The sequence below is a fragment of the Pteropus medius genome, unplaced genomic scaffold (assembly GCF_902729225.1).
Source record: "Pteropus medius unplaced genomic scaffold, Ma_sr-lr_union100, whole genome shotgun sequence".
Classification (NCBI taxonomy): Eukaryota; Metazoa; Chordata; class Mammalia; order Chiroptera; family Pteropodidae; genus Pteropus; species Pteropus medius.
The window spans coordinates 3,199,331-3,269,718 of record NW_024346065.1 but is presented as its reverse complement, the minus strand read 5'-3'; the positions used below and the strand labels follow the sequence as shown (position 1 = coordinate 3,269,718).

At 47.7% G+C, this 70,388-nt stretch overlaps 2 protein-coding genes and 1 long non-coding RNA gene across 6 annotated transcripts in view; 2 read left to right on the top strand and 1 right to left on the bottom strand.

Annotated features, from left to right (window-relative positions):
* ACTN1 (actinin alpha 1) overlaps positions 1 to 2,186 on the top strand; it is a 91,343-nt gene extending 89,157 nt beyond the window's left edge. For 2 of the 3 annotated variants that reach the window (XM_039875341.1, XM_039875340.1), the window contains exons 20-21: positions 832 to 990; positions 1,266 to 2,009. In XM_039875341.1, coding sequence (XP_039731275.1) covers positions 832 to 990; positions 1,266 to 1,424 — 318 coding nt within the window. In that variant the 3' untranslated portion in view covers positions 1,425 to 2,009. Of the gene's footprint in view, positions 1 to 831; positions 991 to 1,265 lie in introns of all 3 variants that reach the window. The other variant, XM_039875339.1, reaches the window with a different exon arrangement.
* A 34,575-nt stretch (positions 2,187 to 36,761) lies between these two features.
* Positions 36,762 to 49,624, bottom strand: LOC120612781 (uncharacterized). Of its 2 annotated transcripts, none has more exons than XR_005655532.1 (3): positions 48,757 to 49,624; positions 41,484 to 41,685; positions 36,762 to 39,155 (listed from the first exon to the last, which is right to left on the bottom strand). It is a non-coding gene; the product is annotated as an uncharacterized LOC120612781 (long non-coding RNA). The 2 variants fall into 2 exon arrangements; XR_005655533.1 differs by having other exon boundaries at positions 36,763 to 39,155; positions 48,876 to 49,621.
* A 1,994-nt stretch (positions 49,625 to 51,618) lies between these two features.
* ZFP36L1 (ZFP36 like 1 zinc finger CCCH-type) lies at positions 51,619 to 56,470 on the top strand. The gene is made up of 2 exons (XM_039875338.1): positions 51,619 to 52,108; positions 54,536 to 56,470. Exons 1-2 carry the CDS (start codon positions 52,052 to 52,054, stop codon positions 55,493 to 55,495), a joined length of 1,017 nt encoding a protein of 338 aa, XP_039731272.1. The 5' UTR covers positions 51,619 to 52,051; the 3' UTR covers positions 55,496 to 56,470.
* The last annotated feature ends 13,918 nt before the right edge of the window (positions 56,471 to 70,388 follow it).

Genomic DNA, 70,388 nt, shown 5'->3' with positions numbered 1-70,388 from the left:
CCAAGCCTGCTGCCCCTTTGCCATTGCCCCGGGCTCCTCCCCCACCTTCTCAGCTGCCTGCCCTCATGCAGGGCCTTCTGAGCAGGGCAGGGGCCTTAGCTGGGCAGCCAGGCGACTCCTGGACCAAAGTGCAGAGCCCTCAGGCTGCCAAGCACAGGGCGAGAGCAGAGGCTCTAGGAGCAGTAGATCCAGGGGTAAATCCCTGCTCTGCCATCACCAGCTTGGGGGCCCCAATGAGGTGAGGGGACTGCAGGACTGTTGTAAGGGTTAAATGAGGGAACTTACATGAGTATTATGCCCTTGTCTGGCACATAGAAAGTATAGTATTATAGGAAGAGCACAGGTTGTGGAGCCAGACTGCCCAAATTCAAATCCCAGCTCCACTAACTACTGGCTGTGCGACCTTGGACGAGTATGGGCCTCAGGTTTCTCATCTAGAAACCTGATGGAAATAATAAGCACCTACTTCATGTGGTTGAGGTGTGGGTTAAATGAATTAAAATATACACAGCGTTTAGAATAGTGCCTGGTAGATAATATATGCTGTGTGGGTATTAGTTGTTGTTATTATCATTATCGTTATTATCGTAATTTGCTCCAACGAGAGCCCAGGCATCTGTAGGGGGTGGGAAGCCCTGAGCACGGGCTTCACTGTTGGGTGTCGTGTCCCCGTCGTACACTCGGGACAACCCAGGTTGGGACAGGGGCTGCTGTGCCCTCCTCTAACGGCTACAGGCTACTCAGCCCCCAGGGCCTTCAGGTGCCTCTGAGAGAGTCCCAGCAGGCTGTGGCTCAGAGGCTGACAGGCCTGGCGTTGGTTCTTCTCTCCAGGGAGAGGCAGAATTTGCCCGCATCATGAGCATTGTGGACCCCAATCGCCTGGGGGTAGTGACATTCCAGGCCTTCATCGACTTTATGTCCCGTGAAACGGCTGACACGGATACAGCAGACCAAGTCATGGCTTCCTTCAAGATCCTGGCAGGTGACAAGGTGCGTTGGCTATGGTGTGGGTGGCGTGCTGGGGCGGTAGGCACTGGCTGGGCTCTGATCTGGAGGGGACTTCGTGAGCTCCTCCCGGGGTCCCACAGGGTCCCACTATGTGTGTGTATACACATGTATGTGTAATACACGCGTGTGTTTGTGTGTGTATATGTCTGTGTATTCAGAAGTACGGGGTTGGGGGGTCTGGAATAAGGACAGCACAGCACACCGCGAGGGCCGCAGCTGCCGGGCTTCGCGGCCGCCTGACCTCCCTCTCTCGGCAGAACTACATCACGGTGGACGAGCTGCGCCGGGAGCTGCCGCCGGACCAGGCCGAGTACTGCATCGCGCGAATGGCCCCCTACACCGGCCCTGACGCCGTGCCCGGTGCTCTGGACTACATGTCCTTCTCCACAGCGCTCTACGGCGAGAGTGACCTCTAACCCGCCCCCACTCGTCCAGCGCCCTCGCCCCTGCCCGCGTGAGCCCCGCCCTGCACCTCCGCTGTACCCCCTTCTCCTGCCCGGGTTTGGTTTCCACGCCCAGCCTCCAACCGGCCAGCTGGGACCCGCCGCGGCGCTGATCTTCCCTCCCCGCCAAGTGACAGTTTACAAAATTATTTTCTGCAAAAAAGAAAAAAAATTATGTTAAAAAAAGTAAAAAAAAAAACCAAAAAACCGCATATTTTATTATAGAAAAAGTATTTTTTTCTCCACCAGACTTAAATGGAAAAGAGGAAAAATTAACTATTTGCACCGAAATGTTTCGTTCTGTTGTGACATAGGAAAATAACTAAGCACAATGTTATATTTCATCCTTTTTATCGACTTTTTTTTTCTATCTGCCCCATCTGCTGTATTCATTTCTCCAATCTCATGTCCGCCTTGATGTGGGAGTGGGGGGTGGGAGGTAGGGGATGATCTTGTCAAAAGGCACATTGGTGCATGTGTGTTTGCTAGCTCACTTGTCCATGAAAATATTTTATGATATTAAAGAAACTCTTTTGAAATGGATGTTTTTGCAAGGAAGAGGATTTATGTGGCTTGTCTCATTTTTAAGTTGAGAGGTGTGATTAGCCTCTTCATCCGTGCACTTTTTTTTAAACTATAACATTACCTATTAAAAATGGTCAGGACAAAATTGGAGTATGGGCAACTTTGATATTGCTTGGCACAGACTGTATTAAAGCAACAATGCTCCCGTGACAGCTCTTTGCTTGCTCCTTGCTTGCTGTTTTCCAGAAGTGTGTGTGGGTTCAAGGGTGGTGTGGGGCACCCGTAGATACACCCCTAATGTGTTTTTGACCCCGGTACATTCAGTCTTGCTCTTCATTTTCTTTTTTTTTTAAAAAGGAAAAGGTGATTTCCTCACAAGGCTCCTCTGGTTTGAAAATAAGGTCATTGGATATGTAAGGGACTCCCTGATCATAAGCCCCACCTTTGTTTGTCTCTGCAACATCAAACAACTTTGTGACATCTGTCTGCTCTCCATGCCTTTTATTTTTGCCACCCGAGACGAATTGAGTTATCTCAGTAAGGGTGACCTCACCCCTTGCTATTCAAGATGTCCCACAGATGAGCAGCATTGCCTGGGCGCTTGTTAGAAATACAGACCTCAGGCCCCGCCCCAGACCTTCCAAATCAGAATCCACGTTTTTAACAAGATACCAGCGGATCTGTGTGCACTGCTGTAGCTTCTGTTTTGACTCCTTACTCTTCTCTCCAAGGCTGTCTTTTACTCCAAGTGCAGGCAATGAAAACTGCTGATGGTGCTATCAATACTAACAGTGCAGTGGGTTACAGAAATGTAAGAAGCAACTGAAGCTGTAGATCTGTGTTCCAGTTATGGCGTGTCTAGGAGTTGAAACAGTTTAGTGTAACAGTTACAGGGAGTTGGGTCTGTGGAGTCTGTGTGCCAGAGTTCAAATCCATGACTGCCATTTCCAAAATGGGTAAACTGTTCTCTTATGTATTAAGTGGGGATAACAGTGCAGCTCCACAGGGAACACCATGGAACAAGGCCAGAGTCTGGTCTCAGCGTCAAAGCTATTATGTCAAGCCTAACCAAAGGCACAGTAGTATAGGAGTTGAGGAGACAGGAAAATTGTTCCAACAAGAGTTTTCTGAAAGGGCAAACTCTAACATGCCTCAATTTCCAGGGGTAGCGCCAGCTTCCTTATCAGAGCTCCCTTTAAAAAAAAATGTGTAAGTCATTTGAACACAAGTGTGTTTAACAAGTTATTCTACAACCTTAAGAGAAAGGCCTTTATTTGAATTTCTCAATGTCAAGAGTGCTTATATGTATGCAAATGACTATAATTAATTTTCAATCTGTTAAGAGGTCAAAATTTATTTCTTAAGCTTTTAAGGTCATGTGCATCTTGTTATACTGATAATGTAAATTTTTTTTCTGTAAAAACAACTCTTGCTTATCCTAATCATATCTTTAACGGGTTAAATCCTTCCATTTTCAAACTTTGTTAAATTCCTTTAAATATTTAAAATATATTTCCGAGTTTCAATAATCCTTTCCAGGACATCGGACTGCCAATCCAGGTAGATTCAAATCTAAGAAGCGAAGTCTTGCCTGGAACAACACAGTTGAAATATTATCAGCGTAGTAATCACTTTCTCTGGAGCAGTTCAAAGCTTTTCAGGGTTTACTAACAATTCTCTTATACCTCCAAAATGAAAATCACACATCTAATTTCAATTACACATTTCAGATGAAAACCACAAAGCTAATAGATGCCAGGTTCTCTTACGTGTTCGAGCATCCTAAATTAATCCACAGGTTGTCATGATTTGTACGAAACTACTGAATACACCAAAATATTAATACTAAGAGTTTGATTTATTCCATCTGTTTACTTGTTTCTAAGCAGGTGATTTTAGGTCCCCTTATTAACTTGCTGCTGGTTTTGGAGTGAAAAGTTCAGAATTGTGGTATACTGTATGTCACTTGGAGATTCTAAACCAGGACAAGATGAGGTGCTCACACACTTCCAGGGCGATTCTCCCCAAGGCACCGGCGACTTCATGGCATTGGTTCTAACAGACAGTCTGCTATGTCACCAGGGTCTCCGAGCCCATGTCTTCCATGAAGCATTTGTTTTGCAACCCATTGCATTACTCATCCCCCAGTCATCTTTTGGATTTTACCCTTGTCCAATTTTCTTTGTAGCCTATTCTAAGTTAAATGGTTGGGTAGACGGAAGTCTCTACCCTGACCCAGTTGGCAGTTAATAGTTTCTTCTTCAATGGGACGAAAGTCCTTGCTTCTCTTTCCTGCCTGTGTGGAGCATGCATCTCTTTTGTATTTCTGTCTATTCCTGTACATCTGTAGGGACTTTGCTGACAGCCTTGTGAAGGCCAACTACAAAAATAGCTCCTCTTTCTTGGGCCTGTCAACCTCTTAGCAAAATCTTAATGACCATTCCAAGTATCTGGCTTGTCTCAGGAATGTGCTGTGTCCTCCATCACTGGCAGCTCAAAGCTGTCCCCTGGACATGGGATCAATGCCCGAACAATGCAGTCACTAGGCTGAGTGAGTTATGAGGACTGAGAACATATTGGACTGAATTCCTTAGGTTGTAAAGAGATTTGGAGGCTTTGTCAGTTCTTCGGCCTGTGCCAGGCCCTCTGGTGCTCAGCGTAGAGGACGTCCAAGAGTCCTGTGAATTTGGGAGTGAAGGAGCATCTCTGAGCTGTCCAACCTAAACAGACTTTGACTAGGGCCAGCCTTTTGGTCACAGGGAAGAAATACAACCTCTTTCAACCTCAGCACCTTTCAAGGGCAAATGATTTCCCCAAATGGGGTGGGCAATGCTACCTTCTTCCTGTGCCTGGCACATAGGCATTTTATAAGTACCACTAAGTATTATTATTACATTCTTTAAAATATCAGCTGTGGTTTGTTGTGCTATTTTAAATATTCTTAAAGAAATAGGCCTGACTATTGAAAAGTACTGTTAAGGGGAGCCCTGCACGGTCCCCACAAGATGTCCACATTCTGATCCCTGGAACCTGTGATTATGTTACTTTCCGTGACAAATAGGACTTTGCAGATAGAATGAAATTAAGGCTCTTGAGATGGAGAGATGATTCTGGATTATCTGAGTACGCCCTTGTGTCAGAAAAGGAGCCGGGAAGACAGAAGGAGAGGTTGGAAGGACATGAGGCCACAAGCCAAGAATTTAGGCAGCCTCTAGAAGCTAGAAAAGACCAGGAAAGAGGTTCTTCTCTAGAGCCCCCAGAAGGAACACAGCCTCACTGATCCATTTTGGATCTCTGACCTGTAGAACTATAAGGTAATAAATGTTTTGGCTTTAAGCCACTAATCTGTGGTAATTTGTTACAGCAACAGTAGGAAACTAATGTGCTTTGCCGTCCAGGTCTCTGGCAAGCCTGGTGGCCTCCCTGATGTCACTGGAGATTTTGAGGAAACGACCCAGCTTTAAAGGCCTCAGCTGGCAATGTCGGCCCTTGGAAGCTGCCTTAGCTTCAGGACCACAGTCCCTAACCCAAAAATGCTAGTTCACAGAGAAGGCAGATGGATGCTACGAGCTCTGACACCCTGAAAGGGCCAGGATGACGGCCCAGTAGGAGGTTGGTGGGCTGGTTAACTTGACTGGTTAGTGGCACTGAGCCGAGGGGCTGAAGGCTGTGGGCTTAATCCCTGAATGGGATAGATTACCTCACATGGAGAAGGTCCCCAAGGTCACAGGCTGCTTCCTCACCCCCAGACTAGGCCAAATTTAGGGGGACAGGACAGGGATAACTGAGAAGTAGCATTGCCACCAAAAACCCCACCTCTGTGCAGTGCCCTGGAGGATGGCACCAGGCACATAACCAGCCCTTCTCACACCGGGCACCAGGCAAATCTATCAGTCAGAGCTGGAAGCATACATTGAGGCCAACAGGGTCCAAAGTTTACAGGATACCACTTGATAGGGTCCTTCAGCTACATCACAGCTCCAGAAGTCACTTCGTGACCATCTAGGCTTTCAAAGTCCCAAGACTGGTGGGGAAGCTCCTGTTTGACATGCAATTAAGACCGGAGCAAATGCAGCTAAGGAGATGCAGTGGGACCCTTTGTCAGTAATGGGACCAACTAACCAGCTTAGAGACAAAGCGGAGATAAGGTTTCAGGGTGTATCACAGAACCCTGGAGCTAGAAGGCAGCCTCGCTTCTTAGGGACCAGAGGCTGACCCCCACCGTGCCCCAGTGTTTAAACTTCCTCTACACAAGAGGCCAGTCCTAATTCCAAGTTTACAGAAGCCACTAGGCCCAACCTCTCCTGGTCTGACAGGATTTTATCTAGCAGTGAATGAGGCTGAGTCCATTGCTCAGGGGCTAGGCAGGGCAGACAAAAAAGGCAGCCTTATAAGGGCTGCCTCAATTCTTCATCAATTTTTCAATCTCTAAGATTGGGATGCAATTTACAACCAATCTCACTTTAGAATTAACCCTGTCCTATCATAGCTGTAGGCCAAGTAGCATTCATGACTTACTGTCATTGCCCAACCATTTTGATATAGGAATGTGAATCCTGTTTTTGTCTCAAACTTCCATGAACACATTCTAGTAAGATCAAGCACCAGGATCAAAGCCTGTAGAAAGGTAGGCAGACAGAAAATCGTGGGACCTACACCCGGTCCTCACACAGTATAACACTCAGACCCTGGCTGAAGAACACATCCTTGCTGCGGCATTGAGAAGGGAACACCAAATGTGCAGGGAGGGGCTGTCACCTGCCTCTGGGCTGCCTTTAGGTTTCTTCATGTGCAGCCGGCAGCTGGCAGAGTGGGAAAACAGGGAGCTTCCTGGGGACCTGTGGGCAGAGTAGGAAGTCCCGGTGATCATGTATATGCGCACTCAGAAAACTGTTCCTGGGTACCTGTAGGAGGCCCCAGGTTTAGGAACAAAATTTCTCATTTTATAATTCAAGGCAATGGGAAGACAGGGTTCTCTTTATGTAAAACTTCCCTTTATAGGTTATATTTTAGAGCACTAAGGGCTGCCAGGGGCAGGGTGGATGTGAATAAAATCTTGGGGCAAAGCAACCAACCCAGAGTCCAGTAAGCCCCCATTAAGCCTTCCACTTTTCCCACACAGTTTACCAGAAAATGCTGCTTTTGAGAGAGCTGGTCTTTAAATGAGCTAGGTAGATGCTGCCCTCCGGTGGCCAAATGTGTCCTTATGGCGTTTCCCAGGGAGGATCCGGGAGGAGCCACAGACCTCTCACGCTCCTGGCTTCCATTTGCCCTGATCCCAACAGATCCCAGCTGGCTTATTTCTGGGATGATGAGGGACCTTGATCTGTGCCACAGAAGGCCAGCAGAAGCAACCAGGCACATTTAACAGGAGAAAAACAATGGCTGACATTTGTTGAGCATTTGTGCTGGCCCTCGATGTTGTCAGGGACCTCTGCATTGTCTGGCAAGAGTCACAGAGTGAATGCATGATGGTAAGTGTCCCACCTGCAGTGCACAGGCCTGAGTGAGGGTTTGCTGGGTCTGTGGAGCAGCTGCCCCAGGTGTCAGTAGGGAAGCATCAATGCTGGTATCCGGAGCAGCTGGTCCTTGGGAAAGGTCCTACAGGGAAGATGAGGTGCTGTAACACGGGACCCAAGTCCTGGTTAATGGGGCTGCTTTTTAGGGAAGCCCACAGGATGCTAATAAATCAGGACACATCCTCCACAGGGAAGAGATCCTGTGCAGGCACGCCCTGGGTTTTGCATGGGAGCTGAGGAAACAGAGCAGCATGAAAACTCTGAGGCAGGCTGGGAGCAGGGAAGCCAGCTTTTTCACAATTTTGGCCCTACCGCTGCTGCTGCTGCTGCTGCACCCAGCTGAAGTCCTGGCCAGCCTAACCGCTGAGTAAGGGCCCCCAAGGGAGATAGGAAAGCCCCCTGGGGCAGCGGCCACAGGCCTGTTGGTTTCCCATGCTCAAGATCTTAAGGATCCTGGGGGCCTCTGCCTAGAACTTTAGTGCTTTGGGTAGAAAACAGACCCTGTGAGTCTTCCAACCCAGCTTTGTGGTAAAAGGACTGAGCCCTCATGGCTGTGTGGGGGAGAAGTTGGCTCCACTAGGCCCTGAAGGGCCAAGAGGTGAACGTGCTGCTGGCCTCTCCACTCCACCCTAGGGGCTCAGGCCCTCCAGCCTGAAATGGCCTACATGTTTCTGTGAGTTGTGTGTGACAGGGAGATGGGGCTCAGCATGGACACCCCACTGGTGTGGAAAGAGGAGCTGGGCATGTGAACAGTGTGTTTCCAACTTCTGCTTTACATGTGGGTGGTGTATGGCCTTCGGCAGTTGTCAAACTGGGTAAGCTTTACGTGGGGTCTAAGCCCTGGAGCCAAGGATGAATTCCAGGGCCAGTTGGCCCTGGAGGGCAAGTGGCTGGGGTTGGTGGCTGACCTAGCTGCTCTTGCACAGACAATGGGTACCTAAGTAGGAGCCTTGCCTGCAAGATGATCCTTGCTTTGCTTCCAAAAACCAATAAGATGGCCCTCCCAGGCCCCCCACCCAGGACTAAGGCTTCCCTCACTCCTAAACCCTCAAAGTGGTTTTTTCTTTAGAGCATGCCCCCCCCACTTCCTCTTTATGCCATTTTGTACTATATATTTTTTTTTGCATGAAGCAAGTGTTGTTTTTATAATTATATATAACTTTTTTTTTTCCATTTGGGGAAAATTACAAATTAGATGATCCTCAGGAACACAGGGAAACTCAACTAGAGCAATAACTTCATTTAAAAGAAATATGTTCTCACAGATTTCTAAGAAAACATCCCAGAGCCCAGTTTGAGAAAATCCTCACTTGGCAATTTAAGGTCTTACTCAATGTAAATGTCTTTCGAATGGGAAATGTCAGTATAAAAACTTCACCTTTAAAACTTGTAAAAATTCTTAAGATTACTTATTCAGATAAACACACAACTTAAAAATGCTCATAGGATTTTTGATTCCTGAGCATAGGCAGATCTAAGGACCCGAGCCTGAGAGATGCTAAGGTGAAATGTATATATGCCAGACTGATGCTGAGAGCTTTTTTTTTTCTTGGTGTGGCTAAACCTTGCTCACTAAGAAATACAAAGTATCATCAACAACTATGTGAAGAGACTGCGTGATGGCATGGAGGAATGCTCAAAATTTAAGCCTAAAATAGGATATAAAAGAAATGGTAAGGTTTGGAGGGGGAAAGTATCTTTCCTTTTACTCTTCTAAGTTCTTGACTGAGGCCCTCTAACAAAAGGCAGATTAACCAGAGAAAAGCGTATACATTTATTTCATGCAAGTTTTAAGTGACACGGGAGTCGTCATAAGGAAATGACCCGAAGAAGTGGTTAAACCGGAACGTTTTCATGCTAAGTTTAACGAAGAGTGGAAAGTTGTGAAGAGAGATGATAAGACAGAGGGTACGAGCTAAGCTAGTGACCTAGGGGAACTCGGCAAGGTTCGTTCAGATTCTTCTCCGGTTCCTCCATCTTGGAGATAAGGGTGCTCCTGTATAGGACAGAGAGGTCAGAGGGAGGGCATCTCTCACATGAGGGTTTATGATCTGCTTCAGGGGAAGGTCGGAAAGTCTTTCCTGCACCTGCTGTTTCTCAGATTCCTTCAGCTTAAAATACTCAATATGCCAGGTGCCATATTTTAGGGGTAGCAAATGAACCCCATCATTTGAAAACTCAGGCTCCAGAGTCTAGCTGCTTATGTCTAACTTGACCTCTGTTCCCAACTGCATGACCTTAGGCAACTTAATTAATTCTCTTAACCTCAGTTTCCTTATGGGGTTTGTTAAAAACAAGACAACAGGTCCCAAATGGAGTCATTTATGCTAAACCCCATGTTGCCAAACCAAGACCTAATTATAGTTTCAGCTCTCCAAGAAACGGTATCTTAAACCAGTCAGTCAGGAATCGCCAGGTCAGCACTAGTTAGGTCATCTGCGGGATAAACCCCTGCCATGTCCTAAAAAAAAGTAACCTTGCAATAACCAACTTGCTTTTTGCCTAGTATAATTTCCTTGCCCCTGCTCTCTTCTGCCCTTAAAAGTCTTTCATTTTATGCAGCCCCTCGGAGCTCCTGTCTATCCCCTCGACTGGATGACACCGGATTTGAATTGGTGTTTGCGCAAATAAACTCTTAAAAATTTTACTACACCTCAGTTTACCTTTCAATAGGTTAAACGTAACCTCCATTTGAGGGCTGTTTGGAGGATTAAATGGGGTCGCGGAGGGGGAAGCGAAGCACCTGGCACAAGCAGTAAATACATTCTATCCCAATATTGTGTCTACATAGCAGTGAATGACTGTATATAGGAAATACGCCCAAAATATTCTGTTTATTTCTGAGCGGTGGTGTCATGCTGACTTTATATTTATACTTTTTGAACTTCTTCATTAGAAAAATTGTCTTTTTAGAATAATAATTTTTAAACTCTTTTTTTTTTCCCTACAGAAAGAAAGACATGGAAAATACGGCAGTTGACGCAAACAGAGGGCACGTCTGTATATACAGGTCCTCGTCGCAGGGCTGCCTCAGCTTGGTTTGGAGGTAAGTCAGACGCGGGTTCAAATCCCAGCTCAGCCACTTTCTGTAAAGTCCCGTTTTCTGATCTCTTCGCTAAAACCAGAATAATATTAGCTTAGCGGGGTTCCTGGGGGAGTGAAGTAAAATCACCAGGGCAGAACCATCTGCCTGTAGGCGGCCCTGTTTTCACTATTCATTTGCGTTTCGCTCCACCAGACCAGATGTGGGGGCTGAGAGGACCTGGGCAGCTGCTGTGTGCCGGGGGCTGGGAGTCTGTCCTGTCTGAGAGGTGCCGGTTCGCACCTCCTTTGCAGCCCTGAAGGGCTAATCCTAGGTGGAGACCAGAAACACTGGCCTCTACCAGGCTCTCCCCTACTGTGTGAGCCGTGAGAATGACTGCTGGGTGTCTGTGGATCTGAGGGTAGAGACCGTGGGCTTGGCCTGGAGGAGGCACTGGGGCCGCAGGCCACAGGAAACCTGTCCTGTCCCCCGACTGCCTCATGCAGCCACTCGGGTAGCTAGATTTTGAGGGCTGGGAGGTTTTACATAGAGAGAGACACACATACATATAGATTTGTGTGTATATATATATATGTGCACATACTTATGTGTGTATGTATATATATGCTCACTTACACATACACCCCCACATAACAGAGAGAGAGATGGGGAGAGGGGAACAGAGAGAAATTGGGATTACAAAAGAGCCTACATTTTTTAAGTGTTTACATTTAACAAATGAATGCATCAAAAATCACAGCAGGATTAATAAGCATTTTAATTCAATTACTATAGGCTCTGTGGTCTAATAATAGACCTCTGATTTTAACTGTAGGGTGAACTTTCCCCTCAAATCTTGTCAAGGTGTCTGTAAGCAGTGAGGAAGACCAAGTCCGGCCTGAGGCCCTGGCCACATAGCCCTGTGGTCTCCTGGTGCCTGAGCCCTGACCCCGGTCATTCCTCCAGTGAGGATGGACTGTGGACCAGACACTATGGTGGCACTGCCGTAGTGGGCTCATTTCTCAGTTAGGTGCCTCTAAAGCAGGATCAGCAGTTTATAGTCCCAGCAGCCTGGTGAGGTCCTCCCGGGTGAGGCCTGTAGGCGAAAGTGCCCTGCAGTGTTGATTTGCATGTCCCTGTTTACCCATGTGCTCTGCCTCTGCCCCACGTTTGTGGCCGTGCAGGTTTTGTTATCACGACCGATCTTGGCTGAGACTTGGTTAAGGCGCAACGATGGGGGTGGGGGAAGCGACTGGCTTACAAAGTGTCTTATCCGATCTTGGCTGAGACTTGGTTAAGGCGCAACGATGGGGGTGGGGGAAGCGACTGGCTTACAAAGTGTCTTATAAAACAGCTTTGTAGCGGTGATGGAGTATTTCCTTTCAAATAGAGAATGGCCTCTTTGGGTTAAGTTGTATATTATCACGACAAAGCCTTGCTCTACTGGGGCGTGATGGCCCAGAGGGGTCAGATAGTCTAGCTAGGGTTCAGACCCCAGGGATGCAGGCCTCGGGCAAATCATTCTACCCTGTTGAGGCTCAGTTTCTTCATTGATAAGATGGGGTCGATGAAGGAGGAGATAATGGTATGTAAAACACTCATCTGGCATGTTTCTTGTTTTTAAAGTTTCTGGTCTAATTCTTCCCAAAGGACTTTCTCTATATGGCTTCCACAACACCTCTGCAGTCTGCTCCCTGAGCTGAGCCTATAGTGACTCTTAAATTTTTTTCTTTCAGTTGTGGTTAAATGCACATAACAGAAAGTTACTATTTTAACCACTTTAGAGTGTAAGCTCTGTGGCATTAAGTACATTTGCATTGTTGTGCAACCATCAGCATCATCCATCTCCAGACCCTTTTCATTTTCCCTGATGACCGCTACCCATTAGACACTCCCTGGTTCTCAAACATTTTGGTCTCAGGACCCTTTATGTAATCGAACTGCATGACAGGACTGCCAATAAGTCGAGTGACAAGGGGCAAGGAAAGCAACAAGCCGAGAAGATGGTGGACTAGTGTCCTAAAGAACCATCTTGAGAAGGTACAAAATTCAGGCTTTTTTTTATGTCAGAGTAAGAGGGGTTTGCGGTCAGGAGGTGATTGTTGACCACAGACATCTGGACACACCAGCAAGGGTCTGAGGGGGATGGCGAAACTTCTTTGCTTTTGGTCAGCAAACTCCGATTGCTCTGGTCCCAGTCACACGGTTCCTATGAATCTTTTGATAATCATTATTTTTGTATGGTACCTTCCTTATCTCCTTGGGGAGGTACTTTTGAGCAGGGAGTTTGTTTCAGTAATTCCTAGGCTGGAAGTTAGAGTCCTTTAACTATTAGCATATCTATTTGCAGGACTAGGCAGAAGTTGCAAACAGACTTGTTATGGGAATTGGGTAGGCTTGAGTAAGATGGAGTTAGAAAGACTATTTTATTCTATTACATTTACACTCTTAAAAAGTATTGTGAATCACCCAAAACTTTTGTTTATATAGATTACATCTATCAATGTTTACCATGTTATAAGTGAAAATTAAGAAAAAATTAAAATAGAGGTGGGGAGCAGAGTTTGCCACCCCAAAATATGCCTTTTGGGATATTGATTATTATTATTTTTAAAAATTTTAATTAAGTTTATTGGAGTAACATTGGTTAATACAATTATATAATTTTCAGGTGTACATTATCATCTGACATCTGTATATTCTATTGTGTGTTTACCGCCCAAAGTCCAGTTTCTTTCAACTACCATATATTCGATCCCCTTTACCCACTTCACCCTCCCCCTAAACCCTATATTTGACCCCTTTACCTCGTCTACTCCCCCCTCCTCCCCCACCTAGTAACCACTAGTCTATAGTCCTCTGGTAACTACTAGCCTATAGTCTATGTCCATGAGTTTGTTTGTCCTGCTCATTTGTTGCTTTTAGGTTTATATCCCACATATAAGTGATATCATGTGATTTTCAACTTTTTCTGTTTGGCTTCTTCCGCTTAGCATGATTATCTCAAGGTCCATCCATGTTGTTGCAAATGGCAGTATTTCATCTCTTCTTATGGCTGGGTAATATTCCATTGTATATATGTACCACAGCTTCCTTGGCCAATCATCTATCGTAGAACACTTCGGTTGCTTCCATGTCCTGGCCACTGTGAATAATGCTGCTATGAACACCGGTGTGCAAATATCTTTTCGGATATGGGTTTTCAAGTCTTTAGGGTAAATATCCAGTAGAGGGATTGCTGGATCATATGGTAGATCAATTCTTAGTTTTATTGAGGAATCTCCATACTGTTTTCCATAGTGGCTGTACCAATTTGCAGTCCCACCAGCAGTGTATGAGGGTTCCTTTTTCTCCACATCCTCTCCAACATTTGTTATTACTTGTCATGTTGATTATAGTGATTCTAACAGATGTGAGATGGTATCTCATCGTGGTTTTGATTTGCATTTCCCTACTAGCTAGCGATGTTGACCATCTTTTCATATATTTGTTGGCCATTAGTATGTGGGATATTGATTATTTTAAGCTGGTTATTTTCAAGAAAAAATAAAAGACTCAGGAAATACCTTGACCTTCCCCCTAATGGCTAAAAGAATTTAGATAGAGGACCTGCTCCAGGAAGAGAGACATCATCATAGATAACTATAATTTAATATGAACTAGCATGTGATGGAGAGGAAACTAGCAAGGCCCATTTGATCAAAATCCTCTCTATGTCCCATTGTAAAGGTAGTCCAGCAACCATTTATTTACCAAACATTTTTTAAAATCTCCATGTGAATTGCCTTCCTGCCCTTCGAAGTTCTAAGCCACAACCCCCACCCTCCTTGCTCAAGGTGGCATATAAGCTTGAACTGTCCCCCTTCTGTCCTTGGATCTCACATTCTTATGGAACCCCATGTGTATACACATAATAAATTTGGTTATTTTCTCCTGTTAATCACTCATGTTACCTTGATTATTAGTCCAGAGAGAAGCCTTTTCAAGGATAAAAGTAAAAATTAGTTTTCCTCCCCACAATTTATTGATTAAAGATATTGTATTTATTGATTAAAAATATTGTTATGTTTGCAATAAAATATTTTTAATAAAAATAATTGTGTCTTCCAAAAAAAGAATAGAAACTCAGTATTTTAAATAGATTTTTGCAAATCCCTTTGATGTTTGGCTTAAAACAATCCCTGGACTCTCATATTTGCTTCTGCATTCAATCTATTGCAATATTACATATCATGAAGTATCTGGAAAATTCTATTGTATACTCTTGAGAGAACAAGAGGACAAAATGCTAATGGCTTAGTATTGTTGTCAAATAATTTTGAGTTCATGGATTTCCTGAAAAGGTCTCAGGGATCCAGTGGGCAGAATAGTGCCTACCCTTGGGAGATGCCTACCCTATGGTCTGATGGGGGCTGAGTCTCTAGTCTGGGGAGGGCTCCCTGTAACACACTGTTGCACCTCACCCAGGTGTCCTTGACATTCACCTCTATTTGAGCAGGCTGCTCATGGCGAATACCTGCCACTTGGAGGTGGAGGGTTCTTTCCTAGAGTCAGGAACAGGTTGAGTCCAAGCACAGAGCCTGCTGGAAGAGCCCAGGGCCAATGCCAAAGTGAGGACTGCCAGGGGTTGGCAGATAAATGTCCCGGCTTCTTAGGTAGATGACTGAGGTCTGTCCCTCACTGTCAGCTGTCCCCAGATTGACCTTCACTTGCCACGGTGGCAAAATGGCTTCTAATATCCCCTTAAATAAGTTCCTTCCCTTCCCCGTCTCATTGCTGTCACTCCCTGCAATCACCTTCTAAATAAACCACTTATCCTAAATCTTTGTCTCATGACTTATTTAGGGGACAACCCATCTCAGGTTACGGGGAACCCAAACCAAAGCAGTGGCCCTCCCTGGGCCACGGCCCCCGTGGTGCTCCTTCTGCAGTGGCGTGCGAGCGCATATATAACTGCTTGCTGTCTAGAAAAAAAAAAAAAAGCCCTGTTTTGCAGCGTTTGCTGATTTCCGTGGTGTAAATCCTCCCACCATGGTCGATTTCCATCTACCAAGCATCTGTCACAGATCACAGAGTAGAGAGAAGGTGCCTGCCCACTGCCGGGTCTCAGGGCGGCACGAGCCGCAGACACAGTGCAGCTGCTTTAACGCTCGCTCTGCTCTCCTATGTCTGCCTCCTACCTTATGTTCCCGTTGTGGTGTCCTGTCACCTCAGCACTTAGCAGAGTGTACACTCACCATAGGTGCAAATATTCGTGGAGCCATGAGAGTAGCAAAGCCACAGTGTGGTGTTGGTGAGAACCACAGGCAGGGAGGTATGGCCGGGCAGAGGAGGAGGGGACCAGGGGGCCTGGGATTGCTGCAGACTGCCCGGAGGTGGCCTTCCACCGAGACTTCAGACTTGAAGCATAAGCTTTCAGTCTACCAGGCCTGGCGGGAAAAAGTTGAACACACAGGGGTCAGTGACAGCAAAGCCCGAGGCAAGGGTAATGGGGAGGGCATATGCGGGGAATGCTGGGCCCTTGCATGGGGGTGTGGGGGGAGGTGGGTGGCATAGAAGAGAAAGGAGAGGTGTCCCTCAGCCCCTTTGGGGTACAGCAACCCTGGGTTGGCCTGCTATCCCACTGGCTCCCCTGAGGCTAAAACCCAGATAGGTCTTGCCAGTGGACCCTTCCGTCACCAGCTGTTTTGAAAGTGGGAGCCCTGGCCTGACCATCCCCCTGGCCAATTTCAGTCTGACCAGAGAACTTGCAATAAGCAAACTGCCACTTTGGGGAGCGCCTATGGCCTCTTTGCCCAGGTTCTGGGGTGGGTGGAGGAGCAGAGGGCAGGCTGGTCAGTAAAGACCACATGGGCCTGGGAAGGCAACAGGAAACCCATAATTAGAGCTGGGGAGGACAGGCGGTAGAGACGGACAGGCCACGTTTACGGAGCTGCCGCAGAACCAGGTGAGCTATGAGCCATGAACCAGGGCTTCCTGGAAGCTTCTGAGCTTGGAGCTGCATAATAAGGATCCACATAGAGCTGATGGGATTTACTTACCTACCCTGGATCTTAGTAAGAAGCAGAAGCAGGATTCAAACCCAGGTTTGCTGGGCTCCAATGCCCCTATGCTTCCCACTCTGTTGTCCTAGTTGCTTTTGTTCTAGATAAAGAGTCCTGGATAATTCCTGTCAGCTCTATTTAGGACATAATGAAACAAGCCACAGGCTCCCTCAGCCCTGGCTGAGATGTAGAACTGACTATTTGTGTCCCAGAGGCTGACTGTGTGTGTGGGGGTCTCTGCACCTGTTGCCCACCCAGACATAGGCCAGGATTTGATTTTCTCATCAGTTCTGTCAAATGTTTCCTTTATTTTTATTTTTGATTTATTTTAGTTTTTTAATTAAAATTATTGGGGTGATATTGGTTAATAAAATCAAATTAGTTTTAAGTGTTCAATTCAATAATATGTCATATGCATATGGCATTGTGTGTTCACCACCCAAAGTTAAAGTTCCTTCCGCCACCAAATATTTGGACTGTTTTCTTTTAATACATGACTCATGGGTTTACTTCCCTCTTGTCACAGTCTTAATGTACGGCTGATGGCTATAAATCAAACATTTGTTTCTGAAATTTTTGTTCTTGTTGTTAATTTGCTATGTCTTGGCTAAATGGTTGCTAGTTCTTTTCCCTCCGTGTGAAAGTTACAGCTGCATTTCCAAACCCATGGATCCATTCATGGACCTTCTCAGTTGACTCTGAAACCCTAACTGTGGCCCTGGGCACTCGGACACCAAGAGAAACGGTTTTCTTTGGAAAATGTGCCCTCGCTTCTTTTTTGCTCATTGGAGGGTGTGGGTTTTGGAATCAGACAGACCTGATTTTCAGTCCTGGTTCTGGCACTAACTGGAGACAGACTCTGGGCAAGTGTCAGCCTATCAGCCTCAGTTTCTCCCTGGGGCAAGGGAGACACTCGTAACGCCCCTCTCAGAAGAATCGAGTGAAATCATCTGTAGAAAAGCCCTGGTGTGGCACTTTGTGCTGAGCAGGCATCCAATAATGCCACTGCTGGCTTCGCATACAGCAGTGGCCGAGCCACTCACACCCGGCTCATCCGAGTGGTTTAACCTTTAGGAGGGGGCATTACTGACCTGTTACAAGAGTGTTGAGGCGGACATGTCCTTGATATCCCCAACGTTCCACTCGAGGATTCAATCCTAGGGAAGTTGCAGGATGAGCACAAAGATATGTCACTGGAGGGTCACTGCAGCACTATTGATAGAGCAAAACTCTGGAAGCGGTCAAAATGTCCAACAAGAGAGACTGGTTAAACACATTAGAAAATGTCTGTGGGATATAACGTCATGACCATGTTAAAAGCATGTTCTCCAAGAACGTTTCGAGGACATGGAAAGTTTTTTATGATATGGGAATTGGTAGGAAAAAAGGGGACGCCAAATTATTTGTAGTTCATTCATTACATTATAAAACAGAAAATATGTACACATAGGAATAGACTGAAAATACACCAGCATGTAAGCAGTTGCTGTAATTGTGTAGGATTTTGGTGATTATTGTTTTCTTCTAAAAAGAATAAATAGTTTTCTGTATTTAAAAATTTCTATAATAAACAGGTATGTTTCTGAAAATTCAGAATATTCAGAAAAAAAAAAATCCACATGTGTGTGTGTGTGTGTGTGTGTGTGTGTGTGTGTGTTTGTGTGTGTTTAATCTGGGTCTTATCACCATGGAAAAGTTTTCTTCAAATTCTATTTATGAGGAAGTGTCTTGTGTATAAGCCTAAGTCTTTGGTAAAAAAAATCCCCTTTTATTCAAGTTGTTAAAATATTAAAATAATTTTTTATTCTATTTAAACTCTTGGGTTACATATGCCATGGGAACTATAGAATGATGAATGTAACTAATAATTTATCGAAAGAGTGTGCATGCTCATAGTAAAAATATATAGGACAAAGTATACGTAATAAAAATTTTCCCACTCCAAGAAGCAACTACTATTATGTTTCTTATATATTTTTCCAGAATATTTCTATGCATATACAAGCATATGTGATTATACATGTACTTTTGATTTAGTTTTACAGAAGAGAATACATGTTATGCTTTATGGTCTTTTTAAGAAAACAGCTTGATTGAGGTGTAATACATACTATAAAATTCACTCATTTTAAGAGAACAATTCAATGATTTTAAAGTCAATTGACAGAGTCGTGAAAGCATCACTACTGTCCAGACAGTACTTTCTCACTTAACATTGTGACTTGGAGATGGGTCTGAATTAGCAGGTGTAGACTCCCCTCATTCTTTTCAATGACTGTAGTTGCCCTCACATGGATGGACCATCATTTATTTAACCAGCGTCCTCCTGGTGGTTCCCAGTGATTTATTATTAACGACATTGCAGAGGCAATACGTCCCTGCAGTGATGAACATGGATGTGCCTGTAGAGTTTATTAAAAGTAACGGGATTGCTGCATCGATGAGTATGTGCTTTTATAATTTGAGAGACTGAACATTACTAAGTTATGTTCCCATAAATTTAAAGACGAATTCCCATTTGTTTAAAGACGAGTTAAAAACTAATAGTATAAAAACTGCGTAATCTAATTTGAGAAGTGATGGAGATTGTCAATTAGATGTCTTAGTATATTCGTGCATATGTATACAAACACATAATTTTTTCATTGCCTAATGTTTATAAAGTGTGTGTGTCTGGTACTTTAAAAAAAAACTGCTTTATTGAGGTTTAAAAAGCTGCATACACAATATCTACAACATATTTACAAAAAGCTGTGGATGTTTAATGTATACAACTTTATGTGTTTGAATCTGGTACGTATTAAGTTTCTTCATCCCTGGAAATCACACTATTTATGTATGCGGGGGTCAATAAATTAGACTTCACTGTTGTCACAGGGCTTTTAAAATGGAAAAGGTTGAAGCTGCCCGGGAGAGCTGGGCGGGGGCCTGTGTTCTTACCCCTGAGCTGGGCGGGGGACTGTGCCTGGGTGAGGAGGCAATGCTCACATCTCTCCAGGACAGAGCCGGGATCCTGCTTTGTGCCAGCAGATGGCGCCTGTTCTCTCCAGTGACCACCCGGCTATGAAACTGGACTTAATATAGTAACCCCACGTTGCCCTGAACATATAATTTTCCAACCTCCTATCCCACCACAAGGAAAACCTTGGAGGATTTTCTTCTGGGAAGAGCAATTAGCCTACCCTCTTAGGAGGAGAAATGTATCGCTGAGCTTGCCTGGGAAAGTGAAATATCTTCCCTTAGTGGTCCTAGGTGGGTGGAGAGAAACCACAGAAGGCCTGTGGGAGGAGAAGGGAGAAGGTTGTGGGAGGGCTGGGAACTGCAGGAAGGGGTTAGGGCCTGGAGTGGGAAACGCCTCGAGTCTGAGGACATCCAATCCCCAACTTGTGGGCCTTTGGTTTGGGCCAGAGGATGATAGAGGCTCTGAGGAAGACAAGATTAGGTGGGGTGTGGTAAGGACGGGCCTCTCACCTGTGCCGTGCTCAGACCGTGGGGGCCAGGCCCTGAGGTCCTCTCCCCACATCCACCTTCTGTGACTAAATGCCACTGGGGACGCAGCTGTGACAAGAAGGGCCTGGTCCTGCCCTCACAGAGTCTGCATGCAGAGGAGAGTTTTTGGGGTGAGAGCAGAGCAGCTTTTGGTGTCTCCTACAGGTCAGGGGACTTAGGTGGCTTCTCTCCCATCCTAGGACACCCTGGGATGGGAGAGAAGACTGGAAGGAAAGATCTGGGAGCAGATCTGGGCCGAACCAGAAGAGGATGGCCTGGAGAGGCCCACACAGCAGGGAGAGAGAGCAAGCTGCTAGGGGTCAGTAGTGGAGAGCAGGAAGCTGGTGGCTGGATGGTACCTATACCAGAGCCTCATGTGAGTAGAGAGTGGAGCCTATGGCCCTGTTACAGATATGGCTGGGAGTTGCTTGGGCACTGTGCTGTGTCCTGTTTTGAAGAAGAGCCCCTGCTTTGGCAAAGGCTCTGACGGGGAGTGGAGAATTTTCCTGTCCATACCCTCAAAGACAATGTGATCTCAGTGGAAAGAGAAAACAGAAGAGTATGTGAGTGTGTGTCCACATAAACACCACGGCCGTTACCATAAGGCTGTCAGTAATTAGAGCCAAAGGAAGTCTACATGACCTTGGGCAAATATTTAACCTCTCTGTACCTCAGTTTCCTCATCTGAAAATGGGAACAATCTTAGTATTGACATCGTAGGGCTGTTAAAATGGTTAAACACAAGATAATGCTTCTAAAAAATGTAGCACAGTCCCCAGCACCTGGTAAGATCTCACGAATGATTGTTGTTGCCATCATTTATCATAATTATTATTAGTTGTTATCTGCCAGAAGAGGAGGGATGGGAAAAGATGGTATATGGATGGCCACGGAGGGGCAAGTCACGGGGTGGGGGAGCCAATGCAAGCTGCAGAGGGGGAAACAGTGCAAGCAAAGGTGAAGAATTGGGACATGTCAGATGACAACAAAAATGATTTAGCGATGAGTTTGATGTCCTTAATTCAAGGGAAAACAATCCACGGATTGGGGGGTTCGGTGCTGCACAAGCAGTGGAGTATGCTTCCCAGGGGATTCAGGGCAAGAGCGAGTTTTACAGAGCATTAGAAAAGGCAACGTGGCAGCAAGGCATGATTGGTTAGGAGGGTGGGGGTGTCCTAATAAGGCCAGCAGGTGACTGCTGTGTGATAGGTTTCCTTGACACTGAGGCATTTCCTGGAAGTGCAGACTGCCTTAGGTTTAGATTTGTGATGTGGACCGGGCCGCTGGGGCAGCCTATATTTTGTGGGTCCCGATATACAAATTATCTTTATCAGAAGGTAACATTCTAAGTCCTTGCTACTTGAACTGTAGCCTAAGGACAGCAGCAGCATCACCTGGAGCTTATAAGAAATGCAGATTCTTGGGCCCTAGCCCAGGCCTGCTGACTCAGAATGTGCAACTTATCAAGCCGTGCAGGTGATTCGTTTGTGTGTTGGAGTGTGAGAGGCATGGCTTTTAGTCACAGCAAGTTTGGTAAGGCAAGTGGAGAAAAGCCTGAACGACAGGTTGGGACAATCAGTACACTTCCCACTAAATACTTCCACATGCAAGCTGTTAATTAGGATTTAATATTTGTTTATAGTTTTTTTTTCTTTGGAGTAAAACCTATATGCCATAAAATGTACATATTAATTGTCCCTTTAACAGTTTTAACAAATGCACCCATCAATGACACCAGACTCCAACCAAGATATAAAACATTACCAGCAACTAGAAATTTCCCCCACGCCTCTTCCCCATCAATCCTGCCCCAGTTCCCCTTCATAGATTATTTCCCCCTTTTTAGAACTTCATATAAATAGAATCATACAGTAGGTACTCTTGTGTAACACGTTTTTCACTCAGCACAATGTTTTTGATATATTTATATGTGGGGGAGGAAAAAAAATTTCCCTTCTATCCTTATAAGTTCTGGCTGATCTTATAATCAAATTGACATGAGACAGAGTAGCCGGAGGAAATATTTATTACATATGTACATACGTGGGTTCTGTAAGAATATGAGCCCCAAGAACAGAATGGGCAGTTTGGGCTTATGTGCCAGCTTGAGTTGGCACATAAGTGGTTTGTGGTTTGGGACGTCAAAGGGCAGGAAGGCAATTCACATGAAGATAGAAAAGCAAATGTTTCAAAAAAAAAAAGAAAAAGAAAGACAAAGACAAATGTTTAGTAAATAAATATTTGCTGGGCTATCTTTAACAATGGGACACAGAGAAGACTTTGATCAAATGGGCCTTGCTAGGTTCCTTCCTGTCTAACACATACTAGTTCATATTAAACTATGGTTGTCTATGATGATACCTCCCTTCTTGGAGCAGTTCCTCTAGGTAATTCTTTTAAGCAGTTAGGGGAAAGGTCAAAGGTTTTTTCTGAGTCTTCCGTTTCTTGAAAATAATCAGCTTAATAAAATAATCAATATCCCAAAAGGCATATCTTGGGGTGGCAAACTCTGCTTCTCACACGTCGTCATGGGTATCAGTAATTTGTCCCTTTTTATTGCTGAGTAGTATTCCATGGCAGGCCACAGTGTGTGTATCTATGAGACTGTTTCTAATTTTGGGTTATTATGAATAAGGCTGCTAGGAACATTCCTGTACAAGTCTTTTTGTGAACATACGTCTTAATTTCTCTTGGGTAAATACCTAAGAGGTGAAATTGCTTGGTCACAGAAGATGTATATGCCTAGTTTTATAAGAAACCATGAGACCTTTTTCCAGAGTGGGCTGTACCATTTTCTGCTTTTACCAGCAACGGTGACATTCCAGTTAACACCCTCGTTAGCGTTGGGTTTTGTTAAGCTTTTTAAGTTTTAGCCATTCTGGTGGGTGTGTCAGCATAGCTCATTGTGGTTTTATTTTGCACTTCCTAATGATGACTAATGAGGATGTTATCTTCTCTCATATGCTTATTGGCCATTCATATATCTTCTTTAGAGAAGTGTCTGTTCAAATCTTTGGTCTATTTTTAAATGGGGCTATTTTGCTTTTCTTCTTGCCGAGTTATACAAGTCCTTTCTATGTCCTGGATACCAGTCCCTTGTCAGATAGTTTTTGCAAATATTTTCCATGAGTAGATTTTTATAGGAATCACAGGTATGGAGTCCAGCCCCAGGCAGGGCTTATGTGGGTGTAAAGCTTGAAGCTGGGGCTGTGTGTTGTATGGGGCTACCACCCCAACCTCACAGGGCTGGTGTGAAACACAAATGACATAACATAGGTAAAAGTCCTTAGTAAAGTATAACAAGATAAGCGAAGTTTTATTATTGACCCTTTTAACCGTGAGAGGATACGGGCCATTTCCCTGCCTTCTGTCTAACAGTGCAGTTTCTCTTGGGAACAGACAGGAGAGCAAAATCTACCCTTTGGCTGGAAACAGCCTCTCATTAAGATCTGAGCTTTTAGAGTGGAGTGTCTCAGAAACAGGACAAGTTTGGCATCACACATCCGTTCAAATCCAGGTTCTGCCAGTTACTATCTGTGTGCACTGTGCAAGCCCCCCTTTCATTTGAAAATGGAAATAATAACACCTCTCTCATTGGGTCATTGTAAGATCAAAGCAACTTTTAATTTTGGTGTCGTCTTTATTATTAGTAGTAGTAGAAGGTATTTCTAAGAGGGCTGTAAATGCGGTGCAATCTCACAATGTCCTTTTGATGCAAGTCGGACCACTGTGGTTCTATTCTTTTTCCTCTCTCTCCTCCCTCCCTCCCTTCCCTTCCCGTCCCTCCTCTTCCTCTCCCTCTCCGATCGGATTGTGCGGAGGCAGTAAGGTCCCTTGCCCCAGACTCTGCTTCCCACTGCCATCTTGCTCTGCGACCAAACTGACGTCTATGGCATTTTCTAGGATGGAGTGTAGTCTCTACAAGGTCCCCCTTTGGGGGTAGGAGACTAACAAGTTGGAGGGGCCCTGCACCAAAAGGCCAGGGAGGACAGTGCTGATCTTTGTCCTCTTAAAGGTTTTCTTGGGACAGGGGCTCAGGCAGGGCCAGAGGGCATAGGGGAGGGAGCCAAGTGGTCAACCAGTTTTCTGTGTACCCTACTTCTAACCTCCTGTTATTCCTCTGGACCTCATGTCACCTGCCCCCCCCACCACCACCATAGGGGGCAGAGATAACAACTCATGACTGGGGCTGGGTGAGGACGGGGGCCTCTGGGTCTCCTTTTGGCTTTCTCTGTCCCAGAGTTGATCAGTATCAGGGACTTGCTCTCCAGAGACACTTGGGCCCCTTGCTTTGCTTCTGTCTGCTCCAGAGAGTTGGCTGGGCTGTGGTGGGGGGAGTCCTCTGTGTGCTCTTTAATTCTTGGAATTGCCCTTGACTAGGTCCAATTACTTTCACTCTGGGCCTCATGGAAGGTGTTGGGAGATGGGCTCATAGACCTCTAAGTGCCCCTCCCTGCAGCTAAGATACTAAGATTCACAACCCCACATTAGAGCAACAGCTCTAATCCCTGACTCCCCCTGTCTGCCACAGTATCCCCATTCTTGGGTCCAGTCCAGCCCACCCCACCCCTTAGTCCAGGTTCCAAGTGGGGCCTTCCCCCTGAAGGAGGGGCCCTTGACCATCCCTGGCCACGGCAGTGACCACTTGGTGAGCTACTTCCATGCTAGCTCACACCCACCCCTTAGTCAAATAGGCCCAGGCACTGACCTGGGGCCCAGCGTCCAGTGTCCAGAGTGCCATCCTGGCCAGACCTACCTGCTCACACAGGGCAGCAGCGAGGGCCTCTCGGCCACCCACCCCACCTCACCTCCACCTCAGGCAGGGCCAATGGAGCTCTTGTTCCTCTTTACCTCCCAGCAGGGGTGGGCAGGTCGATAACTGGCCCAGGGTCTTCTTAAGCAACAGAGCTCTTGATGGCTTGTGGATGATTGATCAGGTCAGCCCATTACTTGGTCACTGTGTGCGTGTGTGTGTGTGTGTGTGTGTGTGTGTGTATGTGTGTGTGTTCAGACAGGGTCCCTGGGGCCTCCAGAGCACCTTGTTCTGGAGACTTGCTGTGTAGGGAGGGAGATCTGGGGGTGCTCTTCATGGTAAGCTAGCACTGCAATGGGCCACCAAATTTCTCAGAAACCACATGTCTTCCTCTCTCCTAGAGGCCATGTGACAAAGCAGCAATTGCTTCTCCCTGAAGCTGAGCCCTTTAAACATCCTTCTATTTCTTTACTAGTCTACTTGTCCACTCATGCAGTTATCCACTTGCTCACTCACTTGTCCACCCACTCATCTGCTTGGGGGCTGTGGGAGAAGTGGATGCCCTTCTCCACGCACTGGTCCCCACATTCACCCACTTGTCTACTCTCTTGTGTGTGAGGATCTCAGGTACTAGTGCCGGTGTGGGGCATAGCCAGCAAGGTGGCTGTCAGCGGTTGAAGGCAGAGTCTTTGGGGTCAGAGGATTGCACAGTTTTTTGACCGTGCGACTATGGGCACGTTTCTCACATTTCTGAGCCTCAATCTCCTCATCTGTAAAATGGGGATCCTATGCACCTTCCTCCTCCCAGGGAGGTGTATAGATTGGCTTTGGGATTAAAGTCTGTAAAGTACTTGGACCGAGGCCACCACATGTGCCCCAGGCTACTCCTGGGCCAGGCCAGGCTATGGTCCCCGGGCAGGTGGTCCCCACACCCACCCTTGAAATGGAGGACGATAATCACTGGCCTTCCTACACACCCTTTCTCTCTGCCTTCTTGCCCAAAGGGCACTCTGGGGTTGCAAAAGGTCAGCCAAGACACCTGGAAGATTCAGCTCGCTCCCTCCCGTTTTGCTGCCCAGTTCTCCATGAAGGCTGTGGGGGTTGGGGGTGGGGAGACAGGCCTAGAGCATCTGACCCTTTGAGGGATCATTTCCCCTCCCACCTGAAGCCTGTACACAGCCAGGACTTAGCCCCCACCCCATTCCCTTCCTTCCACAGGCTTAGTGGAGACTGTTCCCTCTGGCTGTGTGTGTGTGTGAGGTGTCGCTGGAGGCAGAAGGTGCTTTGGGACTGCAGAAAGCCTGCCTGAACTGGAAGAGGCAGCTGGGCGGGGGAGGGGAGAGGGGCAGGAGCATGGTTGGGGTGGGGCTCTGGGTGGAGGGATTTTCTCCCTCTTTCCTAGACAGCCTGGCCGGGAGGCTGCACTGTACACAAGGAGTGCCATTTGCCAGCCTTGGCTGGGGAAGCTGTGCAGGACTGCCATCCTGGACTTAGGAGTGGGTCAGACCATTTGGTCGACTCTATTTCCCAAGCTTGTTATTTCATTTTTCAACTGTTGTAGTGTGTTCTTTACCTCCAGAAAGTCCATTAGGTTCTTTTTGAGGGTTTGCTAAAGAACTCATTCTGCTCTTCTAGTTGTTTTTTCAATTCCTGAAATTGTTGATATGATTCGTTTCTGATCTCATTGAGTTTTTTCAGAGGTACCATCCCGAATTGTCTGTCATTTAAGCCACATATTTCTATGTCTGTAAGCTTATTTTCTGGAGATTTTTCTCTTTCTTTTTGAGATGCCTTGTCACCTTGGTTGTTCATAGTGTTTAATGGACTATTTCTCTGCCTGGGCATTAATGGAAGTGTGTTCTACTTTTTTTTTTTTCCCCTGAAAGATTTATTATATAATGGTCCTTAGCCTGTTGCAAATAAGGTGTTTTTCTTTTGGTTTCCAGTAGGTGGCGTCTAACCCTCTTGGATCTTTGCTTTATATAAAGTGTCAATAATGTCTTTTTTCCCCCTTATAGATGTTTAATCTTGCTCGCTACCCTCAGTCTCAGTTCCTGTCAGAGTTAGTGACAGTTTTGGCAGCGTTTGCTCAGATTCCCCTGGGGCTCTGTGGCGTTCAGTCTCAGAGGGTATGGGGGGAGGGGCCCGGGGGTTGGAGGCTGTGGCTCAGCTTCCGTTTTGCAACCACGGCTGGTAAAAATCAACTGTTGTTTCTCTGCCGTCCCTGCTTTTCTGCCTTCTGTCCTAATGATTGGGCACTGCCGCCTACCGCGTGGAGCTCACAGCACTCTCAGGCAGGAATGTTCAGGGAACTCGCTGCTCCTTCTCCCCTCCCCTCCTCCTGCAGGGAGCTCCGGCCGCAGCTGTGAGAGGCAGCTTCTTTGTTCCTCCCAGTCCACCACTGGACACCTGGGGTTCTAACCTGTGGTAGCTCTTCTGCACAGATCCCACGCTCAGACGTGCTGGTGTGCAGTTTGGGTGTTTTTTGTTGAGCTTTAGGTGTTCAGTTTATTGCTGTTTCAAGGGGAGAGATCTGAGGACGTCTCTCATGTCGCCATGTTTAATCCACTCTCCCAGGAGTGGGTCACACCAGAGCGCAGTTTCTTCACTGGCACTGTGACCTTGTACAAGTCACTGGTAAAAATCTTAGTGGTCTAAGAAATGCATATGACATGCTGAGCATGTGCCTGGGACCTAGGAAGTGCTCTGTCATCATGGGGGATGCTGTTGTGGGCAGTGGTCGTGTACTGGCCTGAGTAAGTCCCTTGGCCATTCGGCTCAGTCCAGCGCCCCGACTGCTGCCTCCTAGAGCAATGTGATAAAGGGGCTCTGGGGAGTCCTTCCCCTCCCTCAGCCAGTCTTTAGGGGTCCCTTTGGGGGATATTTCCTTGTTGGAGAAAACCTCCTGCATCCCAGATGAGGGTGCAGGTAGGGGTGGATGTTTCAAGAACCCAAAGCCCTCCGGCTCTGTTTCAGCCTATTTTAATGACTAGACCTGCCTTTTGGGGGGTTACAGTCTAGGAGTAGGCTCAGTGAACAGGTGCACACCCACGTTCCAGCTGCAGCTGCCCATGGTGTTGCAGCCCTGGCCATGTAGTCATTATTAGTTTGCTTTTATTAGTTGTCTGCTCAGTTTTAACTTCCCAAAGGACAGGGATTTTTATTTTTAAAACTTTGGGTATTTGTTGACTAGTAGTGTGGCACTGACTGAGTGAAATGAATGAATGTATGGGCACAAGGCAGGTGAAGACCATGTTTTGCTTGGGCATCGAGTGAACTAAGGTGGGTATCCTCAGGCGGGTGTTCTAGAGTCCTGTACACTGCCTGCCCCACGCCCTCCACCTGTATTGAGATGGGAGGTTGGCAAGCTGGCATGTACGCAGCCTTCTTGACCAAGGTCAGAGATTCCCTTTGTCCTGTTCCTTGGTCCCAGCACCTGCTTTCTCTTCAGAGATCAGTACCCTCCTCAGAAAGGGCACCTAAAGGTGGGGGTCACATGGCACCTAGCATAGAGTGGGTGCTGAATATACACCTGTCCATTGAGGCATCCACTTGCTGGATGGGCCTGGCAGTTCTGCCCAGGGAAACTGGCTGGGGACAGTTCCCCTGACCTGGCCTGCTCACAAGGCTGGTCCCAGGGCTGAAGCACCTCTCAGTCTCATGACCCAGTTGAGAGGGAGGGTTTGAACTCTGGGAGTGCCTTGGCCTTTGGGTGGCCAGGAGCTGGAAGAGGTGGCCTCTTCAGCCACAGCCCTAGCCTTGCCTGGGGCAGGGTGACTGGGAGGCCACCTCGCCTACACCTTTGAGCCTGTGCTGAGAAGAGGCTGGGTCACAACCGGGGGAGCCAGAATCTGCCCCCAGCGGCTGCCCTCCTCCCTGGATGGCAGTGCCTGGATGAGGGAGCCCTCTGGGGAGCAGGGTCACATGGCCACATTTCTGCAGTGTAGACTCAGGCTGGGATCGAATCCGTGCTCTGCCATGACTGGCTGTGACTTTTGTGTGTTGCTTATTTGCTCTGAGTCTGTTTCCTCCTCTGTAAAATGGAGGTGCTTATATATACAATGGAACATTATTCAGCCATAATAAAAAAATGTAAGAGTGCAGACCATGCTGGGCAAGTTTTAGGAGCCACTCGGTTCTCATGTCTGTTTCCCCACAGAATGTAAACTGCATGGGAGGAAATACTTCATCTGTTCTGTTCATAATGGTATTTCTAGCACCTGGTGCCTGGCATACAGCAGGTACTTAATAAATGTCTGTTGAATGAACAAATACACAAATCCTCATTCTTTGTACAGTGAGTATCAGGTCCTGCCTGTTCTAAGTGCTATCAGTTAATAGCTGTGAGGTCAGGGCTGTCATCCCCACTTTGTAGATAAGGAACCTGAGGCTCAGGCACACAGAATGGCCACTCTGGAGATGAGATCTCAATCCAGCAGCCCAGCATCAGAGCCCTCACTTTGACCCTCCTTGCCCTAGGCTGGCTCCTGGCCGGGGAGCTTCTGGCCTGGGAGGCAGCCTGGGGCCTGAAGCAGTCTGCCCCCTCAGCCATCTGGCTGCTCCCACTCCCAGGACCTGGGCAGCCCCACCCCTACCCCCACCGCCTCCGAGCCTTTTTCTCAGGCTCACAGTCACTGCCCCAGCTCCCTTCCCTGAGAACTTCTGTCATAAAGAAGGCGAGGCCCTGATCTGGCCTGTCTCTCCACCCCTGGGGCCTTCCTCACCCAAAAGCACCTTGGTTATAAATATGGGGGTCACACCTTGCATGTGTATTAAGCAGCTTTCATCTGGGAGCTCCTGGCTGCAGGGAGGCTAATTAGCTGTTCTTTGGGAAGAGTGAGTAAAAGCTAACTTCCCAGCCTGGGCACTGGCTAACTAGACTTGGGGCTAGCCCCCTTGGGAAGAAGTGGGTGAGCCAACACCTCAGGCTACCCACCCCTCCCCGTTTCTCTGTGCTGCAGGAACTCTTCTCAAGGGTCCCTTCTGGGGCTGATAATGAAGGCCACCATTCACCGAATGCCCGCTTCAGTCCCTTCTGCCTATTGAATGTACGCACGTGTGCAGAGCACGGGGGGCTGTTGTGAAGTTAAACAATCGTGGCCCCCAATATAGAGCCGTACTCATTGGCATGGGGCCAGCGCTTCCTCGCATGACCTCATCTAACTGATGAGAAGCCCTTAGGCAGTGTCTCGCATGGGATAATCACTTGGTAAATGGTAGCTATGACTATTAATCTTCAGAACAACCCTATGAGGTAGGCACTATGTTATCTCCTTTTCTCAGATGAGGAAGTTGAAGATCAGAAAGGTTAAGCCACTCGCTGGGAGATCACACAGGAAGTCAGGAGCAGAGCCAGTATTTGAATTGGATTGGTTTGACTTGAAAGCTGCACCTAGTTTTTTGGGTGCCTTTTCCCTCCCTCCCCACAAGCTGGAGGCTATTAACCCTAAGGCCTTACTTTGCATAGTCTACCAGGGTCACCAGGCAGGCGCATTCTTTTCATCCATCTCTCCAACAGTGCTCTGGTTGGCTAGGCTTGGACCAAAAACCCTTGGGAGTCATCTAAAACGACTCATTCCCAGCCCCCATTTTTCAGATGAGAAAACTCGAAGGACGTGACTGTGCAAGGTGACAGGCCTACCTCCTCATCAAAGCATGAGGAGTAAAGAAGATGTGGGGAGCAGAAGGTGCCCACCTGCCCGCTCCCATCAAGCTGGCATCGACACCAAGTAACAGGAGTCCTCACAAGGGGATGCGGTATCCTCCACTTTTCAGAAGCTCGCCTTATGCCACCTCACTTTTATGAAAGACCTGCATTAGTATTTACTAACTCCAAGAAACCTACAAAGGATTTTTGCTTTTATAAAAAAAAAAGGTGAAAGGTAAAAATTGCATTCAGATTTTTGCGCTGTGAGGTTTTACAGAGGCAGCAGCACCACCAAACTCCTGCCCTGGTAACTACACTTAGCCTCTCAGCATCAAGTCCCCATAGCTTTGGACTATGCCCGTGAGCATCTGTGCTTTGCCTCAGTTTACTTTGTGCATTCCCGCTTTTACTATATGTCAGTGTTATTTTAGGTTTTATGTGTTATTTGGTATGATTTGGTAGGTTATTTTTTGGGTCTGAGAACACTCCAAAAAACTTTCCACATAAAGTAATGGTAGTTGCTTCTTCGCTTTACCTCATTTTGGCTTATGAAAGTTTTCATAGGAAGAACGCTCTACTTTTGGAAAGTGGAGAAAACCTGTACGTGGCTTCCATCTGTCAGCCTGTCTCATTCTCAAGGGGCTGCCACGGGCACTTTGGGCTGGGTCCGGGGTGCGTCAGCAGGTTAGGAACTGGGGGCAGGGATTTCCCCGCCTGCCTGCCCTGCAAGGTTCTTGGGGCAGAGTGAGACTGCAGAGCAGGTCTCATCCCTGGTGGCACATCTCACATGTCCCTGTAGCTTAAAAAAAGGCTTCCTGGAGAAATGGCTCTATCCTGGTCCCTCAGTAAGGAGATGAAACATTGAATGCACGGATGGGTAGATGATATAGCATGTCTTCTCACCACTGCTCAGCGACCCTGTGCCCATCAAATGTGACTCTGTTTCAGGCTTTGGGAATGGGCTTACGCAAATCCAGGTCAGGCAGCGAGAAGTTCATGGGCCATAGGCTGAGGTTCCTAAGGACAGGACACCGTTTTAGTGCACTGAGGAGGGCGGCTAAGAGCTCACGGTCCAGCTTCTCTCCTCCTCCTCTCTGAATGTTGTTCCTTCTGTAGAGGCCGGTCTATGGGTACCAGGTGCGTAAACCCAGGAGTTCTGACCTTCTGCCCACAGTTTCACCTGCCCAATTTCCACATCAACATCCAGCTCCACGGCGTCTCACCTGCTCTGCCTGCAGCCTCAGTCGCTTCTCCCTTTCTCTCCAGGATCCCTTCTTTCCTCCTTCTGCCCTCAGCTTAAGAGTTTCCTCAGAGACGCCTTCTCCAACCGCCTCCTCATCCCAAATCTAAATGAGTCGCCCATGCATATGTGTTCTTCCAGCACCTTATTCTTTTTTCATTGGAAATGGAAAACCTTTTCAAACAGAATCTTATATTTATTTATGAGATTATTTCTTTAAACAAGTCTGTCTCCTCTGTCAGACTAAGCTCCACTTAGTGTGGTGGGAACTTGGTCGTGGGCACTCCTTGTCCTCCATGCCCAGCAGGGTGCATTATGCACCCACTGAGTGGCTGCCAGAGTTCTCAGGACAGAACTGGAGATCTGAGCCCGTGGTTCTGCAAACGTGGTCCCAGGACCAGGGAGGCAGCAGCAGCAGCAGCATCACCTGGGAAAAGTGTTAGAAATGTAAATTCTCTGGTTTTGGGTGTGAGACCCAGTCATCTGTGTTTGAACCAATTCTCCAGGGGATTCAGGTGCAGACAAACGTTGGAGAACCACTGGAGGAAGCAACCCCCCTGCCGTTCTATCAGTGTCCACTGTGGCAAAGAGCCGCTATAAGAGGAGCTGGGGATGAGCAAAGCCACGTCTTCAAATGCAGCAAAGGGCAGCCCATGTCTAACCAGGGGCGGGCCGAGCGTGTGGACACTGGCTTACCATCCCTGACCCCCACACGGGCCCACGCGTGCTGTTTGGCAGGCTGGCCACTGGAGGGCAGTGCGACCACGTCCATCGCGCCCCTGCGAAGGTTTCAGGAGGGAGCAGCCCTCGGAGGTCTGCCCAGGAAGACCAGCTGGGGCGGCCTCAGCCGGGAGGGAAGAAATAGCAACCTCGGGCCACGAGCCCCAGACGTTCTTAGAAGCCCAAGGGGCTCAGCCGGTACACACCCCTGGCCCTTGTGTCTCGGGGTGGGGGTGAGGGCTCCCTGCCTCGCCCCTCCTGGTGCTTGAGTTTGGCTCGCCTTGGACCTGGAAGGTTCGGAGGCCCCGGAACTGCCGGACGCCCAGGGCAGGAGATACCGTCCGGCCTCCTGGGGCAGAGCGCCAGAGAGGGCGATGGGACCTTGACTGCCTCCCCAGAGGCAAAGTGCAACCTCCCGCGTGACCCCCTCTGAAGTGCAAAACAAGTCGGCCATCTTCGCGGGTGGCTTAACCCCCTCCTGGCCAGCCGTTGGGCAGGCTTAGGCTTTGGAGGCTGAAATGCCTTGGGAATGGGGAGGAACTTCTAAGAACTTTAAGAAAACATTGGACCCTGGCAAATTCCCCGAGGGCGTTTGGAAATCCCATTCCATTAGCCATTAGGAGCACTGGACTTTTGTAAGTGAATTGGATTCATTCCAGTCACCTTCTTTCTTCTTGCCCCATATTCACAGAGCACGAAGCCAGAGGTAGTAAAAGTTGCTCCTGGTGGTCATCAGGTGTTTGTCCCGCAGCTGAGTGTCAGGATCCCAGATGAGCTCTCATCCAAGTGTAGTGTCTTGTTGCTCACAGCATAAAGTGCACCTCCTTCCCAGGTCAGGCCAGTCTCCAAGCCAAGGGTCAAGGACGGGCAGCCTGGCGCTGAATCTCAGTGGCTGACTCTTTTCACCAGGATTTTAAATGTCATTCTGAATGCTACTTGGGGAGCTGCAGGCCCTACGGGCCACACCAATCCTGTATCTTGTATCTCATCTGGTTCACACATTGATAATGTCTGTCATTTGGGTAATTTTCAGCTTATAGAATGTCCTTTTTATTTAATACTGTCGATCTTTCGAGGTCCAGTTTAATTATCAGTTTCCCCAGGAATCCTTCCTCAGTTTCCCTCCCCTCGTCTTCAGCAGAAGCAGTCTCTCTCCTCCTCTGCCCACCTGTGGCACCATTAGCTTTTGCTGTAGGACCAACTCTCCTGTTTTCCTTGGTGCATCCTCTGGCACCGAACTGAGAGCACCAGGAGGGTAGGGACCGTGTGATATCAGTCTTTGTGTTCTGCATGGCGCCTCACACATGTGAGTCATTCAGAAAAGGGTTGTTGAAAGAGAATCCTGAAATTATTGAATGGGTTTGAGTGTTGGAAACAAAGTTCCCAAATGTCTTGAACCTTGGGCAAAGGAACATGTAATGTATTTTCTTAAGCCTTGTGATGGAATCCTTTTGTGCTTAATTGCTTTATTTTTCGTGAAAATGTCAGGGTGCCATAGGAACAAAAACCATGGGTCTGAGATCGACTGAGAAGACTGACCACCCCGTCCTGTGTTGGTTACTTCCTCTGTGTGGCCTTGGATAGGAGCCTGTGACATGGGATGGCAAGCAGCATGTCAGGCCCCAAGGACCAGCCAAGGAAGGTCCAAACTGGGCTTGAGGTCATGATTTTAGGCTGAGAACTTCTGAGGAGGCAGAAAAGCAAGTGCCTTGAGAGTCCTGGAGAAGGTTGGAGCTAAAGGAAGAATCCTTTTTCCTTTTAGAGTAAGCCAAAAGTGCCCGATGAAGGACTCCAGAAAACTCCTTGCATGCCTCACCCACAGATGATTTGCTGAACACTCATTAAGGGGAAAACAAAGAGGTGGTTTTGTTTATTTATTTAAGAGGAAAAATAAATGAGCTGTGACAAAACAATTTGAAACCAGGCCCCTCCGAGACCTGGGCTTTCACTTCCTTGATGGGAAGTAAAACAGAGAATCGAATCCCCCTCCAAATAAAAGTGAAGTTAATAATCAGACAGCTCGAGCCCTGGCCACATCCTGTGTCAGCTCCCTCCCTCCCTTGGCTCACTGTTTATAGCTGCAGAACCCTCCTTCAGAGCCCAGAGTTCGCTTAACTCTTTCCTCCCTATCCCAGGGAAGCCCAACCCTGCTCTGAGGCCGGCAGGCTCCTCACACCCTCTGGTGCAAGGCCTGCTTCCCTCAGACCTGCCCACGTGGGCCCGAGCCCCACAGGGCAGCCAGCCTGCCTCTAAGCCCCTGACCAATGTGTTTAGTAAGCACAGCTTCGATTTGAGTGATATCTTCTGTTTGTGCTGCACAAAACCCAAAGTGTCGCCTTCCCTTGCCACCCCTCCAGGGAGACACGAGGTGAATGTGTTCTTCCTCCAGACTTAAGGCCTCTGCTCCATGCAGCTTCCATCGCCTGGTGGTTTCCATGAGCTGCATTTTGATGGAAAGCAGCACAGATCTTTGCAGCTTTTGGTCTGCGTTGAATGCAGTATTCTGTGCATGTCTCTGAGCTGCTTTCTATGAAAACTTTACACTTCCTTCAAATGCCTTTCCATGTTGTAGCAGTTATTTCTCCCAGGACCTGTGGGGTCATTATGAGCACTTTCCTATTGGGCTGAGGAGGAGGCCTTGCTAATATTTATTGAGGGATTTCTACTTGCCAGCCACTCTTGTAAGCAACATCTCTGTCCTATAGAACCACTGTCCTCATTGTACAGAGGAGGAAATAGGGGCGCAGAGGGGGTAAGTACCTTGTCCATTGTTATAGAGCTGGTCAATAGCTGGGATTCGAACCCAGGCATTGTGCCTCCGAAGCCTGTGCTCTTAGGCCCTGCACTCAAGCTCTCACAACAAAGATTGCTCTCCTCTGTGGAGCCAAGGGGCTTTGGGGAGCTTAGACTAATTCTGTGAATGCATTTTAAAGGTCCCAAAGCCTGAGGGCCTTTTAAGAATGTTGGAACTTTGTCTTGAGCAGTCCTCCCTCTCTTCTGTTCCTTCCTCGGGAAGAAGGTGCAGAGAACATGCAGGGGTTTGGTGGATAGTGGAGTCAAGGAGAGGCTGCGGGTGGAGCAGGTTGGGATGGGACAGGCCCCTTTATCCACTTGGCAGAAGGCCGTAGAACAAGAACCCAAAGACTTGGGGTAGTTGCTCTCTCAGTGACTGGACTGCCTTCTACTCATGTCCTCTCCTCCCTTCGAATCCTATAGTCTGTGGGTTCCTCACCTGAAGTCACCAACACGCTCTTCTGGCTGAAACTTGTCTCACAGGAAGCCACTAACAAGTTGCCTGGGGGCAAGTGGCAAAGACTTAGGAACTGGCTGTGTGGGCCACCTACTTACCTCTCCTGGGATTCCTTCCGCTGCATGCCATGAGTACTTAGATTTGTTCTTGGAAAAGGGGAGGGTGCGCTGTGCTGCCCCCTGCTGTCTGGAAGCATTCTTGACCACTTGGCCAAGGCTCAGCTGGGGAAGCCTCCAGAAGCTGGGGGCTGGGGGTGGGTGGGGTAGGGGGTGGGGGGAGACTGCGGAGCACAGGGCCTGCGGTCTGTCTGTGTGGTCTGTCTGTGTACTCTGAACCCCTTGCTCCCTCTTTGCGATTAAGCTGATCTGCCGAAGGTCTGCTTTCTTGAAATGCATTTCGCCATTCAGAGCCATGGCCCTGAGTGGGCAGCGCCCCATTCCTCATTTTCCAATTCGTTCTCCAACCAGAGAAAAGACAGTGGGGGCTCCATCCCAAGTGGCCTGTTCTTCCCAGAGCAGAGGTGGTTCCTCTGGGAAGGGAGGAAGACAGCAGTGATTTCTCTGTGACACCTGAAGGTCGCTTGCCTGGATCAAAGAGGTCTCAGCATATGTGTGCCTTGACTTTTGTTTAATTTAGAGGTTTAAGTGTAGCGTCTGTAATTCAAACAGAGTGCCCAAGATGGGGTGGCTCCACTGTGGTCCTCAGAGGCTAAAGGCTGACATTTGTCAAAGCCCCTCAAATCAGACCCACCCCTTATTAGTGTTGACTAGTGCAATGGTGTTTTATGCCCATTAATCTCATTTACCATCACCCTAGAAAACGGGGTACATGTGATTACCTCCAGTTTCCAGTTGAGGAAAGTGAGTTTAGAAAGGTTGAGTAGCTTGCCTATTCTGCTGGGGGGAAAAAAGTTCACTGTAGTTTAAAATACATTGAAACCAATTTAAAAATAATTTTCACTGAGTTTAAAAGCAATGCAAAGTGGACACCAGTCTCTCTGAATGTCTTTTTCCCCAGTCCTGAGGGGACTACTCTTGGTCTTCAGCATGCGTGGGGAGGGGGTTTGACATGCCCGCCTGACCCGTCCTTCCCGCTCGCCAGCCCTCCCTGGCTCCTGGAAGATCTCCCCACACAGCCTCTTTTCTTATCCAAGAAACGCATGTCCTTAGAAAGTAAAGATCGTGTTGTAAGAATCAATAAGACAAGAATTCCTGAGTTGAAATTCTTTCAGCTTTTATGAACTTAAAACATTTTCGTATGAAAAAGTCCAGACATATACAGAAGGAGGCAGGGTAGTAAGATGAAGCCTCATATACCCATCACCAACATCATCGAATCCTGGCCACGCTTGTTCATTTATATCACCATCTGCCTTCCTAACTCCCACATAATTTTGAAGTAAATCCTATATAGCAGATTATATCATTATCAGTATAGCAGTAGGTATCCCTTAAAAGAACAGACTCATTAAGCGTAGCCTCACGGTCCTTATTATACCTAAAAAATTAACAACGCCCCTTAAATATTACCAAGATGTAGTCTGTGTTCACATTTCCAAAACATTTTTAAAAGTCTTTGCCTTTCTACGTGGGGTGGGAGTGGGGGCCGGGGAACAGCCTTAAAATAAGAATTTCTCAGCATTTGGTCATGTCCTTACAATCTAGCTTCTAAAAGGACAGATTTCTGAATTTGGGCAGAAATGCCTGGTTATTAATTAAGCCTTGGAGGCTGACGGGCTTGCCCCTTTGTGGCTCTCCCCAAGGCAGAAGCCGTGCACATAGTGGGTGCTGGGTTAGTGTGCGCTGAGTTTCATGGCAGGCTGGACACAAGCAAGGGTGGGGCCGCAGCCTCGTTGAGCTAATGCGGGAGGACTGTTCGGGCAGCCCCTGTGTCCTCCCACCCACGCGGACGCCCGGCTGTGCGTGGCTGGCCTTGGCTTTCTGCGCAGGACTCCACCCGCCAGCTGCCTGGGCCTCCTCTGGGACCCTCTTCTCGCTCTTGCTCAGGATACTTGACTGTGTTCCAGTGACTCCGTGGAACCCTACTTGGTGGGGCCTCTGGCCTTCTTCTTGGTCTTGCCAATTCGCTGTTTAACATACAGCAGCAGTTGACTGGGGGTGCTTTTAGGGAGGGGGCAGCTCGCATGTGGCAAGCGCTTTGCTCCTCTGTCCCCACAGCAGCCCCAGGAGGTCAGTATTGCTGTCTCTGCCATTTCACAGCAGAGGAGACTAAGGGAGGGCAGGTAAGTCCCTTGCTTGCTAGGAAGTGGCAGTGCCAGGATTTGAATATGGTCAGCCTGAATCGGGTGCTCTTCATTGCAACATATTGGTTCCTAAATGTTAAGACTCGTTTAGCAAACTGCTAGGCAACTTGGCCAAGGACCAGGCACTTACTCTTTTGAGGACAAATCTTGACAAGTTGGGATCTGCAGTTACCATGCACTTTTCCCTGCAATGTTCACATCTTCCAGAACAGATATAGCGTGACTTATTATTATCCACACCCTTATTAGCAGATTAGCTCAGTTGAATGGAATAAATTTTAGGTCATTCAGCCTCTAATTTCCTGGTTTGTCTTTTTTCATGGTTAAATAATAGTTTGAGTCATAGATGACATTACCATAACAGAGTTGAAGGTTAGCAGGGCTGGGAAGGAACTGGGTTGAGTATCCAAGGCCATAACCTAGAAATGATCCCTTCTGTACATTTTGTCATCTCTCTCAGTTTTCAGTTTTTGACAGGAGAATAATGTGACTTATAGAATGTAAAGAATCAAGGTCAAGTACTTAAGAATTCTTAGAGGGAGAAAGGCTGGCACTGGCACCATCTTCTTTGTCCTAGTCAATCAGAGTTCAGCCTGTGTGGCTTCTCCTTGGCTCAACTTTGGAGGTGCAATTTTGGATGTCTTGGTGAGGCAAGACACCAAACCAAAGCAAACACAGAGAAGAGAGGCATCGGCAGACTCACAGGAGAGAGGCAACAGAAGGCTGAAAGAGTCCAAACACGCAAAGGGAGCAGAACCAGCGTCTAGGTGCTCATGGTGTTTATGGACACACAGTCCATATGAACTTCAAGAAACTGTTTGCCAAACATGGCAATGGGAAAGCTGTGGCTATCTTTAGGTCTCCTGGCGAACGCCTGGGAATTAATTTAAATTACTTAAGTCGTTTCCAAAAGTGGCATTTGCTGGGACACCTCTGGCTTTGTATAGAGTTGGGGAAGCCAGTCTCCCATGAACCCCAACTGTTCCAGAATGGTGTGTCTCTGGGTTGGTTTAGCTCTGGTCCACAGAGCTGGTGGCTGGATAAGCGCCTCCCTGGATGATGCAAAGCTGATTACCAGGGCTCCATCACACCTAACGCTTCTCCTGTCTGCCACAGGGCATCTCCTGCTCAGATTCCCCAGTGAGCCCTCCAGAGGGCACCATGATGGAAGCCACCAAACTGGGGTGAACTGGAATGGTTTTCGGCCTCGCCCAGGAAGATGAGCCCTCACTCTGCAAAAGACCAACAGTGGAGGTTAAGTTGGGAGAATTGTAGGAAAATCAAAGGCAAGATGGCAAGTGTTCTTTTCTAGGACTGTCCTTGCTCAGTGTTTGGAAGAGTCTGAAATCCACAAAAAGCAGGGAGACTGAGAACATTAATAAGTGGGGTTGGTTGAGGGCCAGAGCAGTTGTTTTAAATTCATTGCTGCCTCCTTTTCCCTCCTGGGTCTCTATTTTTATTTTTTTTTCTGGTGTTGTTTGCTTTCACATTCTTCTCTCTTTGCAGAATATTTATAACCGCCCCCTTCTTCTTTTTTCATTTTCAATTCCCCTCCTCACCCTACTCTGCCTTCTTAGCATAATTTTTCTTTTCTTTTGGTCTTCCTTGTTTTACATCTGGATTCCCCGATGGTTTATTTTATCCATTTCCTGATTTTCACTCCTCTCCCATTTCTTACAGCCTCCCCTCCCTAACCGCCCTCCCCCCCACCACCACTTTTTCTTCAGCTTCAGTTCTTTTTCCCCTAAAGATTTCCTTGGGCCACACAGGCTTTTATTCTTGTTCATCTGTTTAAGCAGTGCTGGCAAGAAGGAGGCCACAGCCGGCAGGCAGAACCACGGTGGCAGAAGAGGACCTGGGCATCTGAAGATTCTCCCTCAGCCCCAGTGTCCTTGGAAGAGGAGCTTCTTTCTGGAGAGGGGGCTGGGGACAGTGCTGCTCTCCCCCTGCGAGGGTTGACATCATCTGCCAGGCCCAGGCTGAGATTCTAGGGCAGATGGTGTTTCCTCCATGGTGTGTGGGCCTGGGCCGCATTGCTCAGGCAGGCCATGGAATCCGCACTTCTCTGTGTGGACTGCTGGGGGATTCACCAGGTTCTTCCCTGAAAGGCTGGGACTCAGGGGAGGTGCACCTACTGTATCACTTGCAAAGCTCTGTGCTGTGGGTGGGAGACTTGCAGCATAGGGTCTGCCTCACTCTCTGGCCGAAGTTGGCCTGGGCATCTGGGGAGACAGAGGCAGTTTTCCAGCAGAAGATCCTTCCAATACCCCCATCCCTAGCCAGCGGGCGTTTTCAGGCTGCAGGGTGAATGCAAGAAGAAGCTGATAATTGGAGGGAAGTATCATAAAGGCTCTAGGCCACTGGAAAGCAACACAAACCCCACCTGTGAGTCTTGAGGGTCAGCCCTGGTACTGATAGAAGCAGGTGGCACTTCTTGATGGGCGTGGTGGCAGAGAAATCCTAGAAGTTGCAGCCGCACCCCTCCTTGTCTGGAGCGGTAGGAGGGGTGTGAGGAGCATCCAGGCTCTGCTCCCCAGCTGTCTGAGGGCAAATCGACTGGAGTCCATCTGGCTGTCGCCCCTCGGCCCAGGCTTGCTTCCCACCCTGGGGTGTCAATGCCATTGGGTGCTGGCTGAGTCCTTAGCAGGCCCAGCTGAGGGATGGATGCGTCAGTGCTCTGCCTGGGTCACACCCGGAGCTGAGTTGCATCCTGGGGCCCAAGAACACCCAGTGGATGCTCATTGGGCTGCACTGTCTTTTCCTAGGTCCTGTGGTGATGGTGGCCATATGCTTCTCTGAAAGTGCCACCAAGGGTCCCCTTACCTTCTCCACACCTTGTTCTTTTGCCAGGCCCCATCCATCCCTTCTGCTCCTCATCAATGCACAATGTTCTCTGCCACTTTCGAAAAGTGCTATTGATTATATAGAAGCTTGAGAGAAATATTTGCTTATATTTTATACTCTGCTTATAATTTGCTTATGTTTTCCAAGCCTTCTATCCTAGTGTCCAACTCTTAGAATCCAGCATTCTTTAAGACCCTAGAACCATATGATCCAGGAACCCCCAGGCCCTTATCACTAGGCCTTGTGGGTTTGGTTTATCTCTGGTTCAAGGGCTGTCCTAGGCAGGAAGACTGGTTAGGGGACTGACTGGTGATGAATTTTCTTCTAAGATCCCTCAACTTTGCCAGGAGGCTGGGGGCAAGGATCTGGCCTCTTTGATCTAGGAATCTGGGTGGAGATTAGGATCCCAACAGCCTCTTGCCCTTCCCACCTGAGCCCAAAGTGCAGGCTCCTTCAGTCTGGCATCTCAGCACCGCCTTGTTCCTGCCACCTCCCTCTGCCTTCCCTCTTCCCACGCACCCACGTTGTATAAATATTTACACCCCCGGGCTGGCAGGAATCTTTCTCCAGCTGCTTTCCCTGGTCTCTGGGAGAGCTTGTTCTCTCACTGAACAGCTGCAGCAGATCTGGTTGCCTTGGTCAGACAAGGGCAGGCCCTGGTTTGGGGGCCTGCGGTCCCCTGCGGGTGGAGGGTGCAGTTGGCAGGAGAAATTCACCTCTAAAGAAGTCACAGGGCTGTGGCAAAGATCCATCCTCTCTCCTCTGCCGGCTGCCTAAGTGGCGACCCTCCAAGAGCTGTCTGATCCCTGCTTTAGCTGGGGAGGTGGGTCCTGCTTCTTCAGGGTGGGGTCTGCTCTACTCTGGGCTGGGTTTTGCTAGAGAAGGCTGGAGGATCATTCCAAAGCAAACTGGCTGGTGCTAGGACAAAAGAGGAACTTAGTTTACTTGCGAGCGTCGTACAGTTTATATGTGCTATACCCTTGTTCACGCTGAAGCAGACCCCGCAGTTCAGATCTGGCAAGAACCCTCTAGGGAATCTTCATACTGGGCCTCTTGCAAACTCCTGCCCAAGACATTGTCCTTCCCACCAGCCCCTGAGCAGTCTTTCCACTTTGGGGCTGGGGAATGAAGAGGTCAGATGCTGCTTTTCCTTGTTTTCTTTGGTGACCCAGGAAGCCGGAGTTTGCCAGGGAAGCGAACTAGCATTTGCTGGGCTCCCGTGGGCTGGGCACTGCATGAGGTACTTCCCCATATTCTCATGTGATGACTTAAGTCTTAAGCTCGGCAGATTTTTGAACTTCCTCGTGTGTCTCCTCTTTCTGCCCTCACACAGAAGCCACAAAGCAGCGAGCTCCCAGACACAGAGCCCATCTCTCTCCCGTCCTTTCAGGCTCAGCAGGTACCTTCTAGAGCCAGCCGGTCAGTGGACGCTGTTCTTACCTACCCACAGTGGGTGCAGTTCGCCTGCTGCCACCTCCCCTCCTGTGTCTCAGTTTCCCCCATATCTGTGGGAGGTAATTTACTTTTTCTCCACAAAGCATTCCAAATTCAGCACGAGAACGGCTTTTTAAAAAACAAGGTGGTAGTTTCATTTAACTCCTTTTTCTACGTATGGAACAGGGGCAGGATGTTCAGGTATCGGGCACTAAGAAGAATGTGTGTTCAGTGCTTTGGGGAGGCTGAGCAGAGGGAACACAGGGATAAAGGGCCTTGATTACATATACGACAACTCCCAAAATTCAAGTAGAGGAGCCGCTGGGCGTGCGGGTGTAGGATTGGGGACGGGGTTCTGATGGGGTCCGGGGACAGAGGCTCTAGTCTCCCAATACTCACACTTGTGCCAGAAAGAAAACAAATTCAATATCCCTCCCACTCCAGACCCCCTCCCGGAATGAGAGAAAATCTGATGTCAAAGGTGCCTGGGTGAGACTGCAGAGTGAGGCCTGGCCCCATGCTTGGTATTCAGTGGGTAAAGGGCCATCTGAAGGTGAGGCAGGGCTGGAGTGGGCTGCCTGCCAGGGAAGATGCAGGGAGAAAGATGGGAAACCACAGCTCAGGCAGTGCAGCTGCGAGATATTCCTGCTGCCTGCCTCCCCACCCCCAAAAGGTAAAACAAAACCCAAATAAAAGTCTGACCTGGCAGATATTAATACCCCAGAGCCAGGGCTGGTGTGCAAGCCGCCAGACCCTCTCCCCCTTCTGTTTCTATAAGCGGCTGAAATAAATTTAGCGAAACAACCCCACCCGTCTGAGGGCCTAAGATTTCAGAGCAGTGGGACTCTTTACCCTGAAAGCCCCTGTTTTTCAGAGCTGAGAGCTTTTTGTTTAAATTCCCTTTGGGAATGGAATGCTCTCAATCTAAAATAATTATTTTACAGCAGTCATTTATTCCTCACAGATAAATGCTTTGACACAGTATGGCTTGCCAGAAAGCTGATCTACAGATGCTCTACAGCTTAAAATTGTCAACTCCATGGGGCCAATGCCTGTTTGGATCCATTAGAGTATTTATTGTGATTATCTTTTGCGAAGTCTATGCATGTTCAGCTAAGTCCCTCTGTTGTCTGTCATAAAGAAGAGTGGTTATAGTTGGCTAAGTTGCCACAGTAGAGAAATACTTATTGAGAGCCTACTGTGTGCTAGGCCTGTGCCAGGCACGGGGGGTTGAGTTGAGAGCAGAGACAGACTGCTCTCATGTAGCATACATCCTGGTGAGAAGGGAGATGTCAAAAAGTTAAAAGATTACAAAAAACCTGGTGATTAACATCATACTTAATAGTGAAAGACCGAATACTTTCTTCTAAGGTTGCAATCAAGATGAGGGTATTAACTCTCATCATGCGTATTCAACATCGTATTGGAAGTCCTAAACAGGGCAATAAGGCAAGAAAAAGAAATAAAATGCATAAAACTGGAAAGCAAGATATTTAACTATTCTTATTCATATATGATTGTCTATGTTGAAAAACAAAACACATGCACACACAAAACAAAACTAAGGAACCTACCAAAAAACTTCCTGATGACTAAAGTGACTTTGTAAGATCATAGGATAAAAAGTCAATACACAAAAATCAACTGTATTACTATAACGTGTAAGAAATTGGGAACTAAAATTTAAAAAATTTACAAGTTACCCCCAAAAGGGAAATAGTAGGTACATATCTAATGAAACAGATATTGTATCTATATGCTAAAATCTATAAAACACTGATTAAAGAAATCAAAGAAGACCTAAATAGACATACCACATTCATGGATTAGAAGATTCGACATAGTAAAGATGCCAACTCTAGAGAATTGATCTATAGACTTAATGCAATTCCAATAAAAATTTAGTAGGCGTTTTTGTAGCTACAGATAAGCTGATTCTGAAATTTATATAAGAAGGCAATGGAACGAGAATAGTAAAACAATTTTGAAAGTTAAGAATAAAGTTGGAGGAATTATGTCACCTGATTTTAAGATTTACTATAAAGCTACAATAATCAAGACAGTGAGGTACTGGTAAGGGAATGAACACACAGATCAATGGAACAAAATAAAGAGACCCATACCAATATGGCTAACTGATTTTTGGATAGGTGCAAAAGCAATTCAATGAAAAAAATGATAGTTTTTTTTTTTTTTTAAACAGACAGTGCTGGGATTGGGCATCCATAGGAAAAAAAATGAACTTCAACCTAAATTTCACATTTTATATAAAAACTAACTCCAAATGGATCATAGATCTAAGTATAAAATATAAAACTATTAAACTTGCAGAAAAAATAGAAAATCTTAATCATCTAGGGGTAGGCAAAGAGTCCTTGGAAGTGACATCGAAAGCATGATGCACAGAAGATAAAACTGATAAATTAGACTTCATCAAAATTAAGAACTTTTACTCTATGAACATACTTTGTTGAGAGAATAAAAAGATCAGATAGACTAGAGAAAATATTTGCAAATCACATATTCGACAAAAGAACTGCATCCAGAATATATAAAGAACTTAATATTCAACAGTAAGAAAACAACGATTAAAAAATAGGCAGAAGGTGTGAACAGACATTTCACCAAAGAACATACGAGTGGCAAATAAACACATGAAAAAATGTTCAATATTATGACCCATTAGGAAAACGCAAACTAAAACCACAAGGAGATACCACCACACACTTATTAGAATGAGTAAAATAAAAAATACTGACAATTATCAGTGCAGGTAAGGATGCAGAGCAACTGGAAACTCTGAGATAATGCTGTTGGAGATGCAAGATGGTGTATCCGCTCTTGACTATGATCTGGCAGCTTTCTATAAACTTCATCATATTCTTACCATATGACCCAGCAATTCCACCCCCAGTTATTTACCCTAGAGAAATAAGAACTTCTGTTCACACAGAAATCTGTACATGAATGTTTATTGCAGCTCTATCACAATGGCCCCAAACTGGAAATCCAACAAGTGAATGGATAAAAAACTAGTTGTATACCCATACAGTGGAATATCATTCTTTAGTTAAAAGCAATGAATTATTGATACATTCAATAACATGACTAAATCTCAAAGGCATTATGCTGTGAAATCATACAGACTGTATGATTCCATTTATACGGCATTCTGGAAAAGACAAAATTCGAGTATAGAAAACAGATCAGTGGTGGCCCAAATAAGAGATGGGGGAGGGTGTGACTACAAGAGGATAGGATAAGGAAGGTTTTTGGGGGTGATGGGACTGTTCTGTTTCCTGATCGTGGTAGCGGTTACATGAATCTATTCAAATGTTAAAATTCAGGGAACTGTATACCAAATAAAGGTCAATTCTACTGTATGTTAAATTAAAAAGTGAAAAATGGTTAAGGAATGAATGCATACTCACAAACTGACATAACTACTGTGAAGGAAATGAATATTCCATGAAGACATAAGACAGAAGGCAAACATCTTGCTTTGATGGGGGGAGGCGAGCACCAAGAATGGTTGAGGAAGTGATGCTAGAGCTGGGTTCTAAAGAATGATTTAGAATTTATTTGGGCCAAAGGAAGGTCAATTCAGATAGCAGAAATAGCATGTGGCAAGGCCCTGGGGCAGGAGGAAGGATGGTTCATTTTCACCTGAAACTGACTAGAGCACAGGGAGTGCCCTGGGGGGGTGGGAGAGGTAGTGGTGGGGAGTGTAGAGGGTCTGAAAGTCAAGGCTGGAGCAGAGAAAGAGAGTCAAATTATGCTGCACTAAGAGTTTGGTTTTTATTCTAAGAGGGATGGGTAGCTAAGGTATTTTCACAATTGTTAACACAAGATCAGATCTAGGTTTTGAAAAAGATCACTTGGACTTCCATATGGAGAAAGGTTTGAGGGAGGGTGGGGATGGAGCCCAAGTAAGTATGCAGGAAACTTGGAGTTGGAAAGAGCTCCTAAAATAGGGTTTCTCGGTCTTGGTAATACTGACTTTTGGGCCAGATAATGTTTTGTTGTGGGGGTTGTCCTGTGCATTGCAGGATGTTTAGCAACCTCCCTGGTCTCTGCCTTCTAGATGCCAGTAGCATCGACCTTTTCCTCTCCAGTTGTGACAACCAAAAACATCTCTAGACATTGTCAAATATTAACTGGGGGGTGGGGGTGCAAAATTGCCCCTGGTTGAGAAGCAATGCTCTAAAATAACTAAATACATTGTTTCTGGCTTAATAGAATCATCTGGGGAGCTTAGAAATACAAATGCTGGGTCTCACCCTAGACCAACTGAAGCAGAATCTTTAGAGGCAAGTGGGACATCTACATAGTTTTAAAAGCTCTTCAAGTGATTCTGCTCACAGTGATGTTTGACCACCACCTGTCTAGTTCAACACTCTCCATCTACATACAGATCAGAACACTGAAGCCCAGAGTAGAGAATGACTCGCTGAACCTGAGGCAGAGTAGCTCTAGAACCCAAGATTTTTGATTCCTAGACCAGTGCTTGTCCATTAGACCATATTGCCTCTTTAACAGCTGCACAAAACACGGCCACAAAATATAGGCAAACTGGAAAACCAGCCTCCCTGAGTTACCAGCTCCAGTCTTCTGAACATTTCAGTGTTAAGGCTGCCATTCGCATTCCTGCACAGTCCAAGCCCTCCCTTATTGCCACTCCTGGAACCTGTCTGCCTGTTCCTTTTTCTATTCCTGCTGCTGGATTTAGGGTGACCAAAGCATCTTAACGGGTTCAACAGCAAGGGTTCAGTGATTTACTGTGTACCAACTCAAGACCTACTTATGAGGCCCAGGTAATAGAGAAGCACTTGCCTTCAAGGAGTGTATAGTCTAGTGGGAAGTAAACAGATACTTTCATAAACCACAGTTAGCATGCTAGAGTGCTGCAGGCTTCAATGGCACCATCATGAGGCTTTTTGTCTGCTCAGGAACCTGCCTGAAGCCCCAGCAGAAGGAACCTCTTGAACAAAGCTCCAAGGAGGGGTATCAACAACTGCTAGCAGTTTGGATTGGCTGGAGGGAAGATAGCTATCTGAGCTAAGCACTGGCTGGAAAGAGCTTCTTTTACCGTTCTGATCATCCCAGAGGCTAAGTGACCTGTTCCAGGTTGTGCAACTTGTGGCCAGTTGGCAGAGTTGGGCTACTCATCAAAGTCTAGGTGACTCAAAACTCATGGGCTATCCTGTCTCTAGACAGGTCCAGGCAAGGAAGGAGGAGGTGCAGCTGTGGGCCAGCTTGGGAACTTAACTGAATTGTGGAACATCTCTGTAGGGAAAGTGTTAAAACAATTGACCTAAGAATGAGAGTTTAGATGTCCCATTTCAGGCTGAGCAAAAGGCAATGAGAACCCCTGCCATACACATACACCAGGGCCATGTTAGCCTGGGGTTGGATTTTCTCAGTATTCCTAGCAGAAGGGGACTGACTCCCTGAACTCCAGAGGTTCCTCACACTGCTGCATTTATAGAAGACCCTCAAATGCCCTCTCTTGAGGCCTTTATATGGTTTGAGGTGGGGTGGGGAGGATGTTGGTAGTCAAGTAATGCCCTCTGAGCACTCTGAGGGGCTTGAGAACTTTGATAGAAGAGTCTGGCTTTTACTATCAACAGGGGCCCAGTGATCTAGTGTTCGGAAATACTTGTAACAATAATCAGGTGTTTCTCAGCTGGGCAGCAGGTTCCCATAACCTCATCCTGACTCACCTTACTCATCCCAGGTTCCTGGCCTGTGCCCTCTCCCCTTTCCAGGCCTCAAGGCCTGTCTTGTCCAGGGCTGGGGGGCGGGGACCAGAAAATGATATAGATCAAAGTTATCAGTTGACCATTTCATGGACATATATACTGAAGAATCTTTTTGCAAAATGAATACCGCCCAGAATTGTTGTGGTATAATGAGGCCCCAAGAACGGTTTAGTTAACATACAAAGGCCAGGCATATAACAGATTTCAGGTAGGCATATAATTGGGCAATTTTAGGCCTATTTTATCTCTATTTTTGAGATGAGTAAACTGAGGCTTTGGTCAGTGTCTTGAAAGTCACAAGGCCAAGATTTGGATCCAGAACAGCCCAACTTCAAAATCCTGGACCACAGATTCTCAAACTTCAGTGTTTAAGTCACTAGCAGGAAATTTACTAAAATGCAGATTCCTGGCCCCATCCCAGGACGTCTGATTCAACAGGCCTGGGTCAAAGCTGAGGAATCTGCATTCCACAAGCACTATAGGTAAATCTAAACCAGGTACCTTTCCAGCAGCACTTGGCCCTCCCTCTCCTCTCTAATCCAGGGACTTTGCAGCTGTCCCAAGATCTCAGGTAGCAGAGGTTGGGGGAAAGACCGAGCCCAATCCAAAGAATTTGAAGGATTTTGCAAATAACCTGAAGCCGGGGAGGAAGTGTAACAGGGCTTCTACGATGGCAGGTCCTATGCTACAACTAGGGCCAGGAGGGGACTCTGGGGAGGGGGTGCCTTGGGAGAGCGCTGGTTACAAGGCCCAGCGGTATAGGGGTCAGCGGCTCAGCCACTCACACTCTCACCTGCCGCGAGGAGTGCCCAGGGTCCAGATTGGTCAATTAATATATCCGTCGCGGTCCCCAAATTCCGAGGACTTTCACTTTCTCACTTTCACAAAACCTAATATCCCCAAGCCAAATACCTGGCTAGGCCCTCCTCGCAAGGAGACCCGTTCCAAATGAGAGCGAGGAGGGCCTGGAAGTCCTCCGGCTCAGGCCCGTCACCTCCCAGTCGGAAGCAGCAGTGCAGGTGAGGGGCGGCCTCTCAGGCCACGGCGCGGGTGAGGGACGGGAGAGCGGACTGCAAAGCGAAGGAGAGGGGGAGGGCTGCGCATGCCTCCCGTCGGGCTTCCTGCCCGGGTCGTGGCTCGCTGCCGTTCCCGTCACCATCGGGCACCTGCCGAGCACGTCTGGGCGGGGCTCTGGCCCTCAGACTCCCACCTCTCCTCGGCCTGGTTGGACGCTGCTCTCCGGCCGGCGGCGGCGTGGACACCGGGTCAGCGAAGGGTTAAGAAGGCTCGCTCTCCCCCTCGGCTCACTCACCCTTGGAAAGTCCCCGAAATGACGTTTCAACCCGACAATTAAAAAAAGAGTTTAATTATAGAGACAGGCCCTGGGAGCTGGAACAAACTCGGTCGGTCGGCGGGGCCGGTAAACAACTCCGGAGCGAGCGGGCCAGGCTGGCCGCCGCCCCGCGGAGCCGGCGCCCACGGAGGAGGGGGAGGGGAGCGCCCTCCGGGAGTTGGAAAAGCGGAGGAAATTCGAGGAATCTCTTTGGGGGGAAAAAGAAAACACAACTTTTTAGTTAGCCCGGGGCGCCGAGGCCTCGTGATGGTGCTCTGGCTGGTCGCGCAGCCGCGGGTAAAGGCGTCGCCCTCCCCCCCCCGCCCCCCGCAAGAGAGGGGGGACAACAGCGGTGGGCCGGCCCTGCCTGCAGGCCCCGCGTCCCCTTCCCCCTCGCTTCTCCACCCCTCCCTACCCCCAACAGAGCTTCGCGAACCCTCCCGAGTTGGACCAATGGGCCCTTTTTGGGGGGTGGGGGAATAAAAAACAGAAATAGCTTCACATGAGGACGCAGACTAACCTTGTGGTTTTAACGCGCACCCTACTCTGTCCTGAAATCTGGAACTCATTACCTCATCACCAAGAAACTGCACGAAACCGCCCCCCCTTCCAACCCCTTCTTGGAGTTTGGGAAAGGAGCGAGCAAACATCCCTTTAAGAAAGAAACCTACATTTGATTGATTTAAATTAAGGTGGATGGAAGTTATTTCCCTTTCGGGCGCTTGCCAGATATCAAGAAAAGCTGCAAAATGGGAGCAGGGGGAGGGAAGCAACAGGCGGCCGGATCCAGCAAAAGATAAAGCAAGGGGCAGCAGCCGGGTTAAAAATGGGGGCCATCAATTTAAGTCAAGACAAATAAAAGCAGACCGGGCTGGGGATCACGTAGATTTGTGGTTGCAGCAAAAGTTGTGTTTCGCAAAGTTGAAAAACAGCCGGTTCCTAAAACAGTTGTAATTTGGAAGGTGTCCCTAGGTTTGCTGGGAGGTTGACGAACAAATAAAAAATGCAGTATAATGTGTGCGTGCGTGTGTGTGTGTGTGTGTGTGTGTGTGTGTGTGTACGTGTGTGGTAGTGGTGGTGAGAGTGCGACTCGAGCGCTCTGCTCGGCCCGCCCCGTCCTTTCCAAAGAAACGTGCTCATAATGGGGTGACCTAATTACATCGCAATGGAACCCGCTCTTAGCCACTCAGTGCACCAGGTTTCATAACAGACCTGGCGGCCTTGAGTGCTGGGAAGAAACGTGCGCGGGCCGAGGAGGTGGTGGGGCACGCGGGGGAATAGGAAAGAAACGCAGCCCTGCGGTTTCCGCCTGGGTCCTCACTTAAGTACCTAGGCAAGGCGCGGGGGGCAGGCGGGGGACACGTTAACAACTTATTTGGGTGGGTGGAAGGACATCCGAACCTAACAATAAGTAAATACATATTTTACAGTTTTTAAAGGAGTAAATCTATTGGGGGCCTTTCGGTTTCGAGGATCCCATACCCCTCCCCCTATCCCGCCCAAACAGAGCAGCGTGACAAGCCATATGTTCCGTTCCTGTGGGGGCGGGGGAGGAACAACAATAAGTTGAAAGTGTCGCCTCCCCCATCTCTTTAATTTCATTCTTGCCAAAGTAACTTTTTTATTGTTCAAGCGTCTAGGCATGTATTTGTGTTTGTGTATGTTTCAGTGCGGCCCAGTTCTGAGCGGGCGCGGAAAGTTGTGCTGCTGGGTGGTTTTTTATTTTGGGGGAGTGGGGAAGGAAGGAGTGTTCATGAAAGATTCAGATTTTCTTTACAAAAAGTTTGAAGATTAGATGCGTGAAATAAATACAACTCCCAGACCTGCTAAAGTAAACAATTCGCCTGGGCGGTGTTCGTGCCCCCAACCCTGAGTGCCGGCTGCAAAGCGAGCGAGTGAGCGCGTGCGGCGCGCTAAATCTTACTGCACCCCCCGCCAGGCCAGGCCCTCCTAGGGGGAAAAGTCCCAACCGCTGCCCCCCCCTTGAAAAAAACGTAAAATCTTAGACATGAAGGCTTTGTACGTCCCGAATTGCCAATCCCCTCGTCCAGCTGGGTTAGGGGAGTGGAGCCTAGTGAGGAAGAGAACTCGGGAAAAAAGTTGTGCGGGGCCTTTGGAGAAGTTTCAGGAAAGATCTCAAGATGGAAACCACAGCGAGGCACAAGACGGGCTTCTGCTCCCACTTGCAAAAAGAGAAAGTCGCGCTCACCTTCCTGCCCGACAGAAAACAACAACACAACAAGAACCCCAAAGAGTGGAATGACTGATGTCACAGAGCCGGGCTCACAGGCTGACAAAGGGGAACGCGCCCCTCCCCCTCTGCGCCGCGCGCAGCCCCAGAATAGGGCGCCGGGTAGCAAAGCGAGCGGACTCGAAACTTTTCCTCTTTAAGAAAAAAAAGTTGTGCGCGGCTCGGAGTGGGTTTTTTTTTTCCTCGCCTTCTTTCCTCGTCTCCCCTCCCCCTTCTTCCTTTTGAAAGTTTTTTTCCCCCGAGTTTGACCGCATGGCTGATTCAACTTCAGTGTCAATCAACTTTTTTTTCCTCCTCTTCCTCATTTAAATAAGTTTAAAGCTCCTCCTCCCCCAGATTAACTTTATAAACTGGGCTTCGCGCGCCGCAGCCCGAGAGAGTCAGAAAGGCTAGGGGCGCAGGCGTGTGGGATTCCAGACGCGAGAGCCGGAGGCTGCGCCTTCCCCGCACCGGGACCTTCGCGACACACCAGATCCTCGTCCCTGCCCCGTACGAGCACCCACGATGACCACCACCCTCGTGTCTGCCACCATCTTCGACTTGAGCGAAGTTTTATGCAAGGTAAAGTGAGGGCGAAGCGTTTGCTTTTCGCTTTTTTTTCTTTTTTGCTTAAAAAAGAGAACCCTCAAAAGTTTAGGTCTGGGAAAATGGGAGGAAGGGTGGGAAAGGCAAGATGGTTCTTTCCCCCCCATATCCTACCTCCTCTCTCCCGTTTGAAGGAATTTAGCTCTCTCCTCCCCACCCTTTGAGTTTCAACAGTTCCTGGCGGGGATTACATGGGAATCTGGAGACTAGAGTTTTGGGGGGCGACGTTTGCGTGGCGGGGCTGCCCAGGGGACGCGGGGCATTGGGCTGGATTGGGGCAATTTTTCGATGATCTTTCGTTTCCAACGTGCTGCTTGAGCCCGGTTTCGCTGGTCTACTCTGTTTCCCCGTGTGTGCTCTGGGTCTCCCCGCCGCAGGAGGGCTTCGAGTCATTAGCCACATTGCCCGCCTATGGGGTTGGGAGGGGGCTCCTTTGGGGAGGTGATCTCTGGACGACGTTTTGCTGGGAGATTTTCGCCTGTTTTGAAGGGGCTGGGAATCTGCGAGCCAAAGGCCAAGAGTTGTGATTAAAAGGGATGTTGCAAAACGAGTTTGCAGTGGGGCTTCAGTTCGCCCTAGTTCGGCCAGGCTTCCTCTTGGGATAGGCGGTTGTGCTGCAGACTTTGGGGTGAGAGTGGGACTCGGGTTAACCCAGTTGTGTTTGGGGGACCACGGCTTGTGGCTGTGGTGGGTGAAGGGACATGATAACAAAGTGCCGGTCTGAAGTCAAGGGTCTTCGCGAGGAAGGAGTTAATGGGGTTGGGGGGCGATGAGGGCGGGCGAGGCTCCTTAAGCTGTGTAACTTGCCAGCCAGTGTGAGAAAACGCAAGTTTTAAACCCGAAATGTTCCAGCAGGGTGGTTTAAGTGTACAAAGCAAAAAAAACTGGACCTTAATTTTTCCAAAGCCCCTTCTTCCAGTTTTCTTTCCAAAGAAAGAGGGAAGCTGCTAGGCTACTTTTAATTGCTAAAGTGTTTTACCTTCTTTTAAACACGTCGGGTCATGTTGCTCTTTTTTCCCAGCTTGCTTCTCCGGTCGGCGCAGCTGCCAGGGCCCCAGGGCTGCAGGGTTGGGGTGCAGGGACGCCGAGGAGCTGAAGAGAAACATGTAAAAAGTTGGAATCTCAGCCTCCTTCCCTCCCTGCACTCCCTCAAACTCCAGTTGTCTTGGCGGCTGGGGCTGCCTGAATTCTCCCGCACTTCTTCCTTTTCCCCCCGGGCTCTCACTCTTTGATCTATTTTTTTTTCTCTCGCCCCCTCGCCCCTCAGGACTTTTTAAATGAACCTCATTGTTAGGAACCGGCTCTCTACTTGGTTCCTGTAATCCGCCCCGTGGGGTGGTTGCAGTTACAGATTCCCGATCACCCGCAGCTGATCCTAAGGGACCAACTTTAGAATTTGCACAATGACACCCACATGGGCTGGGAGCCAACTCCCAGTCATGTCCCCTTACACCCCCCCCAGCACCCTCTCCAAATCTTGGGTACACTTTGGGCAGGTGACCAGGCTTCCATTGGAACAGAAACCTTCCTGTGGTCATGCCCCCCACCCTCCAAATCCACTGTGGGGGTGGGGGTGGGATTTGGTGCTTTCCTTTTCCTCCCCACCTGCAGCCCTGCGTTAAAGATTAAACACTGGTGCTCTTATTCCAGCCTGCTCATGGAGCCAGAAGACTAATTGCAAAGGCATCTTCCCAGTGGAGGGAGGTGGGGTGGGCAAGGAATAGTGGGGAGAGCATTGTGGAAGGCACTCCTTCCGGGAGCACAGGGGCAGTGAGTTTTAGTTTCAGGAATCCCTCTTCCCTCCTAATACCAGACGGGATTTCTCCTCCCCCCAGCAAGATAAAGCAAAGGCAGTCTGGAAACCTGTTGCCAAAGGAAGAGAACTCTTCTGAAGGAGGAAATTGAGAGTCTTAGGCCAGGTGGTGGTGGGGTCAATTAAGCAGTGACTGATTAAAAGGGGACAGAACTCATAGTCTCCTGAGGTGTACCTGTTTTTGTTAGGGGGAGGGGCAATCTAGAGAGATCTGAGTGATGTGAGATATTTTGAGTTCAGGAATCTATTTCGAAGGTATAGAAGTTGGATTTTATGGATAAAAGTGTTAGCTTCAGGGACAGGATATGGGGGTGCATTCCAGGGGACTGCGTGAGGTAGGGTGTGTGCATAAAACAATTACACAGAAGTGTGTGTGTGTGTGTTTTAATGCATGGGGCCAAAGTAAACCCAGGTGGCTGGTCTGGAAGAAGGGGGAAGGGAGGCTTGCCAAGGCAGAGGTGGGGACGGTTCCTTGCAGAGAGATTGGACATTTCTGATTGTGGAGGGGGCTGCCCTTAATGGTTACCCTCCTTGGGCCTGGTGGATGGTCTTCGTCACTAACCATCCTCTCTCCCCTCTCTTTCTTCCAGGGTAACAAGATGCTCAACTACAATACTCCCAGTGCAGGGGGCTGCCTGCTGGACAGGAAGGCAGTGGGCACCCCTACCGGTGGGGGCTTCCCCCGGAGGCACTCTGTCACCCTGCCCAGCTCCAAGTTCCACCAGAACCAGCTCCTCAGCAGCCTCAAGGGTGAGCCAGCCCCAGCTCTGAGCTCTCGGGATAGTCGCTTCCGAGACCGCTCTTTCTCAGAAGGGGGCGATCGGCTGCTGCCCACCCAGAAGCAGCCGGGGAGCGGTCAGGTCAACTCCAGCCGCTACAAGACGGAGCTGTGCCGCCCCTTCGAGGAGAATGGTGCCTGTAAGTACGGGGACAAGTGCCAGTTCGCCCACGGCATCCACGAGCTCCGAAGCCTGACCCGCCACCCCAAGTACAAGACGGAGCTGTGCCGCACCTTCCACACCATCGGCTTTTGCCCATACGGGCCTCGCTGCCACTTCATCCACAACGCTGAGGAGCGCCGTGCCCTCGCCGGGGCCCGGGACCTCTCCGCTGATCGTCCCCGCCTCCAGCATAGCTTTAGCTTTGCTGGGTTTCCTAGTGCCGCTGCCACCGCCGCTGCCACGGGGCTGCTGGACAGCCCCACGTCCATCACCCCACCCCCCATCCTGAGCGCTGATGACCTCTTGGGCTCACCCACCCTGCCCGATGGCACCAATAACCCCTTTGCCTTCTCCAGCCAGGAGCTGGCGAGCCTCTTTGCCCCTAGCATGGGGCTGCCTGGAGGTGGCTCTCCGACCACCTTCCTCTTCCGGCCCATGTCCGAGTCCCCTCACATGTTTGACTCTCCCCCCAGCCCTCAGGATTCTCTCTCGGACCAGGAGGGCTACCTGAGCAGCTCCAGCAGCAGCCACAGTGGCTCAGACTCCCCCACCTTGGACAACTCAAGACGCCTGCCCATTTTCAGCAGACTTTCCATCTCAGATGACTAAACCAGGGTAGGGAGGGACCCCCTGCCCACTCCAGCCCCCCCACCCCATACCCACATCCCCTACCCTCACCTCCCTACCCTACCACCCCTACATTAACAAGATTAAGCTCAACCCCTGTCCTCCAGAACCTTGGAATGCCCCTCCCTCTTCCCCCTTTTTAACCCCTTACCATGAGGACAAGTCAATTTGTCAGTAGCTTCTTCTGGCTTGAAACCCTCTCCCCTTGATTTTATAGCCCACTTACCATGCATAACAGACAAGTCCCATATTTGTCAGTAGATGCCTTTTTTTTCTGGCTTAAGCCTTAAGTGCCAAATCACAAAAGAAAAAAGCAGTAACAGTTTACAGAAGCAACTTAGTGCCTTGTAATCTAACTTTGTCACTGTGACTACATTACCTCTTCAGCGCCAGAGGGCACCCGTGGGCCTCCCGGAGCCTCTGCCCATGGGGAGGGGGGAGGGGGAGGGGACCCAGGACCAGCAGCTCCCTCCACTGGCGATGCAACTGCACCTTCCCTTACTTCGGTCTCCCACACACTTCCTTCTCCCCTCTCCCCAGTATACACCCCCCTACACCCTCTTGGGAGACTTGTTGCCAGACTTGGGTTTTTGGGGAAACGTATCTTGACATTCAAAACCTTTTTCTTCCCGAGCTGAACCTCTGTTGACTGATCTTGCCTGGGTTGGTGTAGGTCTACAGGAAGGAAGACTGAAAAAGTGGATGAAGATTGTGACATAAGTGGGACTTTGTGATTTCTTTTTTTTCTTTTTTTTTTTTTTAAGTGGGGAGGAAGGGGAAGCTAGATGGACTATGAGAGACTTGATTTTGGTGCTAAAGTTCCCCAGTTCATATGTGACATCTTTCAAAAAAATAACAACAAAAAAAAGAGAAAAGCTAAAAAAAAAAAACATGTAAGGGGTGAGAGTTAATGGTATTCATTCCACATACAATATCTGTGTAAAACGATTTCCCGTAGAAGTAGCTTTAATGGTTTTTGCTCTAGAATACCGTAGGTCTATCCTTAGAGCACTCACGCCATGCTTTTTTCCCTGGGTTTTAAACTTCATATAACTTTCAGAAATTGGAGAGCAAAAATTTTGCTTGTCACTGCACATCAATATAAAAAAGCTTATTTAACTTATCAAAACGTATTTATTGCCAAACTATGCTTTTTTTTTGTTAATTTTGTTCATATTTATCGGGATGACAAATCCATAGAATATATTCTTTTATGTTAAATTATGATCTTCATATTAATCTTAAAATTTTGTGACGTGTCTTTCCTTTTTTTCCACAGTTTTAATATATTATTCTTCAACGACATTTTTGTAACTTTACACTTTTTTGGTTATTTTATTTTAAAAAAATGAAAAATTAATTTAAAAAAATGCAAAAAACTGTTGGATTATTTATTTTAGAAATTTCCCCCCTTTGTGTTGGACTGCAAATTGAGTTTCTTTCTCTTTAGGCCTTTCACAACTAGGACTGAGAATGTATGTAGAAGTTCTGTGACAGTACAGAAGGAAAACAACTTTCCATGTATAGCTTCTAAAAAGGAAAAAAAAACCCTTTGACTTCCGCGTGCCCATCTCAAGACATTCCGATCGCAGATTTATGGTTCTGGATTCCAGGCTTGGAGTTTTCCAATGTTAGTGCAGACAGAACTGGCACACACACATTAAGATGAATGTAATTATTATTCCTCTTGCTGGTCACTATCGTCGCTTTCTATTTCCTCTTTGTGTGAATTTATTTAAAGAAAACTTTTTGTAACGACTATTTGCAGTTTAAAAATCAATAAACCCCGTTTTTTTTTCAAGAAAACACTGATCGTGAAGCTGGTTTTACTTGGTTTGTGGTTTTTGTAGGTTTGTCTCCTGTATATGTGGCAAGTAACTGGGAGGAGGAGGGGGCATTGCTGGTTTCTTAACCTTACAGCCAAAACCAATGGCTCCCTCTATTGATGCTGAAAATCTGTTGAGCTTAGAGGGGATTTGGTGGAGGTTTATTGCAAAGCGGCCTATACTTCCGTATTATCTGCCCAGTGTGTTAGTTGTTGATGAGGGGCCAGCCTCGCCTACTGGTGTGGCCTTGGAGGTTCTAAGGGAAAGTTGAGGCACGGGGGCTTCCAGTTTTCTCTGCCCAGCCTGTGATCTTAATTCATTTGGGTGGTGTTGGAGTGCCAAAATGGTGAAGTGGGGACATAGCACATGGTATGCCAGCAAGCCTGGATTTGCATGAGCTGTAAGGGTTCTTGAGGCTCATTTCTCACAGGAAGTTGACCTGAAGCCTATCCTCAACCTACCTGGGGTGAGTAGGATGAAACATTCCAGGCTTGGAGAGGAGCATCCAGTGTGGTGAGGGGCTCAATCACCTGGGGATGTGGTTGCACCTGGATCTGACATGTGCTTCTGTATTGGGAGGGCTGTTAAAGGGAAGTGGGTATTAAAATGGCCAGCATAACAAGAAGTAATCAGTCCCAATACCTTAAGTCATCTTTACACCCTGATGCCATGCAGACTTGGTAAGTTGTCATCTTGGGAGGGGTGAGGTCTTGGCTAGAAGCACCCCAGCCAAGGCCAGATGACCACTTAGAGGGGAAGTTTTGCTTGCCAGAGAGGTTGGATCCTTCTGAAAACCCCCTAGTCTGGTTCTTGGGAGGATTTCTTTTTGGGGAGGCAGGGATGGATATTGCTATTTGAGGGAGGCTTGTCTGCCTTTGGTTACTTGCACTCAGTAATTTTTTTTTTTTTTTGGTGGGTGGTGGTAAGCTGAATTTCCACCTTGATTCCACCTGGCCTCTCCCAAGGCAGTTGGGTCTGTGGCAGATACTGGCTGGGAAAGGGCTGTCCTTGAGGCTAAGACCTACCTTGTGTACTCTGTTGACTCTTCCTTCCCTGGCCAGCAGGTAGGTGGTTGCTGGGGGACAAGAGTATGAGGTGGAAAAAAGGGACTATTATCTCTTGTAGAACAAAGGGTGTGGAAGAAGGGGAAAAGCAGGCCTTTTGGGATTGAAGTGAACCTGGGCCTCTATCCCTTAAGGAGGGAATGACTGTGTCTGGGGAGGGGTGGTGGTGGTAGTGGTGATGATAATGGTGGCAGTGACATGTGATCTTCCTCTGACTAAAGGCAAAAAAGACATTTAATCACTCACCTTGAGCTCATTCCCTATAGGCATAGATGGGCATATGGCAGACATCTTTCTAATTCCCCACCTCATGGTGACACTGGTTGGATTCAGAGGGGACTAAGCACTGTCTGCCCCAAATTTCCTACATCCTTAGTCCCTTGAGTGATAATGAAGGTGGAGGTGTTGAGGCTTTGACTCTGGGAAGCCCTGGAGGGTGGGTGTTGTCTGTAAAGACAAGGGGAGGCTCTCTATGGCCTGGGGAAGCTCTATGTCCCCAGGCTTTGTCTCCTTGGGAAACACACAGGCTGGGATTTAGCCACCCAGGCTCATGCATGGTGCCCAAGAGCATGATTTTCAGATCTTAAAGGTAGAGGAGATAGGTCCAAAGCTACTTGGGAAAGGAAATAGAATTCTTTCAGGCCCATTCTTTTTCTGGGACATTAGAAGATGAAAGGGCCTCAGCGGCAGTCCTTTGCTCCAGGCTGGCAGGGAGTCCAGGGAGGTGTGAGTCCAGAACTGGCAGGGGACCTCCATCACTGAGCTCACCTACAGCCTGGGAAAGATAGGAACAAGGCAGAGGGAACTGGAGGTAAGGTCTACTAAGCCAAGGAAAGTGGGACAGGAAAGGCCAGGCCTGCCTTTGTCAGCCAACTTTCTGGGGCACGAGGCCTACTTTCCCACCTCCTGCCCTGAACCTTGGGGCATCTCTGGTTTGGGGGCCTGTACAAGGTCTGCCCTGGCTGGGCAAGGCCTCTGTGGCTGTTGGGACTGCAATCCATGGTCTGGCCCTTGGCTAAAGGTCTTTCCTTGGAGCAGGTCAAAGAAATGAACTATTTAGACTACTGAGCAATGACTTCCCTCTTTAGGCCTGGAAGCCTCATTTTAAGGAGAAAGACTTGGGAACCTGCTGTTCCTCAGTGGCATTGTGGTGAAAGGAGGGCCTTGGAGAGAATGTGAGGACAGACATAAGCTGGGCTTTGCAGCCATTTGAGTCACGATGCCCTGGATACTAAAGGGGCAAACAGGGTCCTGACAGGAGGAAGCTTCCATGGCATGGAGGAAGAAGGGCTGTTGGAGCCCTTGGACCTGGGTTCAAGTGCCAACTCCCTTTATACCACCTTGTACATTGGGCAACCGACTCAACCTTGGATTTCCATCTGTATTTCAAGGGATGATTGTGAGGATCAAGTGGGCCATTAACCATGACAACTCCTCATAAGTGTGTTAACTTGGGTTCACGATGACCCCAGGGAGGAAGTTCTGTACTATCCCCATTTTATATGTGGAGAAATTGGGGTGCAGAGTTCGCTAATCTGTTAAACAGCTAGCAGTGTCAGGATTTGAACCTGGGCAGGCTAGCTCCATCATTGCCTTTCACCACCATGTCACAGGCTGGCACACTGAGTACAATTGGCACAGTCCCCAGCACATAGTAACTGCAAATCAACTGGAGTTAGTTCCCATCTCCCTTGGTCTTTTGTAATTTTACAGGGTCACCAGAGGCAGCCAGTCGGATTAGATGACTCTGCACACACCCTCTCCACTGAGTGTCATGATCTCATGTCCCAAGAGGCCCTGGATTGGTGTGTTTGGAGGATGGGGCCTGGGAGGAGGGGACAGGTCACCCCCTTGGACTTTCCCCTTCTCTGCCTGTGGCAGGGTAGCTTCTGTTAATGATCAACAAAAAAAGAATGCCCTGGGGCGCCTTGAAGTTGGCCCTGTGCCCTTCTTCCCCTGGGGTCTCCCCACCCTGCATGTAGCCAACCATTTAATCAGGTCTGGCTGGACTAACTGGAACGCTTCCTGAGTTCCGAGGGGCCAGGGGGCCAGGAGAGACCAGTCAGGCTCCGCACCATTCACTTATTGCCTTGTGGATGGCCCTTCTCAGGCTGGCTTTTGGTCTGCTGGGCAGCAAGCAGAGGATTCAGAGAATTGAGAAGTAGGGCGAAACCTCAGCCTTTTCTTGAGTCAAGTCAGCACTGGGGGGCCCTGTGGTGACCCACCTCTTGGTGGGTAAAACTTGGGTTTCAGAGAAAACTTCTAGCCCGAGAGCCTACAGTGCTTTTTGGAGGAGTCCCAAAGGGTTATACCTGAGTTACCATTGTGGGAAACTAATCCTTGAGGAGCCTGGGCAGGGGCTGCCTACGTGCCAGGTCAGGTTCTTTCCTCCTGCCCATGAAAGTCAGCTGCTGGTCAGGCATGAGGCTGCCTCCACTGTTTTAGGCTGCTTGCATTTGCACCAACATGTTGGCAAAGGCCAGGTCTCAAGGTACAGGGCTGTGAGTGACGACCACACTTGTGCTATCAGCTTGGGATAGAGTGAAAGTAAATATTGGCAATGGCCAAACCTGAGGCAGTTTTTTTTACCACCTGGAGCCAGTTAGGTAGCTGCCCCCTGACTCCCAGTTGTACCTCAGGGAAAAGGAGCTGATGACCACACAGGACAGAGTTCATTTCTGCCCACGCCAGTACTTCAAAGGGATGGGAGACTCCACTGCCCAGGTAAGAAGCTTATTTTGAAGTCAGGGACCTGAGTTCAAGGCCCTGCTTAGAGTCAACCTCATTGTGTGACCTCAGACTAAAAACTTAGTAAGTAGCTTAGAGTCCCGGTTTCCCCACTTATAAAATGGGGTGATGATGATGATGGCACCTAGTTCAATGGAGAAACAAGCTGTGGTATAGTTACACAATGGAATTCTAAACAGCTGTATAAAATAATAAATTACATTATAAGTCTATATACACAGCAACATGGATGATTTGCCAAAACATGAAATGGAGTAAAAGAAGCTTGCCACAAAAGAGCACATATTGTGAGTCCATTTATATGAAGCATAAGCAGGCAAGACTGATCTACATTGATAGAGATTCGATTAGAAGATAGAGTATATGCACATAAAAGTTCATGGAGCTGCATGCCAAAGTTTTATATACTTTATGTATATAAGTTACACCTCAAAAATAAAAACCTGCAGAGTTGTGAGTTTTAAATAATATGTGTTAGAAAAAAATGAAATTCAGTGCCTGACCCATTATAGACACTTACTACATTCTAGCTGGTTTTTGTAACAGCAACAACCTGAGGATGGTGGCACTGTTCTCATCCCCTTTTTATAGATGGAGGGAATGGGCTCAGGGCAGGTGAGCACCTTGCCCAGGTGAAGTGGGATTTGAACCCCAGAAGAGCAGCTCTCAACCCTCCACAGCTGCCCACTACCCTAGAAGTCCCCTTGGTGCACAGGTGTTGTTTCTTTATAAAAGCATTTAAATACGTATTAATCCAGACTCCAGCAAGCTGTCTAATTGTAAATGTAATCATCCAAAACATTAGAAAAAAGGTTTTTTGTGTTTTTTTTTTCAGATTCAAAATAAATCTGTAGTTAGTTTGTGCCTCCCACACTTTGTGTGAGGTAGTGGGAAGGTTGAGTTGGGGCCTAGCTGGGCTCTGAGGGGCTGGAGAGAGGAGAGCTTAACTGGGCAGGCCATTATCAAGAGACACTATCCTGGGAGATGTCCACATGGCCTGCCTGTCCCGACCCACTTTTCCCTAAGGCTGTTGGAGGCTGTGTGGTTTCAAGGGGCCTAGCCCAGACTGTCCTCAGGCTCAAGGATGTATGGCAGCCTCATACGACTGTCATGACACTACTTCTTCCTTCTATTTCATTCCACTCTTTTGGAAAGTGGATTCAGTAGCAGGACTCTGGGAAAATGTCCCTGGATCCTGACAGAAGGAGATGCCCGGCTTAGCCAGTGGATTTGGCTGCCCCAAGGCTCTGGGGGTAGTGTGTGGAGGCAGCAGCCTCAGTGTTCTGGGAAGGGCCCCAGGATTGGGGTCAGTCAGGCTGCAGGGAAGAATTTAAGAAGATGCTCACTCTCAAGGTTGTGCAAGTGAGAGCCTCCTTAAATTTTGTACCCGAGGCACCTCACTCATCTTCCTCTCATTCCAGCCCTGTCAGGCAGTGCTGGACTTGTGACTACTGTGTGACCTTGGACAAATCACTTAACCTCTCTGAGACTCGTTTTCCTCCTCTAAGTATGGACTCAGGAAGCATACTCACCCTGCCCTCCTTATAGAGCGGTGGTGAGGATCTGATGAAATAGAGAGGAAGGAACTTTGAGGATGAAAATACCCTGGACAAAGGTGCTATTGAGAGTGTGGGAGCAGCTTGCAGCCCTCAGGGCGACAGAGCCCTTCTTCCAGAGAAGTTTTACTGTCACGACCTGGCCCACTCTCTGGATCTCCTGCCTCAGAATCATGGTGGTATTTATGTCGTAGGTGATTCTTTAACATTTATATAGTAAAAATAATACCATGATTCTTCAGCATTTGCCGAGACCTACCGTGTGTGCCAGATGCTGGGCTAAGCCCTCCATCCTGTGGTCTCATTTGAAAGCACCTGTGAGGGGTGCTATCATTAGATCCGTTTTACAGGTGGGAAGAGTCAGGCTCAGGAAGAAGTCACTACACCCAGTCACACAGTTGTGAGTGACCCAGCCGGGACCCCGGTCCGTCTGACTCCAACAGCCAAGCTCTCAGCCTCAACACTCAACTTGGGAGGCAGATGTCAGATGGCGCTGGAGCCACTCAGTACATCTGGGTTCTGATATTCGCTTTCCCCAGGGGACCCAGAGTAATGGAGGAGAATGTGTTTCCTCCCAGCCTGTCCCTCCCTGGGATGTTTCCATCCCATCTGGTCACCCTCTCTGCAGCCCAGGGGGCTGGGGTGGTGAGCAGAGGGTGATTTGTTTCATGCCTCTTTTATAAATGGCGGAACTGAGGTATAGTATGACAATGGCAACTGCACTGGGCTCACCCTCAGGTGCAGCAGCTGCATTGAAAACCAAGTCCCTGCCTCAGCTGTGCTGGTATGTGGCTAGTGGTAGAGGGAGTAATATTTTACCACTGAGAGGGGTGTCATCCTGCCTGATGAGTGATGGAGAGAGCCTGGAGAATGCAGATGATTACTCTCTAATCAGCTACCAGCCTTATTGTCTGCCTGAAACTTGGACCCTGGGGGCCTGCTCTGGAAGGCACCAGATGGTGGCTGGAGTTGGTGTTCCTGTTTTTAGTACTTTCTTTTCTGAGAGCTGGTGCCCATAATTATTGAATTGCATTCCAGCATTCCCCCTCCACCCAAGGAATTCATTTATTCCTGCTAATGCAGGGGTCAGAAGGAGGAAAATGGTACGTTCTCAGAGCTCCAGCTGCAGCAGAAGTCAGCAAGGGCAGAGAAAGAGGCACTGCCAATCAGCTATGGCCACTGCTCAAATCCTTCCCAATTGCTTCAAGCTGGGGGAAGGGGGAGGGCTGGGGTGCTTCATTCATTGGTTCAAGGCCAGTCTCCTCAGGCCTCTTTCTTCCCGTGTTACTGACCACTGTACTGCCCAGCCTAGAGCATCCCGAGGCATTGCGGGAGGACTTCTAGACTCAGGTAAAAGCTGAAATACCTTTGGCTTCTGTGTTATCCTTGACTTTCGCTTCTCTCGCCGCATCCTACAGCTTTTGGTTTGGTTTGGAGCAGGAGCTGAGTCTTTCTGCACAATAGTGGATGCCTGAAAATCAAACCAAACATGTCACCCAGCCCCATTAGTGCATTGTCAGATATCTGGACGGTTTCTGGACTGCAGGTCCCTGTGAAAAGAGAATCAGGGAGTAGGGCTTTCTCCTCTTAAATATGCATTAAAAACCGGAGGATTGGAAGTCCATGCCAACGTGCAAGCAAACCTGGGACTTTTACATTAGTGCAATTGGCCAACCATGCCCGGCCTGGTCTGGAGGCTGGAGGAGACATAACTTGCCAATGGACCAGGATGATCACTTTTTTCCAGGCTTCCATTTCCTTGTCTATGAAATTAGAAGGTTGGACCAGATGAGTTCTCAGTTCTATGATTTCATGATTATCTTAGAAAGCAAAACGTACAGAGCCAAATTTCCTTTGCCACGCCGAACGATGGTGCAATGGAGCCAGCAGTGTCAGGGCTGTAAAGCCCCAACTGGAGTTCTAGACAGAAAGGAGTTGGTGTGTCCTGTTAATGATGTCAGGTGACTCACGTGGACGGGTCTGGAACTCTAGAAGTTGGCTGTCTGAACCTCCTTTGAAGTGGTGATTTGAAATACTGTTATGAACTGGGGGTTGAAGGAGAACATGTAAGTCATCTCCTTGGTATGTTGTATTTTCCCAGACACCCCATTTTAAATTAAAACACAAAAACAACTGTCTTATTTTAGGACAAAGCAGCCCCCTCCTCCTCACTCCCTATCGTACCATCCTGGTTTAGTATTTTAATACTTATCGTTCTCTGAAAGTGTCACGTTCATTAATTTTTTTACTTGTCGGTCATCATCTCACCAAACTTGAAGGTAAATCTGGCAAAGCAGGTGTGTGGGTCTATCTTCAGTGTTCCATCTCTTGGCACTTAGCAGACACTTAGCAAATACCAGATGGATAAAATCTTGCTATTGGTATGGCTTCCGATTCTATGAACTCTTTGTACTGTGGGACTAGGCCTTCAAGAGCCTGCTGCATGAGTCTGAAGGAGCCGTGGTGTCCCGTGGTGAATGTGAGTGCAGAGAGCAATGAAAATCAGATGTGTATAGTTCTCACGTTAGCTGTGTGTCCTTGGGAGAGTGACCCAACTTTTTTGGGTCTTGGTTGTGTCATCTGTAAAAGGAGAAAGTTGGATTCAGTTTTCTTCAAGGCCCTGTCTTTGCACTCACCCCTCGGTACTCAAACTGTTTGTTCAACTCTTTTATTAGGGATTCTAGGCCTATTAAAATAAATAGAAAAAAAATATTAAGTACCCTTGGGAAGGGAAGAGTAAATACAAGTGCAAATGAATTATTTTTTTCTACATAAGAAAAATTATTTTTTTCTACAGCTACAAAGACTACAGCTGGACACCAGGGGAACTGGCTCAGTATACATTCACATTTAAGGGTTATTTTTTTCTGATATACTTTTGTCACCTAATGGTGCCCTCAGCCTCAATGTACCTAACATTCTCTGATTTTAAATATGTTTTTTTAAATGGAGATGGTTTATACATTTTTTCTTCTCTCTAGCCTCACTGGGAGATGACTAGTAAGCCTCAATGATTCCATTTTACTGGTGTGAAAATTATAAAAGTCTGCTCTGAATTACAACATAGAAACAAACCCTGTTGCAGGATTGCACGTTATGGTTGGTACGTGTTGATGGAGAAGGCACAGAGATGGCTAATTTTGCTGTTGTTAGATAAATTTGGGATTGGCTCCTACATAATTCTCTTTCTTTGAGTTCCTCTAAGAGATTTCTTCTGTACTCTGAAGCGTTACCCAAATGTCACCCACAATAGCAACAAATTCACAATTACTTCTGTGATGAATCAGTCAACATGTAGGTAGGTACTGAGTACTAATACAGTGTAAGAGGTGTGATGTGATTCAGGAAGACACGAAATGTGATCCTTATTCATGAAGAGTTTACATTTTAGTTGGAGAGACAAGATATAAACTAATGAAACCATAATTAACAAGACTTTGTACTTTGATGGTATTATATGCTGGTACAATAAAAGACTAGCTGGAGATAATTAGCTTGTGATACTCTACTAATTGGGTAGTACATTCAGTGCCAACGAGTCAGAGGAAGGAGAGACTGGCAAGAGTGTGTCAAGAGAGTGGCTTGCTTGTAGCTCCACTGGTCTGGTCCTAGGGGTATAGGAAAGATGCTGCTATTGCTCTGAGCCATAAGTCTCAAGGAACTGAATGTGAATGGCACCCACTGGAGCAATATTATGTGGTGGCTGTGCACCATGAACAGCACGGACTGCAGAGACCTAGAGATGAGCAAAGGATGGAGAGGTCTCTCTGCCAATGAGTTAGAGTTCAGCCCGAAGACCCATTAAAATGTACCGTACCACACACAATATTTCTAAAAATTTAAGCCAATGTTTTAAAATCAAGAGATTTTTAATAGTAATCCAGTTTCTGGCATCTCTTGGCTGTGTAAAACCCATATTCCCCTTGTCATCAATTGTGGCATGAGTCATACGGATCTAAGTAGTATCAGTCTTTTTTCTAAGACATGGCTTGTGTCCTCTAGTCTGCCCCAGTCCCCACCACTCCCTATAAGCCTCCAAGACTGCCTGAATCTTCTTTTCCTTAATAGTAGAGAAATGTTTCTTTGTATTCACATCTCTATCAATAAGAAAAATAAAAGCCCAACAAGGCCATGTGTGTTTTTTAAGAAGCATGATGAAAAGCCTTTTTCTTCACAGAAGTGGAGAATATGCAAACAAAGGGAGGCTATGTTGAAGGAATTTAGCCCACCAGCTTCATTCATGTACATTGCTGTGGGGCCCTGTGCCAGTGGAGTTTGTGGGAAACAGGGTAGGTCATATAACAGAAAGGCACTGTCTTAAGAATAGTCCTAATAGCTGAGGTTTATTACGTGCTTATATGTGTCAGGGCTTAATCTTCCCGACAGCCCTGTGAGATAGGTACTGTTATTTTTCCCTACCTGTCAGAGGAGGAAACAGATACAGAGAGGTTAACAAATATATCCAAGGTCAAACAGCTACTTGAGGGTGGAGGTAAAATTTGAACACAGGTTTGCCTTATCTCAGAACCCATTTCCACTTCTGCTTTCTATGGGTTGTGAAGCTCCAAGACAGATGTCCCTAGCCAGGGGTGATGGCTATATGTAGTGTGTGTGTGCGTGTGCGTGCGCGTGTGCACGGCACCTAACAGGGGCTCAATAAATATCTTTGAACAATGCGCTGGGCAGATGGTCCCTGAGCTGTCATGGCCTCCTGATGTTTGCTGAATTTGTTCTTCTGAGTACCACATCCTGCTGGGGGCTCAGGTTGCACCTTTTGCCAGATTTGGGCAGGGTAAGAGGGACAGGCAGGGACAGGCTAGCCTGCTCTGCAACTTCCTCTTCCAATTCTGGTTCTTCCTCTTATCTGTCTTTCCTCCCCAACCCACCTTCACCCTCCAGACCATGAGATGAGGCAGTTGGTACATTGGAGAGTAAAGGAAAAAACAACACAAGCTGACAAAGTCAGATGGTGGGGGAGTGGTTCTTTAAGCCATTGAAGCCCAGTGCGTGGCTATCCTGGGTGTTTGTGTACAGGGGCAGTGGGAGTGGGATAGTGGGCGGTGTCAATGCAGCTGGCTCCCTGATGAGTGGGGGATGCTGTGGAACACAGAGGTGAGAGGCTGATGACAGCTATGGTTCTGTGGGGGAAGCTCCATCTCAGTGCCCACTGGTCTAGGTTGCTTAGAAGAAAGCCTGCAGATAAGGATTTGAAGGCAAGTAGTTTATTTGAGAAGTGACCCCAGGAAACACCAACAGGAGAGTGGGGGGAGGTGAGTCAGAGAAGGGAAGACAGCCAATAAAAAGTTTGTTATCAAGTTAGTTATCCCCAGGGGTAGCTGGACCTTGATCCTGCTGGGACAATCTGGGAGCCAGGAAAGGACACATGCCTCAGAGATAGTACACCCAAGGGGCGAGGGAGCTGGGGTATTCACACACCAATCCCTCAGTCATGGGTGGAGGGCTGCTTGGCACTTCTGGCCTACTGGGAGGGTGGGCAAGTGGGCTCTGGTGGCTAGAAAATGCCCTCAGGGAGAGATACAAGTGCTGGCAATTGGCAGTTGGACAGGCCTGCATTGAAATGGTGAGGATGAGGGGATATAGATGGGGCACCAACCGTATCTGTAGCCTTGTCCATAGAGGCCAAGCATCATGCCTGGAGCCAAGGGCGCTTTGCAGAGGTACCACACTTGTGCCTTATCAATGAACTTCTACTACATAAGAGACCTCCCCAAAATTTATTGGCTTAAAATCACAACCATTTATTTAGCTCCCAGCTCGGTGGGTGGGCAATCTGGGCTAACATTAACTGTGTTGTTCTGGTATCAGCTGGGCTCACTTGTACATCTGTGGCCAGCTGGCAGGTGGGCTGGTCTAAGATGGCTTGGGCTGGTACAGCATGGCCTCTTGTCTTCCAGCAGGCTATCTGAAGCTTGTTCTCAATGCAGCATCAGCTCTCCAAGAGAATAAGCGTAGGTGCGAAAGGGCTCTGGAGGGCTAAGCTTGAAACTGACACATCACTTCTACCATATTCTGTTGGCCAAAGCAAGTCACCAGGCCTGGTCAGATTCAAGGGGTAGGGAAATGGACTCCATCTCTCGATGGGAAGAACTGCAAAATGATACTTAGAATAGGTATAGGAAGAGGTACATTTGCAGTCATTTTTACAAATCTACCACACGTCCTATGTCTATAGGCATCTTGTGATCTGGTGGACAATAAAATCCAGTGTTCTACTCTTTCAGACATAGTAGGAGTCAGAAACTGTCTGGGTCAAGTGTGGGAATGTCTCTGTCCTCCAATATCTCCTCTACCGATGCTTTCTGATGCATCTTTAAGAAAGCAATTATTTCTGAGAGATAGTGCATTAAGTCTCTACTTACTAAGGCAGTAGTTCAGGGGACAGGGGTGGGCAGAAAAGATCTGGGTGGCTTTGGAGAATGTGATGCATTTTTACTTTTCTTTTTTTGCCAGGGTCAGAATCTTTCCCCATGTTTAGGGAATGTCTACATTTTTTTGTCCTGATGGGTTGCAGCAGTTTCTGCCACTTTACCAGATGAAAGTGTCATGTATTTCCTTTCCCAGCATCCCTTTGCAGCCAGGGAATGGGCATATGACCTGGGCTTTGCTGATGCATCTGCCCCTGGACTCAGAATAGGAGCTAGTGAACGAAGAAGAAGTAGGGGATCAGTTATCCCTCTCCGGATGTGGTCTGAGTTCCTGGGGCAGTGGTGGCTGTGGGGCTAGAGGCTGAATCTAGCGTCCAGGGATAGTGTGCTGGTGCCTCAAGGTACCCAGTGCCCATGGCAACAGTGTTCTCCCTAGACAAAGACTGTGGTGAGTTTTAGGGGAACCGATTCTGGCTGCAGAGTCCCAAACTTGGTTCTCTAGGTCTCCCAGAGATTGCGTAAAGTACACAGTATTCTTTTAATAAATTTTTATTTTGCTTGAATCAGCCAGACTTTATTTCCGTTGCTTGCAGCTAAGAACCCTACCTTGTATGGTAGGGGTGGAGAAGGGAAATGTACAGGAAGAAGGGAAGAGGTTGAAAGGAAAAACTGGTTCTGCTTCAGTATTTTGCCTGAAGCTGGCCCCACTGGGAATTATAGAGAAAACTGAGTAATTGTTTTTGAAAGCATGTGATAGTTTTTTTTTTTTTTTAAATAGAATTTCAGAAGATAACAGATTTGCCTCTTTAAGAAGCCACTTGGAAAATCAAGGTGTAACTGTCTGAGAGAAAGGGGCTGACGTGGAGACACGGGGATGTTGGGTATTTCTGGTTTGGAGCCCTGGAGCAGACATAAGGGTCTGGGACACCTTTTTTTGTGGAAAGAGAGAGGTGGCTATGGATTACAGTTATTGATCTCAGAGTGAAAAGACCAAGTATGAAATTCATTATTTTTCTCTGAAGAGCAACTAGGGTTGGATGGGGACACGTAATAGTAAAGTTAAGTGAAGAACATGTAACTTGTATTTAGTTGTTTACTTTTTTAAAGCCCTGTACTGGCTTAGTTAATAAGTATTTTTTTCCTTAATAGAAGCTATTTCTTATAGAAAAAAAATATGTGAGTGGATCACATAGGATGTTACCGCTTCTCTTGGTTTATCAGCCCTTAAAGAAAGCTTTCTTCTGAGCTTAAGGAAAATCGGCAGCTACTTCAAATGTAGGTGATATCATCAAGAG

Excerpts from the sequence above, each read along its gene's own strand:
- ZFP36L1 (XM_039875338.1), top strand. The coding sequence starts at position 52,052 with ATGACCACCACCCTCGTGTCTGCCACCATCTTCGACTTGAGCGAAGTT. Across the intron at positions 52,109-54,535 it reads TGAGCGAAGTTTTATGCAAG|GGTAACAAGATGCTCAACTA; the intron begins GTAAAGTGAGGG and ends TCTTTCTTCCAG.